This window comes from Orcinus orca, chromosome 15 (assembly GCF_937001465.1).
Source record: "Orcinus orca chromosome 15, mOrcOrc1.1, whole genome shotgun sequence".
Lineage (NCBI taxonomy): Eukaryota > Metazoa > Chordata > Mammalia > Artiodactyla > Delphinidae > Orcinus > Orcinus orca.
Window position 1 is genome coordinate 59,419,095 of NC_064573.1, and position 72,089 is coordinate 59,491,183.

Here is a 72,089-nt window from a genome sequence, read left to right on the forward strand (position 1 = left end):
AGCTCCTCCCCTCCACCCCTGGATTCCATGGATTTTCTTTGTAACCTATAAAATGATGACATGGTTCTTACACATACAAACACTCCGTAGGTGTTCTGTCTCATCAGCATCTCTGTCCCCACATCTCCTAGCAGAGGGTTTACTACATTGTATTGAATCAATCAAATAAAAGCAACAAAAGAGCAAGATAGTTTTGCAAGCTGAAGAATTCATTTAACAGTAAAGAGAATCACCGTTTGTAACTCTGTAAGTGTCCAGCTCTGTGAAGCACAGCCCCATGTGTAGACCATCAACTTGTTTTCCTCCCTCTCTTAACTTTTTGTTCACTCCCTCTCTTAATTTTTACATAAATTTGGAGAAGAGAAGCAGAATTTGCCACCCCAAAATATGCCTCTTTGGTATAAGAATTATTTTGAGCTGGCTATTTTTAACAAACTGCAGACACAGGAGAAACTCTGAAAACTGACTAGAAGTTACCCTTTTGTAAGAGACATTTACATTTATAAGAGAAATCTTGGGAATTCCCTGGCGGTCCAGTGGTTAGGTCTCCTCTCTTCCTCTGCAGGGGGCATGGGTTTGATCCCTGGTAGGGGAACTAAGATCCCACATGCCACGTGGCGTGGACAAAAAAAAAAAAAAAAAAGAAGGAAAGAAAAGAAAAGAAAAAAAAATATAAGAGAAATCTCCATTTGTAAATCTCCTCTGTCTGTACCAGAGAGAGGATGACCAATCTCTAGAAACTCTATCAAGTGGATAAGGCAGGACTTAAATCTCACCCTCCTTTGCTGTGCTTTGCCTGAAAACCTCCCATAACTGGTGCCCTGGCCCCAACATCTTTTGTCTTTAGCTGAAGATGATATTTAAGGGGGTGACTTGGGCCATTTCAGGGAGTTACTCAGTTTTCCTGGATGTCTCCCACGTATACAGGAGGTACGCATATTATTAAACTTCTCTTTGTTTTTCTCATGTTAATTTGTTTCTTTTAAATTTTTTTTATTATAGGAACATCTCAGCCAAGAACCTAGAAGTGTAGAGAGAAAATTACTTTTTCTCCCCTACAAAGGCAAGTGTCCACTTTGGGTCCATCTCATCTAGGAAGTAGTAGAAGTTGTCTGTAATTCATGCAATACATGCTTTTGTCTTTAGAATGCCAAATAATTGGTTTCACTTGTTTTTTTAATTATTGAATTGACTTGAGCAAACAATAGTTTGGGGATCTCAAAACAGCCTGAATTGACCAAAAAGAAAATGTCATTGAAATCCCACTACTGGGCATATACCCTGAGAAAACCATAATTCAAAAAGAGACATGTACCACAATGTTCACTGCAGCACTATTTACAATAGCCAGGACATGGAAGCAACCCAGTGTCCATCGACAGATGAATGGATAAAGAAGATGTGGCACATATATACAATGGAATATTACTCAGCCATAAAAAGAAATGAAATTGAGTTATTTGTAGTGAGGTGGATGGACCTAGAGTCTGTCATACAGAGTGAAGTAAGTCAGAAAGAGAAAAACAAATACCGTATGCTAACACATATATATGGAATCTAAATAAAAAAGTGGTTCTGATGAACCTAGGGGCAGGACAGGAATAAAGACGCAGACGTAGAGAGTGAACTTGAGGACACGGGGAGGGGGAAGGGTAAGCTGGGATGAAGTGAGAGAGTAGCAATGACATATATATACTACCAAATGTAAAACAGATAGCTAGTGGGAAGCAGCTGCATAGCACAGGGAGATCAGCTCAGTGCTTTGCAACCACCTAGAGAGGTGGAATAAGGAGGGTGGGAGGGAGACACAAGAGGGAAGGGATATGGGGATATACATATACGTATAGCTGACTCACTTTGTTGTACAGCAGAAACTAACACACCATTGTAAAGCAATTATGATCCAATAAAGATGTAAAATAAATAAATAAAGGCTTGATTTGAAAAAAAAAGAGAAAGGAAAACAAGGAAATTTCATATAGCATATGAAGTTTTATCTTTGAGCAGGAAGGTGTCCAAAAGCGCTGAAGTGTAGGTACAGAAAAGTGTAGGGACAACAAATTCTCATCCTTGTTTTAAGCCTGAAGTCCTTGGACCTTCATGAAAAGAGTCCTTTGTTGAGTCTCTTCTCTGAACAGGCAGTTGCCAGCAGGTCACCTTCTTGTGACTCCTTTGTCCTCAAAAAGATGACTTAGTAGCCTAATAATGATGATCAAGTCCTCCCAAAGAACAGGCTGTGACAGCGCTAGGTGGTTTGTTTCTTCCTGCACCTGTTTTTGTTACCTTCCAAGTCCCTGGAGAACCAAGGGCAGCCTTTCCACTGCTCTGAGAAATTATTCTGTCTAGAATATTTGATCACACACCAGAACAGGTGCCCAAGGGAAAATAATCCACCAGATGTCCACCCAGGAAGCAGGAAGTTGGCCAGAATGTGGCATCTCCTAATTTAAAGGCCCAGAACCTCACATTAATCCTGAGCTGGTCTTCTCAGCAATCCCACTGTTCACAGATCCTTGAATCCCAGAGTGCTGAGCAAACTTAGGAACCCTGCACTTTAGGACACTCACTTTTCAGGCTGAGGTTTAAACTATCTGAGACCCAGACAGGTTAAAGAATATCCCCAACAATTCATCACTAACTAGTAGCAGATACAATTCTAGAAGGAACCCAGGTGTTCTACCTGCAAACTTAACAAGAAAAAGTGATCCTTATTCATTATTATATTCTATTATTTCAGAACTAGGATGAAGACATTTCATTTCAGTCCCAGCCAATTTCAATAGATAACAGGGAGAAGATTTGAACCAGCTGAATCTATTATAGAAAAGTATGTGGTGTTTGTCAAACTCAGGCAAGATGAGGGTTTGAATACTCATTAAGTCAGACTCTGAATTTTTCACCCCAAGAAGTTAGCTGAGAATAAAGAGTCACGTGTTTGTCAGTCAAATGTTACAGAACTGTCTATTAAAATAACATTTTAAGACAACTTGGCTATCTTTAAGGAGGTTAATTATATGAGCAGGCTGCATGATCAGTTGGATTTTTCTCCCAAATGCTTTTGTAAGCAAGCAAACCTGCAGCTCAGTGTGCCTTTTGCCACAGGAAAATCAACCACAAAAGGTAGATTCCTGAGCTGGCCCATCAAGGACTACAAGGTCAGAGAACTCTGGTCCTTCCAGGCCTGAGTCATCTCTGGACACCAGGAGGCCACTACTGCAGGAATGAGAGAGAGTGTTGCTGAACCAAACTCACGTCCACTTGCCCGACATGCAGCAAAGCCAATCTATAGACATCAGGTGTTGTGGTGAAGGCAAGTACAGCATTTATTCACAGGCCACCAAGCAAGGAGAACAGGCAGCTCTTGCTCATAAGACCTGAACTCCCTAATGGCTTTTAGGGAAGGGTTTTTAAAGTCAACATTAGGAGTGAGGATTATGGGTTGTGTGATCAGCTCGTGGACATTTTTCTGATTGGTTGGTGGTGAGATAAAAAGGTGATGTTTCAGGAATCTTAATCATCAACCTCCTGGTTCCAACCAATCTGGGGCCTGCATGCTTGTGGTCAACATGTAGTCACCATCCTCCACCTGGTGGGGTATTATTTTCTGCAGAACAATTCAAAGATATGCCTCAGATTGTTATGTATATCCCTTCAGGAGGAACTAGGAGTCCTGTGACCCTATTGTTCAAACTATTATTACTTTTTTTGCTTGACTGCTTTCCCATGTTTCTGCATTTCCATTCCTTTAAGCATTAACTGTTTAAGTCTGCTCTTTGGAACTTGGGGAAGGCCTAGGAGACAAAAACTTTTTCTACAAACAAGAAGTGGGGACCCAGAGGGGCTTGTACCTGGGAGGGCCTTGCAGAGTCCTGCTCCATGTCAAGAGGTCAGTGAGCAGAAGGAAGGTGGCATCTGGGAAACAGCATGGAGCCTTCATTTTCTACTCTAACCCTTGCCAGCCCTTTGAACAAATTCCTTATCATCTCTGAACCTCAGTTGCCCTCCTGTAAAATGGAGCTGTTGTGAGGATAGGATGAGCTGAATGTATGTGAAGATGCTGGCATTGCACCTGGCACTGAACAGGTGCTCAAAGAACTATTCTCCCTGACCTCCCCACCATCCAAGGAGCAGTCAGCCCCAGACGAGAGTCTCAACAGCCAGCTCTCTCCCTGGATCAGTGTGTTTCTTCCCCCAGGCCCCCAGTTTACTAGTGGTGCCCAGAGACCTTTACCCTAATATTCCTGCTATCCCTGGCCCTCCACAAAACCCCTCTCCCCAAGCTCAGTTAGGTGTTAGAAAAGAATAATATCTGATTGAATGGGTCCACACTCGATGACTATCAGCTTCAGAATCCTCTGAGCAGTATGTATGTTTTTGAAAGAAGCTGCCCAATAATCAAGGTGAGTCTCAAATCCATTGCATTTCAAGCGTGATGACAAAATCAAAAGAAATTCTTGAGACAATGTTATGAGAAGCCATCACGATGGCAGATCCAGCCCTGCCTCAGAGCCAATTCTAAATCGCCAACCAGGGTATTCTTGCTTTCACTTCTAACTTTCGTTGAACACAGCCTCTTCCCACCCAATTTTGGTTGCCAGGCCCAGGAGTGGAGCTCTGGCAGATACACGGAGATGGTGGTTGCTAAGTCCTTGATGGGAGGGGTCACTTGTAATTCCTGCATTTGCATGTAAGCACTGTCTGATCTGCCCTTCCTCCGGGCAATCATTCTCCATCTTTTAGGAAAGAGCTATTCAAAATGATGTAATTGTTTGAGTCTGGGCTGTCAAGGGTCTCAGACCTTACCTTTCCCAGCCTGAGATAATGTCTCGTGATTTTGAGGATGGGTGTATTCTATATATGCCTATATCCTTCATGGGGCCTAGAATTGTATTTAGTGCAGCGCCTTTAGATGAATGATTGAGTGAATGAACGAATGAAGTTCTAAAATCTTATAGATGTTACCAGCGCTCACCTCCAAGCCTCCTCTCTTTCAGGAGCATGGAAGGCCCTGTGTCAACCTCCCTGCCATTCAAGGGGGCGGTGTGACTGGTCCTGCCCAATGCACGCAAGCAGAAATGACGTGTGTCACTTCTGGTCTGAACCACGGATGTGAGCTCTCCAAGCAGGCTCTCTTCTCACTTAGGCCACAGGCCACATTACAGCTGGCAAAGCCTCTGTGAGCCTGAGTGACCACGTGCAAAAGATTAGTCCTGCACACCTGCTGACCTGTGTTGGAGCTATACCATGAGCAAGAAATACATGCTCATTGAAGGATTTTTGTTCTGCCATCTAACTTAGCTTATTCTGACGAATACAGCCAATGGCCACTTAAAGGTGAAGACAAAGGCTTGCATACATTGTAAAATGCACAAATGCTCCACATTGTGGCTGTCCTGTGGCCTCATTGCATTAGTCAGGCAAGATCTAAAGGTCAAAAGCCACTTGAGGGAGGCTGCCCACCCTGCAGTCTCACTTGTGTGACAGCTGGAACAGTGAGTCAGTGCCCTGCAGCACCACAAGTTAGAACACAGATCGCTGGGGGAATACTCAAGACACACTCTGAAAACAGCGTCATCCTCACATTCTTGAAGCCATGTCCTCGACTGATCTGTGCATAAATGTTTAAAATGCACTCTGTTTCATTTTTAGGTTTTGAAACGACAAGTTGACATTTGCAAGAGCGAGCACCATATGTGGCTTGTCGAGTCTGCGGTGTGCTGCAGGGTGTCACCCACTGAGCGCCTCCCAGGATACCTTGTTTCTCATCTATGGATGGCATTTGGCCGGACACAACAGGCAGTAGGGCAAGGACAGGAAGAGTCCACGTTTTGGCAGTGTCTCTAAATTTACCTCCTCCAAAATTCCACTTGTTTCCGGTTCCTGTGTTGGCAGTGAATTTTACTAGGATGGGTACCACATGCTCTAGTGTTTCCGAAACCATCCCAGTTTCTAATATTTTACTTGTCTTTGTAACCCATTAAAATGCCCCAGAAATTCCAACAATTTAGCATACAAATTACATCTATCAGACAACTTCTCACACTAGGAAGCAATACAAAAATTCATTTTGAGAGCCTGTGCCTCAATTTTTGGTCAAAACTAACTCACTTGGCCTTCACATACCAGCAAACTATATGAGAAGGAGGTTTATTTCTGCCCCAGGAAATTCCAGCCAAAAGGGCAGCACATCGAGTCACCGAAGGTTGGAGCGTTGCAGGGTGTGACCTCACTGAGTCACTAGTGGCTCCATCCATCCTTGAGCAGAAAGGTTTCTGCTCTGCTTGCCATTGAGTAGCACATCCTAGGGGCTTGTGAGATGCACATTTCAAGCATGGAAATGTCACTCTGCCTCTGAGCAGCTTGGTTAGAAACGTGTGCTGCCTCTCGGGTTCCAGAGACTGATGGGTCACGTTCAGTTTTTCAGGCTGTTCGTCCCCTCTGCTCCAACACTGTTCCCAGCGCGTGAAGAGTGGGCATCTGAAGCGTATGGTGGAGCCCAGCTGTTCCATCGCTGCTGTCCAGGGTCGGTCCCTGCGTCTGAAGCATCGTCATCGTCAGGGATCCATCCTTAGGGTGAGAGCCTGAGCGCTGTTAGAAGTCAGATGCCCCAGAGAGCCCCCCACATTCAATTATACACCACTCACCCCTTGGTGAGATGTGTTAGGGGCGCCTTTCCAGAGGTACCTGCAGAGAGGGAGGCCTGGAAACACAAGGATGGGGCAGGGAGTGCGTGTTCTCTAGAAAAATGCAGCAGAGTGAGGAGAAAGGGTTCCCGGGTAGAAAGGGTGTGGCACACGATGCAGAGAACTATGGGGTGAGCTTCCGCTGAGCCTTTATTCTGTGCCAGGCGCTGCACAAAATGCTTTCTGTGCATTTTCATCTGTCTTACTTCCCTCTCTGGTCCTGGGAAGTAAAGCATTGTGCTCACTTCACAGGTGAGGAAAACACTGGCCAAGTTGGTTAGTGATTTCTCCAGAATCGTGCAGCTGGGATGTGATGAACCCAAGCCTCCTGCTAAAGCACTTGCTGTCCCACTCTCGTTCTTGGCCTGGGCCTCAAATTCTGCCCCCCCTTTTTTTAATTGACATTTATTTCTTTCAGTTCCGGAGTCTGAGAAGTCAAATATTGGAGTGCCAGCAGACCTGGTGTCTGGTGAGGACCTCTTCCTAGTTTGCAGACGAAAGCCAATTCTAATGGTAACCTAACACTCCCTATAACCAAACCCTGTTGGTCCAGACTCTGACACGGTAGACGTGAAACAATTAGGAGTTAGGAAAACAGTTTGGCAGTGTCTCCTAAAATTAAACAGTGTTACCATATGGTCCAGCAAGTCCACTTCTAGGTGTATACCTAAAAGGACTGAAAGCAGGGCTCAAACAGAAGTGTGAGTCCACCAAAATTCATAGCAGGATTATTCACAATAACCAAAAAGCAGAAACAACCCAAGTGTCCACCAATGGAGGAACAGATAAACAAATGTGGCCCATCCATACAAGGGAATATTATTCAACCTTTAAAAAGGAAGGGCTTTCTGACACCTGCTATGACATGGAAGAACTTTGAGGACATAATGCTAAGGGAAATAATCCAGTCACAAAAGAACAAATACTGTGTGATTCCACTTATATGAAGCACGTAGAGTATCAAATTCATAGAGACAGAAGGGATTGTAGGATGGTGGTTGCCAGGGGCTGGGGGAGCAAGGGATGGGGAGCCATTTACGGGTCGGTAGTTTTGGTTTGGGAGGGTGAAAAAGTGGTGAAGATGGGGCTTCCCTGGTGGCGCAGTGGTTGAGAGTCCGCCTGCCGATGTAGGGGATAAGGGTTCGTGCCCCGGTCCGGGAAGATCCCACGTGCCGCGGAGTGGCTGGGCCCGTGAGCCATGGCCGCTGAGCCTGTGCTCCGCAACGGGAGAGGCCACAACAGTGAGAGGCCCGCGTACCGAAAAAAAAAAAAAAAAGTGGTGAAGATGGATGATGAGTGTTGCACAACATTCTTAGTGACACTGAGCTGAACACGTCAAAATTATTAAAATAGTAACTTGTCAGGTATATATATGTCACCAGAACAAAAAAAGAAAACCTCACAAGGGCAGGAAATTAGGCTTTACCCTTAAATATCCTCTTTTATTGATGAGCACAAAGCATTTCCGCACTGTGCTGTTCTGCTATGTGGTCCTGAGATGGGCAAGGTCGGCAGGTAAGAGAAAGCAGCCTGAAGAAATAAATATAAACTTTCCGATGGCGGAACCAGGCAGTTTCAGCCAGTTGAGAAATTGACTGGTTTTACCAACTAATTTGGCAGAAGGGGAAACAGAGCCTTAAATAACCCGACTGAGGCCACACAACAAGGGAAGTCAGCCTTCGGTGGCCAAAGTACCTAAAGCCTTGGCCACCCTCCTTGATGTACCCCCAGAACACACTTAAGAATAAAACACAAGAACTGGGGAGAATGGGGTGGATGGAGCTGCTGCCCATGTGTACGTTTACCTGCCCGAAGGTAAAAGCATGGGGATGATTTATACATGAGATTTGTCAAATTATTTGCCAAAAGATTCCAGAACCAAATGCATGCTTCTTCCCACAAATGCTGCACATCGACCTGTCCCACCCCGTGTCTGCACAAGAAATGAGCCTACTTCCTAGCTCTTACCTGTCGAGACAAATTCCTGCTGAACAAGGGAAAGATTCAATGGAAATAAAATGCCCTATATTTCACGCATCCAGTGTTTCTTGGGGACCTATTGCATGCAGAGACTGTGTTAGCCTAGGGAACACAGCTGAGAACTAGCCACACTTGTCCCTGTCCTCAGACGAGGACACGAATGTCACACTAAGGGAACTTGAGTAGCCAGGAGAACACATGGGGACTTACAGGACATCACAGCCTAGGGTTTTGAAGACTCTAACGGGGCAGTTGGAGAGCTGAGAGAGCAGTTAGGGTGCTTCTTCGGGGCTCAGAAAGGCAGAACCACGAGGAAATAGAGAGAAATGGGGCTGCCATAGGCTGAACATCTGTGTCCTCCCAAGACGCAACTGTTGAAACCTAACCCCAACCAGCTGGTATTAGGAAGCGGGGCCTTTGGGAGGTGGTTAGGTCATGAGTTGGAGCCCTCGTGAATGGGATTTGTATCCTTATTAAAGAGACCCCAGGAGCTCCCTCACCCCTTCCACTGTGTGAAGACACAGCAAGAATATGGCCAACAGCTGGGGAGAGGACACTCACCAGACACCCAATCTGCCTGAGCCTCGGTCTTGGACTTCCAGCTTCCAGAGCTGCGAGAAAGACATTTCTGTTGCTTACAGGCCACCCAGTCTATGTTATCTTGTTAGAGCAACCTGAGCTAAGATAGGTAGGGAGGCAGATGCATAGATAAATCCATGGATGGAGAGAGAGGTAGATGGATGGATAGATATAGATGGTAGATAGATAAATAGATAGATAATAGATAGAGATGATAGATAGATAGATAGATAGATAGGTGATAGATGATAGATACAGATGATAGATAGATAGATGATAAATAGATAGATATTTAGATAGAGAGGTAGATGATAGGTTTGCTGGTGGGACTGGCCTCCTGCACTCGTGGGAGCTGGTTAAGCAGCTTCTGGAAGGCTCTTGTCCTCATGTCTGAGGCTGGAGCTGAGGTCCACAGGGCAGGCAGTCGGGGAAGGAAAGGTGATGGAAAGTGGGGGAGAGAGGAAGCCCTCCTGTGGCCTCTGTCCTTGGTGTGGGCGTGGGGCACCAGCCAGGCCCTTTGTTATGGACCCAATCCCACACCTGGGAGGAGTTGGAGGAGGGTCCTGGGAGGCACAGTGGTGGGGTACAGTCCCAGCCTCCTGCCCATGAGCAGAGCGGCAGGTGACAGGCCATGTGCCAGCTCCATCTCCTCGCTCCTACGAGAACCCCTTCTGTGGCTCATCACAACTGGAAACACACAGGAAGGGAGCTCTGAGAGATGTGGTTGTCATGCCAAGCTGACGGATTTCACGCAGCTCAGGGTGACATCGGAGCTGAGGCCCGGAGGGTGGGCAGAAGTCAGGCGGATGGAGGGGAGATGGTGCTCCCACGGGCGTCGGAATCACGTTAAAAAATAGATGCTGCAAAAGTTTGTATTTGTTAAAGGAAATGGGAATAAAAGAGGGAGAGATCTGTTTCCAAAGAATGAACTTGCTCAAAACCAAGAATAGAACCATTTATTTAGCACCTAAAATAGTGAATTGAAATCAGTAAGCTGGTTGAGAAGCAGCCACAGACTGGCTTTCAATGCATATTTTGTCAGTGTTTAACAGTGCCATTGTCTTGAAGGAAAACCTCACTTTTATCAGAGAACTGCAGAAGTAAATACCACCATTTAGCAGTGATTTCTTCTCCTGCTACAGAGGCGCATATGCTGCTCCTTGTCTGCCGAGATAAATCTAGAGGAAGCAACAGTTCAGTTGTTGACAATCATAGGAGGACTCTGGTGCAAAAATCTCCATAAAAATCTTGAGGGAAGATCTACGTCTTGAGGCAGAATTTAGAGCAAAGGCAGAAGACTTGGCGAGAAGCAGCAGGAGGCTTTTACACGAAGGAGGCAGAAAGCTACAGGGAGCAGATCTGAACCCTCTGGAAGGAACGAGTGAGGAAAGAGGACCCCGACTGTAGGGGAAAAGGCAGGCCTCCGGTGTCACCTGCCGCTGTACTGGAAGGACAGGGCAGGCCTCTTAAGGACCTGTGCCTGGAAAATACGCACAACCAGGAGCGTATTGGAAGGCGGCCAGGAGGTGGAGATTGCCATAGACAGAAGAAGCTGCTTTTGCCCCAAGTATCCAGGAAAAATAACGATTGTTCAAAATAGTGTCAATTTTCTTTCTTTCCTTTTTGGCTGTGCCATGTGGCTCGCAGGATCTTAGTTCCCAGACCAGGGATGGAACGCAGGCCCCAGGCAGTGAAAGCACAGAGTCCTAACCACCGGACCGCCAGGAAATTCCCCAAATAGCATCAATTTTCAATAAGCCACTTCGGGGGATTATCTGCGATGCTTACCATTATTATTATTATTATTATCGTGATCCCAGAAAACAGTGGATGAGTCCTCAGAATATGTAAATGTTCCGTACAAACAAAAGTGGAGAGTTGGGATGAAGTGCTAAGTCTACTGCTTCTTACCCCTTCTCTGCACACCCCCTCCCCTCCATTCATGGAAATGTTCACAGAGAGACCCCACACCCCAGTCCTAGACTTCACAGACCAAAGAAGACCAAGAACTTGGGTGTGTAACTGAACCTGGCCTGTTTTTCCTGCCTCCACGACCTGGAACCTGGCCCTCTGGAAGGCGTGCTATCATCCCATTCCACAGATGATAAAACTGAGACACAGAGAGGGCACGTACCTGGCTTAGATTCACATCGCTGGATAAGATAGATAAGAAACCAGGATATATTTTATAGCACAGGGAATTATAGCTATTATCTTGTAATAACCTGTCATGGAGTATAATCTGTAAAAATGCTAAACCACTATGCTGTTCACCTGAAACTAATGTAATATCGTAAATCAACTATACTTAAATTTTTAAAAATTGACATAGCTGGTGAGTGGCAGAGCAGGGGTTTGAACTCATATTTGTCACATGTGCTACTATGTCCCTCTAGAGCTGACTATAAAAAGGGAGAAACAAAGAGCGTGGCTGTTTCTACTGTAGGAAAACAACTCAGATAGAATTCAAGGACCCAGACTTACTGCACATTCTCAGGGGAAAACCAATCTAGGTTTTGCCCTTGAAAAAACTCAGTCTGTAGAGCCAGAGGGCTGCTTTAAATCCCCGCTCCGCCAATTGCAGTCTGCCCTCCGTATCCACGGGCGATTTCTGAATCTGCAGATTCAACCACCCTCGGATGGAAAATATTTGGAAAAAAGGAATTCCAGAAAGGGCGAAAAAGCAAAATTCGAATTTGCCATGGACTGGCAACTATTTACAGAGCATTTACGTTGTATTTGCAATTATTTATTGATACACAGGATTTACACTATATTAGGTATAAGTAATCTAGAGATGATTTAAAGTATCTGAGAGGAGGTGCGTAGGTTATATGCAAATATCACACCATTTTATACAAGGGACTTGAGCATCCTTGGATGTTGGTATCTGAGAAGGTTCTAGAACCAATCCCCCATGGATACTGAGGGATGACAGTAGCTAGCTGAGTGATGTTGGGGAAAAAAAAGCACTAAACTCTCTGATCCGCAGTATTTTCATCAAATGTGTGGAGATTCTAATGACGCCTACCTCCCAAGTTTGGTCAAGGAATAAAAATCACTTATTTGAAAGTGAAAAACACATCACCAGGGTAAGGCTTCTCTTTCTTCTTTTCCACTCAGTCTGAGCTTGGTCTTTCACCCTCAGAATTTGTCTTCTTTCCACCTGATCTACTCATTCCTCGCATCTCACATGATGCCCTCCAAGCTCTCTGACCGCTTTAGATTATATTTTTGTTCCCTTAGCTCAATTATTTTTACACTGTTCACAGGGACTATTACTTCAGAAGCTGCAGAAAACACCAGCCTTTAAAAGCATTCATTAATCACCTAATTATACGTGGCACTACACTTGAAACACGGCCGACAGGATTCCAGGCCCGGTGGCACCGTGGGAAAGGCTGGGAACACGGCCCCAGAAGACCTGGATCTAGTCCCAGTCCTGCCTCTTCCCAGCTTGTAACCTTAGCCTCCCTGAGCCCCAGACTACTCATTTGTAAAACGTCACCCGTAACTATGCCTGTCTTGCCAACCTCACAGGCTGCTGGGAGGTTGCATGAGAGGATGTTTGTGGAGTCTTTTGAAACCAACAAACCTCTGTGTGAATAGAGGGAGTAATTATGTAAGACAGCATTGAAGTAGGCATAGAACCCCACGAACAGAGACCTAGGAAGACTGAAACAATCCACATACGGAACATAAAGACAAATGGCACAAGACATGCACGCACACAACCACAGGTTCAAATCCCAGGTAGGTTCACGTGTGGAAGGCAGTTGGCAGGGAGGCTGGGGAAGAGGGGGCGGGGATGTGTCCTTTACAGATGCGACCACCTGGGAGCTGAAACGCATACGAAGCTGGTGGCCCTGCGGAATATCCAATGACAGAGAGAGCAGTGCCCAAAAGTGTGACTTGAAGATGTGACCCCTAGACAGCACTCATGCCCTGACAGTGCCCGAGGAGGCCACCTGGTCATGAACGCGCGTTCTGTGGCTGCTGGCAACTGAGCCTCCCTCCTCATCACGTGGGTGGAAAGAAACCCAAAACCACCTGGGAGAGGGAGCAGGTGAAAGCCACGTGGCCGGCTTCATGGCATGAAATCCCCAAACCCTGTTTCCTCACAGGACACAAATGAGATGAACTGAGCGTCTTTATTCAAAAAAAAAAAAAAAAGAGAGACGGCTTTGGGTGATTCCTAAGTTGGTGCCGAAGTTGGAGAAAAACGCCTCATTTGAAATCTCGCCTTGGGCTGCTCTCGTTCATTCATTCATCGAATGTCTACCCAGCACCCACCTGGGGCGGGCCCTCTTCCCCACCTTTGGGGCTCCCCAGTCAACGGGACTGACAAAACCCCGGCCCTGGTGGGACAGGAGGGTCCTCACTGGGGGTGGGGAGAGGCAGGGAGATTGACCCCGTGCAGTAAAGCTGGTAAACACAGGAGGCCGCGGAAGAAATGGGGACGTGATCAACGCTGCAGAGAGAAGGACAATTTTAGGGGGTCAGAGCGCAGGTGGGGCAACTGCAGACTCCAGGCCTGGGCTCATCCAGAGCAGTTCCCAAGCCTCGGTGGGCCTCACTTCCTATTCCATCAAGCAGATCTCATGCCAGCCTCCTGGGGTCACAGCCACGCTGGACTGAGGCAAAGCTCTTCACCTGCTCCGTACAACACCCAACAGTCATTGCCCTCACTGTCAGTCAGTCCCTTGAGTTCTGTTCCCTGGACACACAGAGAGAGGGAGTTAGGAACCGGGTCATGGATGAACCTGTGTTCCCTCTCCTGCCACTACCGCTGAGCCTAGAACTACTCCGAGGGGGAGCGGAGGGTATTTTGATCCTTGGTAACGGAAAAGGGTTTAAAGCAAACGCCCTCGAGCTAGAAAACGCAGAGGCTGAACTCTCAGTTCTTTTCCTCATGGCAGGTGTGCTGGTGGAGGAGGAGAGGGCAGGGGAGGCCCAGCGCAGGGGACGAGGGGATACCAACCAGGTGGGGAGAAGGGGGAAAAGGCCAGGCAGGTTGCTGGCTTCCTGACTTGGTGCCCAACTGCCCTGCCCAGGAGATGCTCAGGCCAAGAGGACCCGAACAGCTTAGACTTCGAGGTACAGGGCAGAGCTGAGGGAACCTCAGTGAAGGCCAGTGGCCTGCTTGGCCTCTGGACTGGACGGGGGCGAGAGAAACAGCTTGCATTGGAGGAAGGACTTATAGCCTGGGAGCAGACGTAATAAGGAACAAATCCTTCATATTTGGTTTAAAACAGAAACAACTTATCAGTGACCTCAACTCTCTCCCATCCACTGTACAACTTAGGATATCTGTCTGCTGCAGGCTGGCCTTGGTTTAGTTCCAAGAGCTATATGGGCTCCACTCTAACATGAGTGTTGTTTCTTTCTTCCTTTTTTTTAAAAAATAAATTTATATTTTACTTATGCATATTTGGCTGCATTGGGTCTTCATTGCTGCACGTGGGCTTTCTCTAGTTGCAGCGAGCGGGGGCAACTCTTCGTTGCGGTGCGCGGGCTTCTCATTTTGGTGGCTTCTCTTGTTGTGGAGCACAGGCTCTAGGCACACAGGCTTCAGTAGTTGTGGCACACAGGCTCAGCAGTTGTGGCTCGCGGGCTCAGTAGTTGTGCCTCACGGGCTTAGTTGCTCCGCGGCATGTGGGAATCTTCCCAGACCAGGGCTCGAACCTGTGTCCTCTGCGTTGGCAGGCGGATTCTTAACCACCGCGCTACCAGGGAAGCCCGGTGTGTTGTTGCTTCCTGGGTGTTTACTTCTCTCGAGTCTCATAGGGAGCTAATCAATTGAGCATTTGCATAGAAATATATTTCTATTTGTATAACAAATGTTATAAATCCATTTTAATTGCTTAGGTAGCTTCTAGGCCTTGGAGGGAGCTGAGTTTTACAAGGGAATGCTGACACTTGGTGAGCTAGGATTTTTCCCTTAAAAAAAGAGAAAATTTCAGAAGAGAACTAAACACGTGGACCTGTGGAAATGGCCTTGGCGTCAAGATACCTGGATTCTGTGCCTCATTCTACCACTAATTCACTCTGTGGCATTGAACAAAGCTGCTTCAGATTCAGTTTGCTTTTTTCATTTGTAACCTGAAGATGTTGGACCAGATTATATCTAAGGTTCATTTCTCCTCAGCGTGTGATTCAATCATGGTTTCTGGTTCTGCAAGAAAAGCTACTTTTGTGAATAAGTCAAAAGTGGTTTTAAGGGGGAAAAAAGATCTGTGTCCTGTTGCGAAATACACCTAATTTTCACCAGGATAAAAGTCATCATCACTGCAAACTCACCATCACTGTTACCACCACCGACTCTGTCCCTTACTGTTTACTGTGTCGCAGACCCCAAACTGGAGCGAGTTACACATCCTTCCAGCAGTTCTTAGCATTTCATAAGATCTGTTCAAAACAGAGATCGATGTGCACTGGGAAAAAAAGAATGAGACAATTACAGTTTATGTGATTGGAGCTACCACTGATCAGTACGCTCCTACCTGCCAGGTGCTTTACGTACCTTTTTTCCAATCCTCACGACAGCCCTGACAAGGAGGTGGACAAGTCCTGAGTTCATTTTCTGCTGCCGCTGAACAAACAATTACAAACTTAGCAGCTGAAGTCGACATGTTTCTGTGGGTCAGGAGTCCAGCCTGGCTCTGCTCAGGGTCTCACACGTTGCAGTCAGGGCGTCAGCTGGGCCGTGATCTCCTCTCATCAGCATCTTCTTCCAAGCCCACTTGCGGAGCCTACCCCTACAGCCCCCTACAAAGGCCGCCCCGGAAACGACGGCCAGAGTTCTGGTGGTCATAGCAGTGAGGTCCCCGCTGTCCTGCCGGCTGTATGGGCAGTTTGCTTCCTCAGGGCTATCAGAAAACTCTTCCTGGCTTCCGTCTCTGACCTCGGGGCCCTCTGGCCTGATTAGGCCAGGCCCACCTGTGAACTGATTTGGTACCTTGATGACTTCTGCAGACCCTCACCTTTGCCGTCCACTGTGAGATACTCGCAGTCCTCGTATCGGCTCCCACCGTACCCAGAGGCCCACCCCACACAGGGGCGGGGACTACCCAGAGCATGTGCACCAGAGGCGGGAAGCTTTGGGGCCATCCTAGAAGTCTGTAACGAGCCCTGTCTTGAGGTGCTGGCTCAAGTCCATGGGCAGTAAGGAGCGAAGCTGGACTCGCACTCAAGTGCCGGAGTCCTGAGCCCAAGCCCTTCTCATACTCCTGTTCTAACAGCAAACTTCATGTCCCCCAAATATGCCCTTTCCTAAGGTCAGCTGGGGCACCCACCGTGCATAAAATACTACATGTAAACTGCACTGTGATTGAATCAAGCTCAGCATCTCCCTGGACTGTCAATCAGCTCCAGGCTGAGCCATCAAACCCAATTACCCAGAACCCAGCTGATACGGACTCTTAATAAAGCCGCATGAAGCAGGGAGCCGGGGACTTTACTCTCTGCCTTTTTTCTCTCCCCCTCCCTACACTGTCCTGGCCGAGGTGTCACACCAGTGCTCCTGACGCCCTGCTCTTGGCCAGCTGTCGCAGCTCATCTCTTGCCTGGCCCTGGGCCTCGCACAGACTGAGCACTCAAGAAATGTCCTTTGGATTGAGGACACATCACCTGGTAACAAGCATGTTTCAGACCACCTTGATTTTCTCCCTTATGTCTCAGGTGTTTGGGGGTGTTCCAGGTAAGCAACGGTCCCTGTGCGTAGCACCGTGTGTCTGTACAGCCAAGCCCAGGTATGAGTTCAGGGGAACTTCCTGGGTCCTCATGGGACTGCACCTTCACAGATGTGTATTTCTCAAACATGACAACCTAACAGAATAACGCTATGTGTAACATTTGGTTTTTCTATAGAATTTTCCATACATCTGTGCTCCTTTTGCCTGTGCAGACCTGAAACACATCATTCGTCTTTCAGGAAATATCTGAAGAGAGAAGGGCAGGAAGGGAGGAGAGGGTGGCCACGTGGGGTGTTTGGGGGTGAGGGAGGAAGCTGGTGAGCAGAACAGCCCCTGGACCAGCCTGTCAGGGGCACAGACAACACTGGACTCGGACATTCTCGCAACTTCTGCGTGCTTCTATCTCCCCCTAGTGGTCGCGTGGAGAAACGCTGCTCTCCGGGCGAACCAATGCCATCTCCCACCTACAGGTGTTTATCTTCAGACCCAGGAGTCCACAGTCCTCCCCATAATGTACGCCTGCGTGCTTTGTCTTTTTTCATTAGGAACCTTCCTTGGTAGTTGTTTTCAAGTCCTGTGCATTTAAAGGGAAATAGATCTAAAATTTTTTTTAAAAATAAAGGGAAATAGAAAAACTTTCTATCACAGAAGATTGGCATCACTTAAGTTGTCAGTTCTTTAGAAGCTCTTTGCTGGTAAGAACTCTGCCTTGTTTATCTCTGAGTCCCCAACACCTGCAACGGACACTCCATGTGCCTGTGTCCGTATCCACGTGACCAGAGGCCATCTCCTCCGTGAAACTCGACAAGAGCTTCTGTTAATTTCTCATTTACCACATGCCAGGGGCTTGAGGAGCTCGCGTAATCCTCATGACAATCCTGTGAGGCAGGTACGATTATTTCCGTCTTATAGTCAAGGGAATGGAGGCAAGGTGAGGTCACAAAGCCAGGACTCCAACCCTACTGGGCCCCTCCCCAGGCCCAGGACCCTCCCCTCACCACCCCCCAGCCAAAGCCATAGCTCCCTTCTCCGAAGGCATTTGTTTCTGTCTCCCTCATACCATTTTTTACCCCCTTCCCTGCCTTTAGATTATATCCGTCTTTCTCTGAACCAGAAACTCAAGCTCCTTGGGGACATGGCCCTCTGCTGTGCCATCTTTATACACACGGAATCCCATGCCCTGTGGGTCCTCAGCGCAGGTGTTTTCACTCATCCACTTAATTGTGAAACTGCAGCAGCTTCCGGTACCAAGAGGTTGTTACATCCAAAGGGGGAGCTGCAGACAGTGTGGAACAATGAGTCTTGGTTTACATTTTTTTGGTGGACTGATACAGGGGCACGAGCAAATTGGTCAGTCTGGGCACTTTAGCCTTGAGCAGGCTGAGTAGAAGCATCAATGAAAAAAAGTCTCAGAACCTTGGGAGTCTGTGCGACGTCTGCAGGGCCCTCCCCCAGGAAGGCTGCCCCCCTCACCCCACCCCCACCCCTGATCAGAATCTCTGCTGGCAGGTGAGCTGGGGCTGCAGGATGAGGTGGAGGAAGGAGGCACCTGTCCTTCCGGATGAGGAGAGGCGCAAGCCCAGGACTCCGACGGAAAGGATCCAGGATCCTGGCCTGCAGGTCATTCAAGGGAGCGTGGGATAAGGGGGTGGCCAAAAGCAGGATTTGGGGTGAGTAGGCAGGAAATTGAGTCAGTGGAAGAAAAGAAAACGATAACAGGTGTGAGCAGAGGTGAGGTTCACAACATTGAACAGCCACATGGGGCGGATGCAGGCCCAGGAGGTCCTGGAGCAGCGCCCGGCAGTATGTGGGCCCTCGGGGCAGGCACTGGGTGTTTCACCAACCACCACTCTCATGGGGGTGCGTGCTGGTTGAATATCTGCACTGGGAATAGGAGAGAGGGAAGAGAAACGTGAATTTGGGGGATCATCAAAGGACAAAGGGGCGTTGGCCACCCTGCGGGTCAGATGGGGCTGCCCACGCCCCATCCTGGTGATTGTAGCTGCCGACCCGCCCCCCCCCCCCCCCCCCCGCCGCCCTGTCTGGGGAGGCAGCCCTGGCAGCAGCCCCTGGCCAGCTGGCTGAGCGGCAGCCAAATTTCCAAGGTAGGGTAACCAACTGGTCAGCTGGGCCAAAGCCCAGAGTGACGCACCTCCAGGCTGGTCCTGGCAGCCTCCCCGCCCTCCCCTGGATGCCACCGCCCACACAGGTGGCTCTCCTCCACACCGGAGTCAAAAACAAAATCCCTGCCAGCTGAGAAGGAGTGGCCACACCCCTCCCTCTGGGCTTCATGAAATGTGCAATTCGGATTACACTCCCACCCTAGAATCTCTATTTCAAGATGCAGAATTTCTGACTTTCCAAGAAGAAACCCAGCACCCAGGGCTTTGTGAAAAAAAAAATAACAGATATAAATGTTTTCAGAGTCAGCTCCTCCATGTCTACACGTTCCAAAAAATCACCTACTCAGAGTCCCCTGCCAGGTCAAGACCACGTGGTCCCACAGCACCTTGAGGACATTGGGGCTGTTTCTAATTACTCCCTGCATTGGGGGAATTCACAGTTTTGCTTCGGGCAATTGGAAACTATTTCCATCTTCCCATATGTATTTGGTTATCACGAATTGGGGAAAGTTATTTTTAGTATTTCCTCTTTTTTTCCGTCTTTGCAGATCTGCCCTATTTAGGGAAAAAATCTAGAGAAGAGTAGTTGGGTTTTTTGTTTGTTTGTTTTTAGAGGAATGCCAGAGATGCTTTTAAAGTTCTACAAGCAACCTTTTCATGACCAGTGGAATGGTCAATAAAGAACATGGATCACAAATCCTGGATTTTATCTCCCACACCTGTGCTGGCAAAGAAGGGGAAACAAAGGTCCTTTCACCCTTCAAGACCGGGGTCAGTGTCATCAGCTGTAATAGGTCTCCTGTATCCCCCATCCCACTCCTGCTCCAGGCAGACCTACAGTCCCCACATTCAACAACCACACTAGCCCTACAACTTGCTATGTTTTTCTTATATTGCAGATTCTACCTGCATCCCCAAAGAATTCTGCCAAGTTTAGGCATCTTTTGAAAAAATAAATATGAAGAATTCAAATCAGATTTAAGGTTAGTTTTATTTAATCTGTACCAAGAGCAACTGCTATCTATTAATTAGTAATTTGATAGGCAGCTGTAGTATTATTTTAGTTTTTTTTTTTTTTTTTTTTTTTTGTGGTACGCGGGCCTCTCACTGTTGTGGCCTCCCCCGTGTGGAGCACAGGCTCCGGACACGCAGGCTCAGCGGCCATGGCTCACGGGCCCAGCCGCTCCGCGGCACGTGGGATCCTCCCGGACCGGGGCACGAACCCGTGTCCCCTGCATCGGCAGGCAGACTCTCAACCACTGCGCCACCAGGGAAGCCCTTATTTCAGTATTTGAGTTTAAAATAATCCCAGCACACAAATATGTTTATTGATGTCAAAATTAAGAAATAGTTTTTTCTTATCACTTAGTTTAATATTTTGTTTTTAACTATCATTTACCAAAAATAATAAAAAAAACAGTTGTTGAACCACATAGAAATATGAAACTTCTACTATTTTGATCAGAGTGGACCTGATTGTAGTATTCAAAAATTGGTTACTATTGAAGCAGCTTAATTTTTTCAGTTCCTATTACTCAAAGACTTAAAATTAGAAACTCTTTCAAACATGTGAGAATTTGAGAAAAGTTTAATTAAAAAAGAATTAACCCACTACACACATATTAGAATGCGCAAACTCCAAAACACTGACAACACCAAGTGTTGGTGAGGATGTGGAGCAACAGGAACTCTCATTCAGTGCTGGTGGGAATGCAAAATGCAGCCACTTTGAAACACAGTTTGACCATTTCTTACAAAACTAAATGTGCTCTTACCATATGACCCAACAGTTGTGCTCCTTGGCATTTACCCAAATGAGTTGAAAACTTATGTCCACACAAAAAAACTGCACACGGATGTTTATAGCAGCTTTATTCAGAATCACCAAATCTTGGAAGCCACCAAGATGCCCTTCAGTAGATGAATGGATAAATGAACTGTGGTCCATCCAGACGCTAGAATATTATTCAGCACTAAAAAGAAATGCACTACCAAGCCACGAAGAGATGTGGAGGAGGGCTTCCCTGGTGGCGCAGTGGTTGAGAGTCCGCCTGCCGATGCAGGGGACACGGGTTCGTGCCGCGGTCCGGGAAGATCCCACATGCCGCGGAGCGGCCGGAGCCTGTGCTCCGCAACGGGAGAAGCCACAACAGTGAGAGGCCCGCGTACTGCAAAAAAAAAAAAAAAAAAAAAAAAAAAGAGATGTGGAGGAAACTCAAATGCCTATCACCAAGTGAAAGAAGCCAGTCTGAAAAGGCTGTATGATTCCAGCTATATGACACTCAGGAAAAAGCAAAACTATAGAGATAGTAAAAAGATCAGTACTTGCCAGAGGCTGAGGAGGAGGGAGGAATACATAAGCAGAGCACAGAGGATTTTTAGGACAGTGAAACTTTCCTATATGATACCGCAATGGTGGATACATGTCATTATATATTTATCTAAACTCCTAGAATGTACAATACCAAGTGAGAACCCTAATGTAAACTGGGAACTTTGGAGGATAAAGATGTCAACGCAGGCTCGTTGATTGTAACAAACGTCTCATCTGGTGTGGGATGTGGATAGTGGGGGCAGGAAGTATACAGGAAATCTCTGTACATTCTGCTCAATTTTGCTATGAACCTAAAACTGATCTAAAAGTACTATAAAAAACATTTTTAAAAGAATTACCCAGCTCTTGTTAAAAGACTTGGTAGAAAGTTAAGCTTAAAGAATAACTATAATTGCATTTTTTTTTTTTTTTTTTGGCCTCACCGTGTGGCTTGCAGGATCTTAGTTCCCCGACCAGGGATCAAATCCGGGCCCCAGCAGTGAAAGCGCCAAGTCCTCACCACTGGACCACCAGGGAATTCCCTATAATTGCTTTTTTTTTTTTTTTTTTTTGCGGTATGCGGGCCTCTCACTGTCGTGGCCTCTCCCGTTGCGGAGCACAGGCTCTGGACGCGCAGGCTCAGCGGCCGTGGCTCACGGGCCCAGCCGCTCCGCGGCATGTGGGATCTTCCCGGACCGGGGCACAAACCCGTGTCCCCTGCATCAGCAGGCGGACTCTCAACCACTGCGCCACCAGGGAATCCCCTATAATTGCCTTTTGATCATTGCTATCTTCCCAGTCTCATTCATTATCCTGCACATACAAGAAATTAACTTGGGGAAGGAGAGGGAAAGTTTTTGTTTTCAGATGCTGGGGAGGTATTCTAGTATTTCCATGTCCAACTTGCCTCAGTAGCAGAGGGCTGACTTGGCCAAGTGCATGCTCTTCCTGGGGGACCCACATCCATAGACCCGTTGTGGCCAAAGACAAAGGCCCAGCTATTTCAGCCCAACCTGAGACCACTCTGATGGGCCATTTCTGCTCCAAAGCTCTCCATAGGGCTGTTGTTGGTCTGCATTGTAGTTTGACCATTTTCCCTCAAAGAAATCCCTCCCCCTTCTCCTCCTTTCCACAGATGTTGGTCTCTAATAAATACCCTATACATCAAACTCCATCTCAGCATCTGTTTCTGGAGCACCCCACCTGTGATATCTTAGAACTTAATTGTTTAATTACTGATTGAAATAATATATACCTTTATATATAAATACATTATTCTTGAAAATACTGTGTTTTATTTTTATCATAGGGGAAACTGGTTCTTTTATAGAATGACTACTGGAGTGAAAAATTCAAAAGTTGAGTATCAAAAAAAAAAGCTGTCTCAAAAAACAGTATTTTGAACAGCTATTATGCAAATCCACTATTTATGTTATGTTCCTCCAATATAAGCAACCCCTTTGCTTGGGGATATAGTCCCTGTTATTCACTACCCCATATATCTCACTTTATACTTCTCCACATTTTATGTGAATATCTTTTATATCTATATCTGCCTCCCCAGCACCTAGAACAGAGCATGATACACAGTAGGTGTTCAATAAATATTGGCTGAATAGATAAATGAATAGATGAATAAATAAATAAGCAGCTTAGGGCCAAAGACAGATAAAGTATATTCAGACCAATAACACATATGGCCTCCCTCTTCAGGAAAATGAAGCATGGTATTAACTTGCCTCATGCAAAATGTTCATTGTACGTACACAGATGTATCCAGACCTCTCTGGAAAACATTTTTCTCTGCTTCCTCTTTTCTCCCAGCTCCATGCCTTTGCAGGCTGCAGGATTGCATAGCTTCAGGGAAGCTCACAGAAAGGTTTGTGTTTAGGGGATCAGGAATGGTAACAGATGACTGGATGCCCTCATTTTGCAGATCCCTCTCTATCTGTGCTGCTTAAAAGCATTTTAACTAGTATAAGGTGAGACGTGTATTATCTTTCGGTTACAGCGCAAGTTTCTAGAATCCCAGATTAGTGCCCAGCCCCCTAAACCCCATAGCCCCTAATCCTCTGGGATGGCTCTTATGCACCCGTTGATGTTGGCTGCTTCCAGAACTCAGTGAATTCTGCTTCATTATATCTTGTTTGGGGTTGGATTTTCTCAAACATTAGATCCCTGGCTTGGAATGTGGTTGGCTCATATTTTTTTGGTCAGACTATTTAAAGACAGGAGAATAAATTTGGGGAGGGGAAGTAAAGGTGATACAGGAGACCTGAGATAGAGCTGGGACTTTTGTCATCGATCCTAGTCATCGAAAGCAGTCATTAACCTTGTTGTTCTGCGACAGGGTGGCAGAAAAGCACCATCGACTTAAAGATTCCATGCAATGGGGAACAGCCACGCTCCAATTCTTCCATGGGAGGAGCTGACCTAAGAATATAACTTAAGTGCACAGAAAGTCCAACAAGCACAGTCCATGCTCTTATTCTTAAGTTCAGCTGCAGCATCTTTGTCACATCTCGCTACATTGAGAGGATCTTTAAGGCTGTAATTGTCCAATAGCTTTTCATCTGAAAGAAAAGGATGAATATTAGTCATGCAAAGTCTTTAAACAGTAGAATCTTTCTAAGTTTCTAAATGAACCTTTTCCAGTTTAAGTAATGTGCAGGGGGAGGGGGCGTTGATTATCATCTTTTCCATTTTTCCTCAGAAGTAATTGATCTTTTTTTCTTCAGAAGGAAGTGATTAGACAGAACAAATGCAGAAGACCCCAAATGTTGAAATCAGCAGACTTTTAAATTGCATAGAGTCAAATTTCTTAAGACACAATTCTACCTGTGTTGCTGAAAATAGAGATGAGAAATCATTAGCTCTTGGCTTTTTTCCCTTTTTTGTATTGTTGTCACTTCCTGTATTGTGAAGTATCTAGTATGTGAATCCCCTTGGGAATGGCTTTTCCATCAGGACAGCTCCTCACTGCTGTCAGTACAGAACTCCCTGGAGACCACACTGAGACCCTGAAAATAAAGGAACAGTGAGCCGGAGGGGTTGTATTGCTGCGTGATGAGTGCCGTCCCCACTGCAGCTGTGCTTCACTGAAACAGTTCAGGACTCTTGACCTATAAAGTCATTTCAGAGGAGATATCCAGGCTCTGGTATACTTTTCATCCCTTTTTACAGAAACGTGACCAACCACGTTTTAATGGCCACTGAGGGAATAAAATCCTTTTCCCTGGTGGCCATTATTTTTGTTGAGTTTGTAACTTGAAGCGGAGTGTAAGGGGAAAAAAGGCCCATTTCCCCAAGAAAGGCAAGTGGAGGAAAGAACCTGATAATTTTCTCCAGGAGGAGTAGCTAGAATGTAAAATTACAGCATAAAGAACTTGACTGTTCATCGTAACAATCTCTACAAGCTGAGATGCTAGCTGTAAACCATCAGTGGGTCATTCTGGGGCACCCCAATGAATGTTGGCTCTGACCCAGATCTTGTCTTGCACCAGCTAATACAGCATACAGCAAAGGTAACATTAGATTAAAACCAGATGAAATATTTCCCCTTGTGTGCCAACCATGATCTATTCATAGTTGCTGCCTAGAGTGCTGTGTTGAGAAGGAGTCCAGGGGTTATATCCCAGCTTAGTGGAAAAGAACATTGTGATCAGTGATCAGTTAGTGATGTCTGCTATGGTCACAGAGTGGACAGGTCAGCATATGGCCTGTATTATAGACTAACTGACCCTGGGTTAAATGTTTACATTTAATCAGTCAACAAACATTTATTCCTCACGTACTGTGTGCATGGCCTTTTGTTAAATACAAGGTTGATGCAAAGATGTAAAAAAGCGCAATTCCTACACTAAGGAAGATCCCCATCTAGTTAGGAAGATAGATAGGTAAATAGCTCATTTTAACACAAATGATAATTACATCAACAGAGATATACACAGGGTATCATAAGAACATAAGGGAACGAAAAGTCTCAATTAATATGCACCTATATTAATTGAGATAGGGTCATAAATGATAGAAATCACAGAGTTCCTATAAGGAAAACAGAAGAATTAGGGCAGAAAATACCTACTTTATAAACTTACCTGCACAAAGTTCAGAAGACATGGAAAATAAATACTGAGTTGTCACCATCTTCATCACCCAAGCCTATCTAGATTTTGGAGGCATTTGTAGCTTAAGTCTAGGGCAAACTGGCCAATTATTAAGCTACAGTTCTCACATGAGTACATTTTTTGTAAATTGGGCCATGCATTCCAAAGGCCTTCGCGGATTCTGGGACAGGTGGCACTACCATCATGCTGCTGTGTACCCTACAGGACAGGCTGTTTGTTAGTTGAAGGCAGTGAAGGAGACAGAAACAGGGAGCAGAGGAAAAGCCTTAATAAGAGTTCTGTAATTTTCAGCTCCCTTAAAAGAGAAATATAGAGGGGCTTCCCTGGTGGCACAGTGGTTAAGAATCCCCCTGCCAATGCAGGGGACACGGGTTCGAGCCCTGGTCCAGGAAGATCCCACATGCCATGGAGCGACTAAGCCCGTGCGTCACAACTACTGAGCCTGCGCTCTAGAGCCCGTGAGACCGTGCTTCGCAACAAGAGAAGCCACTGCAATGAGAAGCCTGTGCACCCAACGAAGAGTAGCCCCCGCTCACCGCAACCAAAGAAAGCCCACGTGCAGCAACGAAGACCCAACGCAACCAAAATAAATAAATAAATTTATTTTAAATAAAAGAGAGAAATATAGAGATGGAAAGAAACCACTTAATCTACTTACTCCTTAAGCTAGTGCCTTGAAAGCAGCACTGCTTTTTTTTTAAAAAAGGACATGAGGTCAGAACTGGACACAGTTAATTCCACCAAATGGATGGAGAAAAATGCATGTTCTCTTTAGGAAGAACAAACGTGAGTCTCTTCCTTTTTTTCCACTCTGGACACGAAGAGCAGCCAGGAGTTCTGACCCCTCACCCTCCCTGACTCATCCAGGCTGGACAGCGGGCCTCATGAACCATCTGTTTCAAGCTTAACCTTGAGCTGAAGGCGGAGGTGTGCAGAAACTGAAGCCCGGGGGGCGGGGCAGGGGGGGTGGTCAAACAACTTGCTCCCAATCCTTCATTCATTCACTTCACAGATGTCTGTCTAGCCTTGCCCTGTGCTGCGTTCCCTACGACATCTGCAGGACCACATGACAGAGACAACCTCAAGACTGGAGTCTATCATCTTAAACCCCAACTCAGGACTTTTTCCATTGCCCCACTCTGCCTTGGAAGCCCCGTCTGTGGATATTCAAGGCACAGGAGGCTTTGGTTCCAGGAGATGTGGGCTTCCAGAACTGCAGGTCAGAGAGAAGCAGTGAGCCTCAGGCTCCAGTGTGGGAGAGGTTCTGACACTGCTTGGGCAGTGAGAGAACAGAAGTGACCACAGCTTAGAAGAAGATTCTCCTATCAACCTATCAATGAAACAGAAACAGAATCACAGACATAGAGAACAGACTGGAGGTTGCCAAGGGGGAGGGGGTTGGGGGAGGATGGAGTGGGAGGTTGGGGTTAGCAGATGTGAGCTTTTATAGAGAGAATGAATAAACAACAAGGTCCTACTGTATAGCACAGGGAACTATATTCAATATCCTAGGGTAAACTGTAATGGAAAATAATATAAAAAAGAATGTATATATGTGTATAACTGAGTCACTTTGCTGTACAGCAGAAATTAGCACAACATTGTAAATCAGCTATACTTCAATAAAAAAATAGTCAACTGAAGGCAGATTTCAGAGCTGGCTGCATAGAGAATGTATAGTTTACTGCATGTAAGTAAACTCATAGATTCTGATTCTACAGAATGGATCCAAGCATTTCAGAAAAAATTATGCTGTTATCTCCATAAAGCCCAGAGTTTGCAAAAATCTGGGTATCCATAGCAAACTCAGCAGGCTCTACTTTTTCAATAGTTAACTTTATTTTGAATAGATAACACATTCATATATTCAGCTATCAAATCCATATAAAATGATATACATTAAGAATTCTTGTTTCCTTCCTGTCCACCTTACCCACTGCCCCCCATAGGTAACCATTTTTATTACTTTCTTATATATCCATCCAGTGTTTCTTTATGCAAATACAAAAATAAATATGTGGTAGTCAGAACAATGGGTCCCTCAAAGCTGTCCATGTCCTGATCCCTGGAATCCATGAATATGCTACCCTACATGGCAAAAAGGCCTTTGCCAATGTGATTAGGTGAGGTTCTTGAAATGGAGGGGTTAGCCTGGATTGTCCAGGTGGGGCCTGTGTCATCACAAAGGTCCTTACAGGAGGGCAGCAGGAGGGTCAGGGACAGAGATAAAACCGAGAGAGACTGGAAGATACTACACGGCTGGCTCTGAAGATGGAAGAGGGACCATGAACCCAGGCATGCAGGCGGCCTCTGGAAGCCAGAAAATGAAGGAAACGGATTTGTTCCTAGAGCCTCGGGAAAGAACACAGCCCTACCCGCCCATTTTAGACCTCTGACCTCCAGAAGTTCTCCAGAAATAGCAGGAAATAAACTTGCATGGTTTCACACCACTAAGTTTGTGGTGACTTGTTACAGAAAGACCAGGAAACCAACACAACTTATTTCCATCCTTTTCTTAAACAATAAAGTGAGCACACTCTGTACAGGGTGTCCCAAAGTCTTGATGCAGTTTTGGGCTTTAATAGCTTCAGAAGCATAAATGCTACCAAAGTACAAACAACATCATTTGAAAGTTTTATTATTTGAATCCCTTTTACATTTATTTAGTTATGTGAATTTTGAATAATACATTTTAATTTTGTTTCAGTACCTCTGATTGAAGATAACGAAAACTGACTGAAACAAAAGCCTTAAAGTTAAAATTTATCACTCCAAACTCCCAAGACTAAGTGGATGAGAAATGTACACAATTGTTTTCAAATCATGTTTTTTTTCATTTATAGCATTTATACTTCTGACATTATTAAGGTTTAAAACTGCACTAAGACTTTGGGGACACTGTACGTTCTTCAGCAGTTTGATTTTTGTCAGTCAACAGTATATCCTAGAGATCTTCCCACATCAAAACGTAAGAGGTTCCCAGTTCCTCCTACAGTTGCTCAGTGTCCTGACATGCTGATGTACCAGCCTCCTCTTAGTTGGTGCTGGGGGTGTTTCTAATCACAAGCGCTGCTGTGAATCATCTCGTATGGATGTCACTTTGTATGTGTGCAGGTAGACCTGCATGGTACACTGTCAGAAGCTGGGATGTGGGGTCAAACAGTTACCCACCCTTCTGAGTCCTTCCGCAACAAGGGTCCTCCTGCCCTGCGTCGCTCACGCCAATAGAGCACTTGCTCTCGGGTCAGACGGCGGGCTGCGCGGCTCTGCAGGGAATCGGTGGCCAGGAAGAGGCTGGGTTCTGGAGTGGGCGGGCGCAGGCGCAGATGCTGCTCATGCCCCGCCCCCCCATCGCAGCGCCAGGCGCAGCGTCTCTGCAGGCGGCCCGCCCGCCATCTTGATCTGAGTGTGCCCGGGGGCGGGGGGGGGGGGGGCGGACCTTCTATGTAGCGCCGTTTTGCACCGGTAGCCCTGGTATGAAGGGCTGGGCGCGAGGCCACCTTCCCGCGGTTCCCTGGAAGCCAGCTAACTAGACTCAGCCTGCAGGAAGCAAGGTTAGACTTTATTTTCTCACCCAGGTTCTGTTCTTCCCAGGGAACTGTGAATGGGTCCTCTGCCTTGTGTCCGGCTCCTCATAGTGTGGGGGGGGCGGGGGTGCTGAGCGCCTGGGTCCACCTTCCATTACTGCTTCCTGCTGAGCACGGGTGGTGTCGGAACGCCGTGTGGAGGAGGGGAACTTCTCTTTCGGTCTGCTTGGTGGCCCCCAGGCCTGGGCCCTGACTGTTTACATCCCTGGGTGACCCTCATTTGTGTAACCTTTTGGAGACAAAGGACTCCAGACAGTTTAAGATCCATGGCCCAGATATTAGCGAGAGAATCGTGCTCACACGTCACATCTTTCCCGAGAACGCAGGTCTCTAGGTCTTTGGCCCTGACGCTGAGGCTGCTGGGCCTGCGTCTCCCTGGTCACACATGGGTGGTTTTTCGGACGAGAAGCTTCAGGTCAGAGAGAGGGTCACATGAGTGGGCCAGGGGGTCCTTTGTCCCAGGTTGTCTTTCTGGAGGTTGGGGCTGGGGGGGGGCTCTTTCCTCAAATGCAGTGTCTCCCCTGGAGTGACCCCTGGGACTTAAGGGCAGATGGGTGGTTAGGGTCACCGAGTGAGGTCCGTCCACTTAGGAGTGAGCTGGGCTTGTAGCCGCTGTTTTTCCAGATTGTTAGGTGCACCCAGGCTCCTGGCGGGGTGGGGCGCGGGGGCAGGTGGGTGGGTGGGTGCCACCAGCACCTGGTCACCTTATTCCAAGAGCGCTTTCACCGTTTCTTCCACCTGGAGGGCACACTTGAGTTGTTCCATTTCAACTGGAAACAGGGTGGGGTGTCCCTTCTGTCAGGCTTGGGGAATAGGCATCCAGGAGTTAAAATGCTCTTAACCTTAACTTATCCCTTGGGGCTACCGCATGTGGAGCAGGGAGCTCCGAAGCAACTTGCTTAATACAGTTATCTTGAGTTTCCTGTCATAGCTTGGCTAAGGCCCATTTCAAGGAGTGACTAGATCTCTCAATGTTCCCTGATGATTGGGGTCTCCAGGCTGAGAGCAAGGCCCCTTTCATGCCCAGGGCTCTTGTTATCCTCTTTGTCACTCGAGACACAAATGCTGGGCCATTATCACTTTGTAAGGATCTTGGGAGCTCAAACCTGGGGATTGTCCCTTCTAACGGATGCCTTAGTTACTTCAGCTGCCGTTTCAGTTCTAGTGGGAAATGCTTCTATCCACCCAGAAAATGTGTCCACTAGCACCAAGAGATGCCTGAAATTGCTGGATACTCTAAGCATGACAGTGAAATCAGTCTGGCAGCTTTCCCCAGGATATGTCCCTCTGGTCTGAATGGACCTTATCAGGGGGCTTCTGGGGGGTCTGATGTTGTCGTTGTTCGTTGTGCAGATGGGGCATGTCTCAACTATCTTACTGATTATACTTTCATGCCAGGAGTTGCTGTGATCTTAACTCACCAGTTACATAGGACTTCCCTCCTGTAGTGAGTTTCCTGATGAGCTTCCCTGATGGTTTTACAAGCTGCTGTTTAGGGAAAGAAGTTTCACCCATGTTCATTGACTCATCACCCATGGCCTCCTAGATTTCTACTGAAGCCCCATTTTTAGGCTTTGTCTAATTCTTCCTTTGTGTAGATTGAGGGGTAATTGGATGGATCTGGCCTTCAGGGTATAAGGGCTGGTTGCCAATTTACTGGTTCTAGGGCCACCCTTTTGGCAGTTGGCGTCTGCCTTGTTTCCTTTATTTCCTCTGCATCCCCCTTTTGGTGACCCCTACAATGAATCACTGCCACATTTTTAGAAACTGTACTGCTTCTAGGAGTTTCAGTATGCTTAACCGTATTTCACCAGTTTATTATCCACAGTAAACATACCTTTTTCCTTCCAAATAGCCCCGTGTGCACGTAGGATGGCATGTGCAAAACAGGAATCTGTGTAAACATTCAGGATCTTCCTGGTCCCGAGCTCTAAGGCTCAGGTGAGGGCTGTCAGCTTGGCCTTTTGGACAGAAGTCCTTGGCGTAGAATTCCTGCCTCTGTGACTTGCATCTTAGAGGTCACTGCGTGTCCCACCAGACTTCTCCTCTCTCAAATAAAACTGCTCCCCTCTGTGAACCATTCCTCTTAAGAACTTGGGAGAGGCTCACTTCGTAGGTCGCGGTGGCTGGAATAGATCGTGTCTGTGGTTTCCATGCAATCATGCTCCAGGGGTCCCATTTTCGTAGGTAGCAACGTGGCAGGATTTACCGTGTGACAGTTTTATGGTAGCCACTGAGTTGTCTAAAAGCATAGTCTGAACTTGAATTGACCTTCAGGGGGATAGCCATTCTGTTCCCTTAGGATTTACTAAGGCCTGAACATGGCGTGGAGTCCGTATAGTGATGGGCTGAGCAAACGTTCACTTTGCAGCCTTTTTTAGCAGGGTGGTAGTAGTTGCTACTGCCTGTAGGCAAGGAGGCCACCCCTTAGTGGTTTGATCTGATTGTTTAGAGAAATAAGCAACTACCCTAGTAAGCAGTCCTAGTTTCTGAGCTAATACCCCAAGGGCGATTCCCCTTCTCTCATGAATGTAAAGGTCAGAGGGTTTAGCTAAATCTGGGAGGGCCAGGGCAGGGGGGCCTGAAGTAGTTGCTTTTTCAGTTCTTGAAAGGCCCTTTGCATTCTGAATTCTATTCAAAAGTATCATCATCCTTTCCTTTCAACTTTTCATATAGTGGCCCAGCTCTTAGACAATAGTTAGGGATCCGTATGTGTAAAACCTGACTATCCCCAGGAATCCCCTAAGCTGTATTCTAGTTCTAGGAGAGGCGAGGCTGCAAATGACTTCTTTCCTTTCCTAGGGTGGGCTTCTCCGACCTTCTGTGAAAATGAAGCCCAGGTAGGTCACCCTGGTTTGTGACATTTGAGCCTTTTTCTTGAACACCTTATATCCTTTATTAGCCAGGTGGCTCAGGGTGGTTACAGTATTTTTGTCAGAGGTCTCCTTAGTCAGGCTGGTGATCAGAATGTCATCCACATCCTGGAGGAGGGTTCCATCCTCCAGGATGTAGATCTTTTAGGTCTTTAGCTAAAGTTTCCCCAAAGACGGTGGGGGAATTTTTTTTTGACTTTTTATTTTATTTATTTCACACACACACACTGTATTTTATTTTTACAAGAGATAAATAAACTGACACCAAGCATTGTAAATGGATGACCACAACAAAGTCTGTTTTATCTGATATGAGAATTGCTACTCCAGCTTTCTTTTGATTTCCATTTGCATGGACTATTTTTTTCCATCCCCTCACTTTCAGTCTGTATGTGTCCCTAGGTCTGAAGTGAGTCACTTGTAGACAGCATATATATGGGTCTTGTTTTTGTATCCATTCAGCGAGTCTGTGTCTTTTGGTTGGAGCATTTAATCCATTCACGTTTAAGGTAATTATCGATATGTATGTTCCTATGACCATTTTCTTAATTGTTTTGGGTTTGTTTTTGTAGGTCGTTTTCTTCTCTTGTGTTTCCCACTTAGAGAAGTTCCTTTAGCATTTGTTGTAGAGCTGGTTTGGTGGTGCTGAATTCTCTTAGCTTTTGCTTGTCTGTAAAGCTTCTGATTTCTCCATCGAATCTGAATGAGATCCTTACTGGGTAGAGTCTTGGTTGTAGGTTCTTCCCTTTCATCACTTTAAGTATATCATGCCACTCTCTTCTGGGTTGTAGAGTTTCTGCTGAGAAATCAGCTGTTAACCTTATGGGAGTTCCCTTGTATGTTATTTGTCGTTTTTCCCTTGCTGCTTTCAATAATTTTTCTTTGTCTTTAATTTTTGCCAATTTGATTACTGTGGGTTTCTCCTTGGGTTTATCCTGTATGGGACTCTCTGTGCTTCCTGGACTAGGGTGGCTATTTCCTTTCCCATGTTAGGGAAGTTTTCAACTATAATCTCTTCAAATATTTTCTCGGGTCCTTTCTCTCTTCTCCTTCTGGGACCCCTATAATGCGAATGTTGTTGCGTTTAATGTTGTCCCAGAGGTCTCTTAGGCTGTCTTCATTTCTTTGCATTCTTATTTCTTTATTCTATTCCACAGCAGTGAACTCCACCATTCTGTCTTCCAGGTCACTTACCCATTCTTCTGCCTCAGTTATTCTGCTATTGATTTCTTCTAGTGTATTTTTCATTTCAGTTATTGTATTGTTCCTCTCTGTTTGTTTGTTCTTCAATTCTTCTAGGTGTTTGTTCTTTAATTTTTCTAGGTCTTTGTTAAACATTTCTTGCATCTTCTCGATCTTTGCCTTTATTCTTTTTCTGAGGTCCTGGATCATTTTCAGTATCATTATTGTGAATTCTTTCTCTGGAAGGTCTCCTATCTCCACTTCATTTAGTTGTTTTTCTGGTGTTGTATTTTGTTCCTTCATCTGGTACATAGCCCTCTGCCTTTTCATCTTGTCTATCTTTCTGTGAATGTGGTCTTTGTTCCACAGGCTTCAGGATTGTAGTTCCTGCTTCTGCTGTCTGCCCTCTGGTGGATGAGGCTATCTAAGAAGCTTGTGCAAGTTCCTGATGGGAGGGACTGGTGGTGGGTAGAGCTGGCTGTTGCTCTGGTGGGCAGAGCTCAGTAAAACTTTAATCTGCTTGTCTGCTGATGGGTGGGGCTGGGTTCCCTCCCTGTTGGCTGTTTGGCCTGAGGCGACCCAACACTGGAGCCTACCTGGCTCTTTGGTGGGGCTAATGGTGGACTCTGGGAGGGCTCATGCCAAGGATTATTTCCCAGAACTTCTGCTGCCAGTGTCCTTGTTCTCACAGTGAGCCACAGCCACCCCCCGCCTCTGCAGGAGACCCTCCAACACTAGCAGGTAGGTCTGGTTCAGTCTCCTATGGGGTCACTGCTCCTTCGCCTGGGTCCCGATGCGCACACTACTTTGTGTGTGCCCTCCAAGAGTGGAATCTCTGTTTCCCCCAGTCCTGTCGAAGTCCTGCAGTCAAATCCTGCTAGCCTTCAAAGTCTGATTCTCTAGGAATTCCTCCTCCCGTTGCCGGACCCCAGGTTGGGAAGCCTGATGTGGGGCTCAGAACCTTCACTCCAGTGGGTGGACTTTTGTGGTATAAGTGTTCTCCAGTCTGTGAGTCACCCAGCCAGCAGTGATGGAAATTGATTTTATTGTGATTGTGCCCCTCCTACCATCTCATTGTGGCTTCTCCTTTGTCTTTGGATGTGGAGCATCTTTTTTGGTGAGTTCCAGTGTCTTCCTGTCAATGATTGTTCAGCAGTTAGTTGTGATTCTGGTGCTCTCGTAAGAGGGAGTGATTGCACGTCCTTCTACTCGGTCATCTTGAACCAATGTTCCAATTTACATTTTAACAGCTGTATGAATGCCCATTCTTAGGCCTTCCCTGTTGACCCCATAATTCTACAATTCTTGTGACCAAGTTTGCCTGATCTGGTGTTCAGAGCCAAATAAGTGGCACTGGTGTCCACTAAGAATTCGACAGCCTTCCCCCCTATATCTAGTGTCAGCAGGTGGACTCTTAACCACTGTGCCACCAGGGAAGCCCCAAGATTTATTGGTTTTTTTTATTGGACTATAATTGCTTTACAATATTGTGTTAGGTTTTGCTGTACAGAAAAGTGAATCAGCTGTATGTATACATATATCCCCTCCCTCTTGGACCTCCCTCAACCCCACCCCCCATCTACCTGTCTAGGTCATTGCAGAGCACCGTGCTGAGCTCCCTGTGCTATACCACAGGTTCCCATTAGCTATTTTACCCAAGGTAGTATATTTACGTCAAACCTAATCTCCCAATTCATCCCCCCACCCCACTGTGTCCACACGTCTGTTCTCTATGTCTACATCTCTATTCCTGCCCTGTAACTAGGTTCATCTGTACCATTTTTCTAGATTCCACATACATGCGTTAATATACGACATTTGTTTTTCTCAGACTGTAGGTACATCCACATCTCTACAGATGACCCAGTTTTTTTCCTTTTTATGGCTGAGTAATATTCCATTGTATATGTGTAACACCTCTTTATCCATTTATCTGTTGATGTACACTTAGGTTGTTTCTATGTCCTGGCTATTGTAAATAGTGCTTCAGTGAACATTAGGATACATGTGTCTTTTTGAATTATGGTTTTCTCAGGGTATATGCTCAGTTGTGGGATTGCTGGGTCATATGGTAGTTCTATTCTTAGTTTTTTAAGGAAACTCCAACTGTTCTCCATAGTGGTTGTATCAGTTTACATTTCCACCAACAGTGCAAGAGGGTTCCCTTTTCTCCACACCCTCTCCAGCATTTATTGTTTGTAGATTTTTTTGATGAAGGCCATTCTGACTGGTGTGAAGTGGTATCTCATTGTAGTTTTGATTTGCATTTCTCTAATAATTAGTGACATCAAGCATCTTTTCATGTGCCTCTTGGCCATCTGTATGTCTTCTTTGGAGAAACGTCTGTTTAGGTGTTCTGCCCATGTTTTGATTGGGTTGTTTGTTTTTTTGATATTGAGCTGCATGAGGTGTTTATGTATTTTGGAGATTAATCCTTTGTTACTTTGTTTGCAAATATTTTTTCCCATTCTGAGGGTTGTCTTTTTGTCTTCTTTATGGTTTCCTTTGCTGTGCAAAAGCTTTTAAGTTTAATTAAACTCTATTTGTTTATTTTTGTTTTTATTTTCATTATTCTAGGAGGTGGGTCAAAAAAGATCTTGCTGTGATTTATGTTCTATAGTGTTCTTCCTATGTTTTCCTTTAAGAGTTTTTTAGTGTCCAGTCTTACATTTAGGTCTCTAATCCATTTTGAGTTTATTTTTGTGTATGGTGTTAGGGAGTGTTCTAATTTCATTCTTTTACATGTAGCTGTCCAATTTTCCCAGCTCCACTTATTGAAGAGGCTGTCTTTTCTCCATTGTATGTTCTTGCCTCCTTTGTCATAGATTAGTTGACCATAGGTGCATGGGTTTATCTCTGGGCTTTCTATCCTGTTCCATTGATCTATATTTTTGTTTTTGTGCCGGTACCATATTGTCTTGATTAGTGTAGCTTTGTAGTATAGTCTGAAGTCAGGGAGTCTGATTCCTCCAGCTCCATTTTTCTCCCTCAAGATTGCTTTGGCTATTCGGGGTCTTTTGTGTCTCCATACAAATTTTAAGATTTTTTTGTTCTAGTTCCGTAAAAGATGCCATTGGTAATTTGATAGGGATTGCATTGAATCTGTAGGTTGCTTTGGGTAGTATAGTCATTTTCACAATATTGAGTCTTCCAACCCAAGAATATGGTATATTTCTCCATCTGTTTGTGTCATCTCTGATTTCCTTTATCAGTATCTTATAGTTTTCTGAGTACAGGTCTTTTACCTCCTTAGGTAGGTTTATTCCTAGGTATTTTATTCTTTTTGTTGCAGTGGTGAATGGGATTGTTTCCTTAATTTCTCGTTCTGATATTTTGTTGTTAGTGTATAGGAATGCAAGAGATTTCTGTGCATTAATTTTGTATTTTGCAGCCTTACCAAATTCATCGATTAGTTCTAGTAGTTTTCTGGTGGCATCTTTAGGATTCTCTATACAGTATCATGTCATCTGCAAACAGTGACAGTTTTACTTATTTTCCAATTTGCATTCCTTTTATTTGTTTTTCTTCTCTGATTGCCATGGTTAGGACTTCCAAAAGTATGTTGAATAAGAGTGGCAAGAGTGGACATCCTGTCTTGTTCCTTTCCTTAGAGGAAATGCTTTCAGTTTTTCACCATTGAGGAGGATGTTTTCTGTGGGTTTGTCATATATGCCCTTTATTATGTTGAGGTAGGTTTCCGCTATGCCCATTTTCTGGAGAGTTTTTATCATAAATTGGGTTGAATTTTGTCAAAAGCTTTTTCTGCATTTATTGAGATGAGCATATGGTTTTTATTCTTTGTTAATATGGTGTATCATATTGATTGATGTGCATATATTGAAGAATCCTTGCACCCCTGGGATAAACCCCACTTGATCGTGGTGTATGACCCTTTTAATGTGTTTCTGTATTCAGTCTGCTAGTATTTTGTTAAGCATTTTTGTGTCTGTGTTCATCAGTTATATTGATCTGTAATTTTCTTTTTCTGTGATATCTTTGTCTGGTTTTGGTATCAGGGTGATGGTGGCCTCATAGAACAAGTTTGGGAGTGTTTCTCCCTCTGCAGTTTTTTGGAAGAGTTTGAGAAGGATAGGTTTTAGCTCTTCTCTAAATGTTTGATAGAATTTGCCTGTGAAGCCATCTGGTCCTGGGCTTTTGTTTGTTGGAAGATTTTTAATTACAGTTTCAATTTTGTTATTTGTGATTGATCTGTTTATATTTTCTAATTCTTCCTGGTTCAGTAGTCTTGGAAAGTTGTACCTTTCCAAGAATTTGTCCACTTTTTCATGGTTTTCGATTTTATTGGCACATAGTTGCTTGTAGTAGTCTGTTATGATCCTTTGTATTTCTGTGGTGTCAGTTGTGATTTCTCCTTTTTCATTTCTGATTTTATTGATTTGAGTCCTCTCCCTTTTTTTCTTGGTGATTCTGGCTAAAGGGTTTTCAATTTTATCTCCTCAAAGAACCAGCTTTTGCTTTTATTGATGTTTGCTATTGTTTTATTTGTTTCTGTTTCATTTATTTCTGCTCTGATCTTTATGATTTCTTTCCTTCTACTAACTTTGGGGTTTTTTTTGTTGTTGTTCTTTTTTCTCTAGCTGCTTTAGGTGTAAAGTTAGATTGTTTTTTTGAGATTTTTCTTGTTTCTTGAGGTGAGATTGAATTGCTATAAACTTCCCTCTTAGAACTGCTTTTGCTGTGTCCCATAGGTTTTGGGTCGTTGTGTTTTCATCATTTGTTTCTATGTATTTTTTGATTTCCTCTTTGATTTCTTCATTTATCTCTTGGTTATTCAGCAGCACACTGTTCAGCCTCCATGTGTTGTTTGTGTTTTTTACAGTTTTTTCCTGTGATTGATTTCTAATCTCATAGTGTTGTGGTCAGAAAAGATGCTTGACACAATTTCAATTTTCTTAAATTTTCTGTGGCTAGATTTGTGACACAAGGTGTTATCTGTCCTGGAGAATGTTCCATGTGCACTTGAGAAGGTGTATTCTGCCACTTTCTTGTGGCATGTCTTATAAATATCAGTTGAATCTGTCTGTTCTGTTGTGTCATTTAAAGCTTGTGTTTCCTTATTTTCTGTTTGGATGATCTGTCCATTGGTGTAAGTGGTGTGTTAAAGTCCTCCACTATTATTGTGTTACTGTTGATTTCTGCTTTTATGGTTGTTAGCGTTTGCCTTATGTATTGAGGTGCTCCTATGTTGGGTGCATAAATATTTATAATTGTTATATCTTCTTCTTGGATTGATCCCTGATCTAGTGTCCTTCATTATCTCTTGTAACAGTCTTTATTTTAAACCTAATTTTATCTGAAATGAGTATTGCTACTCCAGCTTTCTTTTGATTTCCATTTGCATGGAATATCTTTTTCCATCCCCTCACTTTCAGTCGGTATATATCCCTAGATCTGAAGTGGGTGTCTTGTAGACAGCATATATACCCGTCTTGTTTTTGTACCCATTCAGCCAGCCTGTTTCTTTTGGTTGGAGCATTTAATCCATTTGCATTCAAGGTAATTATCGATATGTATGTTCCTATTACCATTTTCTTAATTATTTCGGGTTTGTTTTTGTGGGTCTTTTTCTTCTCTTGTGCTTCCTGCCTGGAGAAGTTCCTTTAGCATTTGTTGTAAAGCTGGTTTGGTGGTGCTGAATTCTCTTAGCTTTTCCTTGTCTGTAAGGCTTTTGATTTCTCCATCAAATCTGAATGAGATCCTTGCTGGGTAGAGTAATCTTAGTTGTAGGTTTTTGCCTTTCATCACTTTAAATGTGGCCTGCCACTCCTTTCTAGCCTGCAGAGTTTCTGCTGAAAAATCAGCTGATAACCTTATGGGGATTCCCTTGTGTGTTATTTGTTGATTTTCCCTTGCTGATTTTAGTATTTTTTCTTTGTGTTTAATTTTTGTTAATTTGATTACTATGTGTCTTGGTGTGTTTCTCCTTGGGTTTATCCTGTATGGGACTCTCTGTGCTTCCTGGACTTGGGTGGCTATTTCCTTTCCCATGCTATAATCTCTTCAGATATTTTCTTAGAGCCATTCTCTTTCTCTTCTTCTGGGACTCCTGTAATTCAAATATTTCTGTGTTTAATGTTGTCCCAGAGGTCTCTGAGACTGTCCACAATTCTTTTCATTCTTTTTTTCTTTATTCTGCTCCTTGGCAGTTATTTCCACCATCCTGTCTTCCAGATCACTTATTCATTTTTCTGTTCCAGTTATTCTGCTGTTGATTCCTTTTAGTATACTTTTCATTGCAGTTATTGTGTTCATCACTGTTTGTTTGTTCTTTGGTTCTTCTAGGTCCTTGTTAAACATTTCTTGTATTTTCTCAGTCCATGCTTCCATTCTGTTTCTGAGACTTTGGATTACCTTTACTATCATTACTCTTAATTCTTTTCCATGTAGGTTGCCTGTTTTCTCTGCATTTATTTGATCTTTTAGATTTATACCTTGCTTCTTCATCTGTAACACATTTTTTTGTCATCTCATTTTTTTTGATGGGATGGGCTGCGTTCCTGTCTTACTGGTTGTTTGACCTGAGGTGTCCAGCACTGGAGTTTGTAGGCAGTTGGGTAGAACTGGGCCTTGGTGCTGAGATGAGAACCTCCGGGAGACCTCACTCTGATTAATATTCCCTGGGGTCTGAGGTTCTCTGTTAGTCCAGTGGTTTGAACTCGGCACTCCCACCACAGGAGCTTAGGCCTGACCCCCAGCCTGGGAACCAAGATTCTGCAAGGTGTGCAGTGCAGCTAAAAAAAAAAAAGAAAAAAGCAGAACAAAAATTAAAAAAATTAGAAAAATTAAAATATATTAGAAAAAATAAAAATATAAATGAAACAACAACAAGGCAAAACAGAACCCCAACAGCAAAAAACAAAGGCCAGAAAAGGCCTTGGGTGGCAGTAGGGGGTGTGTGGCATCAGGGCTTAGGTGGGGGCAAGGCCTAGGTGCAGGACCTGTGTGGCCAGGAAAGGTCCTGGGGAAGTTGCAGGGGTGGGACTTGGGCTCAGCATGACCAGAGGGGGCCTCGGTGGTTGGAGGTTTAGGCCCAGGACCCCAGTAGGCTCCCTGGGTCCCAAGTGGGCAGGGGGAAATGATGGCCCTGTTCCCTTCCGATCCTCCGATCCCCTGAACGTGTTTCTCTGTCCCTGCTGATTCCCTCACCATGAGTGGGCACCTCCAAGCGTGGGAACCCCTCTCCTCCCCCAGTCGCCCCTTAGGGGCACCGGCCCCATCCCACCTCCACTTCTCCTCCACCTCCACCCTCCCACGTCCTACCTGGTCATGCAGGGGTTTCTCCCATCCCCTTAGATGTCCGAGGTCTTCCACCAGTGCCTGGTAGGTGCCCTAGTTGTGAGGAGATGCAGACTCCACGTCCTCCTATTCTGCCATCTTCTCTGCAGTTCAAGACTTACTTTGAAAGGATGTACAGTATGTTCACATTGCAAGCCCATAATCAACCTTTTGCACAGCCTGTGGACTCAGAAGTTTCCTGAACAAGTGCTGTTGGGCTAGTCTTGGATTTATCAGTAGGCATTTAGTATTGTAGCTGTTCAGATAGACCGTAACCCTGAGCATACCACAAGCCTGGCTGGCCACCAAACGGTCCCACTTCCAGGAAGTGACAACAGGACGCTTATTATGTGTCTGAATGGTGGCCACATGAGGGGATTCTCTCTACGAGGCATCACATGTCACTGTTTGGTGATTTCCATTGTTAAAGGGGAAAACTCTGCTCTTACATCATCCTGTCTAGCATATGCTAAGGTTCTTCCTAGTTCAAGGAAGGAAGATGAAGAGTCCGAGACTGCCCTGGTTAACTTCATATGGCTCAAAGGAAAAGGTACATTTGCTCTCAATGAACGAGAATACCAGGTTTTTCAAGGTTAAGAAAATCAACTGTGTTGCAACTAGCATTTTAAAAAAACGGTATTTGTACACCCATGTTCACAGCAGTGTTATTCACAGTAGCCTAGAGATGGAAGCAACCCAGGTGTTCATCAACAGATGAATGGATAAACAAAATGTGGTTTATACATTCAATGGAATATTATTCAGCTTTGAAAAGGGAGGAGATTCTGACATGTGCTACAACATGGATGAACCTTGAGGACATTCTGCTAAGTGAAACAAGCCGTTCACAAAAGAGCAAAATCTACTTATATGAGGGACCTAGAGTAGTCAAATTTGTAGAGACAGCACAATGGTGGTTGCCAGGAGCTGGGGTTGGGGGGGAAGGGGAATTGTTGTTTAGTGGGGACAGAGTTTCAGTTTGAGATGATGAAAATGTTCCAGATGGATGGTGGTGATGGTTGCACAACAATGTGAATGTATTGATACTTAATGCCACAGAATTGTACGGTTAAAAACGGTTAAAAAAAAAAAAAAAGTATATGCTATCTATGTCTCACCAGAATAAAAAAAAATTGTAATAAAATGTAGGTTACAAAGACAGGTTCACTGTGTGAAAATTCTTCAGTTCAACAATCAAGTGTGTGTGTGTGTGTTTGCAAGTGTGTACTGAATCATGATGTAAAATGCATTTCTGATTGTGGTTTTTAAAAAATTGAGAAACATAATGCTAGAGGCAAGTCTCCATTTCCCATTGTTGTGGCTCTTTCCTTTTTGAATTTGATATGCTTTGAGCAGTGGAAGTGATTTAATTTTGACATTCACTTTTTCAAGCAGAAAAATCCTTTCCCTTGGGCCTTCTCTTCATCATAATCAATTTTCTCTATCTAACTCCACTTGGTAACTAGATTTCACATGCTAGATTAGCCAGGAAATTTGTGTACAGACATTCTATCATCTTGCTTCATAGACTGTTCATGAAAGCATTGGCATACATTGTGCTGAGCAATTATGACATGGTCTTCATGCTTCAGTGCAGAAAAACTAGAATTTCCTTAAGTCATAGAGTTTTAATAGAAAAATTCCTTGGTGGTCATGGCTTTTAAACCTCTTTTACTTGTAGGCATCCTTTCAATAATATCCGAAACAGCAGGTTGTTCATCTTGTGCCTGAACACTCCAATGACAGTGAGGGACCCCAGTTCACTGTTAAGTAGCTTCCATTGTAGAAAGAGTGTGAGAGCAGTTTCATGGCAGAATTGGGTGGCAAATCACTCTGGAGCCTGTGGTGACATCTCTGATCATCTGAAAAAACAGGTGTATGGACATATTCATTACCCACATTTCAATGGCTTCCTTCCTGAGGACTGTGGCTTATAAGAGTCCACTGTATTCTTTTACAAGTGGCTGCCCAGTTTTTCCAACACCGTTTATTGAAGAGACTGACATTTCTCCATTGTATATTCCTGGCTCTTTTGTGTAAATTAATTGACCATAATATGCATGGGATTATTTTTGGATTCTCTATTCTGTTCCATTAATCTATGTGTCCGCCTTTATGCCAGTACCATACTATTTCGATTATTATAGCTTTGTGATATAGTTTGAAATCAGGGAGTGTGATGCCTCCAGCTTTGTTCTTCTTCCTCAAGATTGCTATGGCTATTTAGGGTCTTTTGTGGTTCCATACACATTTTAGGATTGTTTGTCCTATTTCTGTGAAAGATATCTTTGAATTTTGATGGGGATTGCATGGAAGCTGTAGATTGCTTTGGGACATTTTAACAATACTAATTATTTCAATTTATGAGCACAAAATATCCTTCCATTTATTTGTACCTTCTTCAGTTTCTTTCATCAATGTCTTATAGTTTTCAGTGTGCAGGTCTATCATGATGAATGCTTAATGCATTTCCAGCTTTGGATGTCTGGGTTAAAACTGAGGCTCTAAAGAGAGAAACAGTAACCTCTTAACCAGCACCAAATTGCTGTTTTTATGAAGTCAGCCCACTAGGGAATTTCTGTGAACTTTTTCCCCCCGATTCTTCAGGAATCCAGAACAGTTCTTTGAGTACCTAGAACTCTGTCAAAGGATAACTGTACTAGATTATGGCCATTTCCCATCCTATAAAAATTAGTACTCTGTTTTTTGGTAACATACTAATTTTCAGTGAAGTGATTGAATTTTTTAATGAAATTATTCCTCAGGTGTGCAATATTGGTGACAGCTATATTAGATATGATTGAAGGATAAATTTGTCTTGCATAAATGAAAATCCCTAAAATACCTGCTATAGACACTAGATTTTAAAGCACTTCTCTATTAATCATTCAACCGTGTAAGTCCTCAGTGCTCTAAGTACATTGAAATACTTTGGAAAAGTGGAGACTTTGGAGCAATGGACCTATTATCCTTGTCTCCCACCTTCAGGATAGCGAAAGAGAATTGTCAACTGTGAAGCAGGACAAAAAGTAAGAGTAGGTATGAACTCCTCAGATTAGTGGGAAAAAATAGTAGTGAAAATTTACCTGCTGGTCTTCATGATGAATCACAGGAAACTCGAACTGAAAGAGGCATATCAGGCAAGTAGTAGGGATAGGGAATGATAGGGACCACTTGGCACCTTGGCAGTTGATTCTCATGTACAGATGAGTCTGATGGTGACTGAACCTGAGAAGTGGATGGAGACAGAAGAAGATGGAAGTGTCCAGCTGTATTCCTCATGATAGCCCATCACCAGAGAGTTTGGGCAGAGTTTGGATTACCTGGTGTGAGTCCACAGGTGGCCTGGACAGTATTCTTGTGTTCCTCACCTTTATTTCTTTAATAAGCAATAGTCACTGAATTGGAAACCACTTTGAGTTTCCACTCTCACTGAAAGTGAGTTTCCATAGTGAAATTGGAGACCTGACAACTTGACAGAAACATGGTACTCTTTGACTCTTCCCTGTAGTTTTGTCATGAATTCTGAGGGAGATAAGCCTTGTCAAAAAGAAGGCATCATAGAGAGGCATCGGGAGTATTTATTTAATCATAATACAGAAAAAGAATGAAGAAACTAGGAGACAGAATATTGACCTCAAATGTATGAAAACAAGTTGATTTTTTAGTGATGTTTTCTACAGTATACTTTAACAAGATTTATTGGAAGACAATGCACAGTACTATAGACACTGCCATTGGCCAGTACGACACTGGCATTTTAAGTATCCCAAAATTCCAAGAAGTTAAAACAGTTTAATATAGATGTACTTTGAGAAAGAAGTTCAAGAAGACTGTTATGTGGCTATCATCAAAAAGTCGACAAATAACAAATGTCAGTGAGAATGTGGAGAAAAGGGAACCCTCATTGGTAGGAATGTAAATTGGTGCAGCCACTATGGAAAACAGTATGGAGATTCCTCAAAAAACTAAAAATAGAACTATCATATGACCCAGGATTCCACTCCTGGATATATATCTGAAGAAAATGAAAAGACTAATTCAAAAAGATACATGCACCCCAGTGATTGCAGCAGCATTACTTACAATTGCCAAGTTATGGAAGCAGTCTAAGTGCCCATCAACAGATGAATGAATAAAGAAGATATGGTGGGGCTTCCCTGGTGGCGCAGTGGTTGAGAGTCTGCCTGCCGATGCAGGGGACACGGGTTCGTGCCTCCGTCCGGGAGGATCCCACATGCCGTGGAGCAGCTGGGCCTGTGAGCCATGGCCGCTGAGCCTGCGTGTCCAGAGCCTGTGCTCCGCAATGGGAGAAGCCACAACAGTGAGAGGCCCGCGTACCGCAAAAAAAGAAAAAAGATATGGTGTATATGTACAATGGAATATTACTCAGCCATAAAAGAGAGTGAAATTCTGCCATTTGCAACAATATCTATGGACCTAGAGGGTATTATATTAAATGAAATAAATCAGAAACAAATACAGTATACTATCACTTAAATGTGTAACCTAAAAAAAGACGAATGAATATAACAAAACAGAAACAGACTCACAGATATAGAGAACAAATTAGTGGTTGCCAGTGGGGAGAGGGAAGAGGGGAGGCAATATAGAGGTAGGTGATTAAGAGGTACAAATTACTATGTGTAAAATAAATAGGCTATAAGGATATATTGCATAGAACAAGGAATATAGCCAAAATTTTATACAATAAAACATTTTATCCAATAAAAACTATAAATGGAGTATAATCTCTCATAATTGTAAACCACTATGTTATACACTTGAAACTTTTATCAACTATACCTCAATAAAAAGTTTTTTTAAGAAAACCAGAATGTTGATTTACACCAAATGTTGCAATATGATTTACAATGTGCACATTTGGAAATATACACTAAATCATATGCTAAATATACTTGAATATATGGTTACTACTAGAATATTTAAATGTGAATGTGACCAAAAATAAGCAAACTCAAGTTTTTTGGAATTAAGTGTGGGTTATTAAATTACAGATAAATTTAATTTTTGGAAAAATAAAACTTAACTGGGACCACAAAAAAATGAGTTTCCTAATCTAGCTCCTAACTCTTTTAACAATCTACTACATCTACATTTTGCTGGGGAAGGGTCTGGGAAATACAGTCCCACCATCATTAAGCAGAGGACTAAGTATTTCAGAAAGGTCTGTTTTTCCCATCTTTGTAACCTAACAGAGACATAAACTCTGGAATTCTGCCTTTGTTTCTCTGGCTTGCTTGGTCTGTTTTCTATTCAGTCTCAAGAAAAGACCCCTAGGTCGGGATACAGGTTTTATTTTACTAAACAAATTTATAGAAATTTATTTTATTAGGAAAATTGTCTTTGGAACACAAAGGCAGCTATGATTCTGTTTTGAGGTATAAGCTGTTATGCCTCGAAAATGTGAGGAATACAGTAAAAACTGAAAGCTTTCTCTCAAAGATTAGGAACAAGGTAAGGATACCTGCTTTTGCTACTTCTATTCAATAGTGTATTGGAAATTTTAGCCAGCATAATTATGCAAAGAAAAAGAAATAAAAGGTATCCAGGGAGAGACCTTCAAGATGGCGGAAGAGTAAGACGTGGAGATCACCTTCCTCCCCACAAATACATCAGAAATATATCTATATGTGGAACAACTCCTGCAGAACACCTGCTGACCATTGGCAGAAGACCTCAGACTTCCCAAAAGGCAAGAAACTCCTCACGTACCTGGGTAGGGCAAAAACAAAAAGAAAAAGCAGAGACAAAAGAATAGGTACAGAACCTGCACCTCTGGGAGGGAGCTGTGAAGGAGGAAAGGTTTCCACACACTAGGAAGCCCCTTCACTGGCAGAGGCGGGTGGTGGCAGGGGGGAAGCTTCAGAGCCACGGAGGAGACCGCAGCAATAGGGGTGCAGAGGGCAAAGCAGAGATATTCCCACACAGAGGATCAGTGCTGACCAGCACTCACCAGCCTGAGAGGCTTGTCTGCTCACCCACTGAGGCAGGGGGGGGCTTGGAGCTGAGGCTCCGGCTTCGGAGGACAGATCCCAGGGAGAGGACTGGGGTTGGCTGTGTGAACACAGCCTGAAGAGGGCTAGTGCACCACAGCTAGCCGGGAGGGAGTCTGGGGAAAAGTCTGGAACTGCCTAAGAGGCAAGAGACCATTGTTTCGGGGTGCACAAGGAGAGGGGATTCAGAGCACCGCCTAAACGAGCTCCAGAGATGGGCACGAGCCGCAGCTATCAGTGCAGACACCAGAGACGGGCATGAAATGCTAAGGCTGCTGCAGCAGCCACCAAGAAGCCTGTGTGCAAGCACAGGTCACTATCCACACCTCCTCTCCTGAGAGCCTGAGTAGCCAGCCACTGCCAGGGTCCCATGACCCAGGGACAACTTCCCTGGGAGAACACAAGGTGCACCTCAGCCTGTTGCAGTGTCATGTTGGCCTCTGCTGCTGCAGGCTCGCCCCGCATTCCGAACCCCTCCCTCCCCCGGCCTAAGTGAGCCAGAGCACCCTAATCAGCTGCTACTTTAACCCCATCCTATCTGAGCGAAGTACAGATGCCCTCAGGTGACCTACACGCAGAGGCAGGGCCAAATCCAAAGCTGAACCCCAGGAGCTGTGTGAACAAAGAAGAGAAAGGGAAATCTCTCGAGCAGCAGATTAAATCTCCACAACCCATTTGATGTACCCTGCATCTCTGGAATACCTGAATAGACAACGAATCATCCCAAAATTGAGGTGGTGGACTTTGGGAGCAGCTGTAGCTATGGGGTTTGTTTTCTGCATCTAATTTGTTTCTGGTTTTATGTTTATCTTAGTTTAGTAGTTAGAGTTTATTGTAATTGGTAGACTTGTTTATTGATTTCGTTGCTCTCTTCCTTTTGTTATATATATAGATTTTTTTTTCATTTTTCTCTTTTTGTGAGTGTGTATGTGTATGCTTCTTTGTGTGATTTTTGTATAGCTTTGTTTTCACCATTTGTCCTAGGATTGTGTCTGTCTATTTCTTTTTTTTTTTTTTCAGTATAGTTTTTAGCGCTTGTTATCATTGGTGGATTTGTTTTTTGGTTTGGTTGCTCTCTTTTTTTTTTCCTTTTCTTTTTATTTTAAAATTTTTTAATTTTTAATAATTTTTTAAATTTTTTATTTTAATAATTTTCTTTTTCTTTTTTTTTTTCATTCTTCTGTCTCCCTTTTCTTCTGAGCTGTGTAGCTGACAGGGTCTTGGTGCTCCAGCTGGGTGTCAGGCCTGTGCCTCCGAGGTGGGAGAGCCAAGTTCAGAACATTGGTCCACTAGAGACCTGGCTATGCATAATATCAAATGGCGAAAGCTGTCCCAGAGATCTCCATCTCAATGCTAAGACCCAGCTCCACTCAACGACCAGCAAGCTACAGTGGTGGACACCCCATGCCAAACAACTAGCAAGACAGGAACACAACCCCCACCCATTAGCAGAGAGGCTGCCTAAAATCATAATAAGGTCACAGACACCCCAAAACACACCACGAGATGCGGTCCTGCCCACCAGAAAGACAAGATCCAGCCTCAACCACCACAACACAAGCACCAGTCCCCTCCACCAGTAAGCCTACACAACCCACTGAACCAACCTTAGCTACTGGGGACAGACACCAAAAACAACGGGAACTACGAACCTTCAGCCTGCGAAAAGGAGACCCCAAACACAGTAAGTTAATTAAAATGAGAAGACAGAGAAACACACAGCAGATGAAGGAATGAGGTAAAAACGCACCAGACCAAACAAATGAAGAGGAAATAGGCAGTCTACCTGAAAAAGAATTCAGAGTAGTGATAGTAAAGATGATCCAAAATGTTGGAAATAGAATGGAGAAAATACAAGAAACGTTTAACAAGGACCTAGAAGAACTAAAGAGCAAACAAACAATGATGAACAGCACAATAAATGAAATTAAAAATTTTCTAGAAGGAATCAATAGCAGCATAACTGAGGCAGAAGAACGGATAAGTGACGCAGAAGATAAACTAGCAGAAATAACTACCGCAGAGCAGAATAAAGAAAAAAGTATGAAAAGAATTGAGAACAGTCTCAGAGACCTCTGGGCCAACATTAAATGCAACAATATTCGAATTATAGGGGTCCCAGAAGAAGAAGAGAAAAAGAAATGGACTGAGAAAATATTTGAAGAGATTATAGTTGAAAACTTCCCTAATATGGGAAAAGAAATAGTCAAGTCTAGGAAGCATAGAGAGTCCCATATAGGTTAAATCCAAGGAGAAACACGCTAAGACACACTGTTAATCAAACTATCAAAAATTAAATACAAAGAAAAATTATTAAAAGCAGCAAGGGAAAAACAACAAGTACCATACAAGGGAATCCCCATAAGGTTAACAGCTGATCTTTCAGCAGAAACTGCAAGCCAGAAGGGAGTGGCAGGACATATTTTAAATGATGAAAGGGGAAAATCTACAACCAGAATTACTCTACCCAGCAAGTATCTCATTCAGATTTGATGGAGAAATTAAAAGCTTTACATACAAGCAAAAGCTAAGAGAATTGAGCACCACCAAAGCAGTTTTACAACAAATGCTAAAGGAACTTCTCTAGGCAGGAAACACAAGGGAAGGAAAACACCTACAGTAACAAACCCAAAACAATTAAGAAAATGGTAATAAGAACATACATATAGATAACTACCTTAAATGTAAATGGATTAAATGCTCCAACCAAAAGACACAAGCTCACTGAATGGATACAAAAACAAGACCCATATATATGCTGTCTACAAGAGACCCACTTCAGAACTAAGGACACATACAGACTGAAAATGAGGGCATGGAAAAAGATATTCCATGCAAATGGAAATCAAAAAAAAGCTAGAGTAGCAATTCTCACATCAGACAAAATAGACTTTAAAATAAAGACTATTACAAGTGAGAAAGAAGGACACTACGTAATGACCAAGGGATCGATCCAAGAAGAAGGTATAACAATTGTAAATATTTAAATATAAACAATTGTAAAATGGTTATTTAAAAATAACAATTGTAAATACATAAGGCAAATGCTAACAACCATAAAAGGGGAAGTCGACAGTAACACAATCATAGTAGGAGACTTTAACACCCCACTTTCACCAATGGACAGATCATCCAAAATGGAAATAAAGCATAAGCGTTAAATGATACATTAAACAAGATGGACTTAATTGATATTTATAGGACATTCCATCCCAAAACAACAGAATACACTTTCTTCTCAAGTGCTCATGGGACATTCTCCAGGATAGATCAGGTCACACATCAAGCCTTGGTTAATTTAAGAAAATTGAAATCGTATCAAGTATCTTTTCCGACCACAACACTATGAGACTAGATATCAATTACAGGAAAAAAATTTGTAAAAAATACAAACACATCGAGGCTAAACAGTACACTGCTAAATAACCAAGAGATCATTGAATAAATCAAAGGGGAAATAAAAAAATACCTAGAAACAAATGACAATGAAAAAATGACTATCCAGAGCCTATGGGATGCAGCAAAAGCAGTTCTAAGAGGGAAGTTTATAGCAATACAATCCTACCTCAAGAAACAAGAATCATCTCAAATAAACAGCCTAACCTTACACCTAAACCAATTAGAGAAAGAAGAACAAAAAACCCCAAAGTTAGCAGAAGGAAAGAAATCATAAAGATCAGATCATAAATAAATGAAAAAGAAATGAAGGAAACAATACCAAAGATCAATAAAACTAAAAGCTGGTTCTTTGAGAAGATAAACAAAACGGATAAACCATTAGCCAGACTCATCAAGAAAAAAAGGGAGAAGACTCAAATCAATAGAATTGGAAATGAGAAAAGAGAAGTAACAACTGACACTGCAGAAATACAAAGGATCATAAGAGATTACTACAAGCAGCTATATGCCAATAAAATGGACAACCTGGAAGAACTGGACACATTCTTAGGAAAGCACAACCTTCTGAGACAACCAGGAAGAAATAGGAAATATTAACAGACCAGTCACTAGCACTGAAATTGAAACTGGTTAAACATCTTCCAACAAACAAAAGCCCAGGACCAGATGGCTTCACAGGTGAATTCTATCAAACGTTTAGAGAAGAGCTAACACCTATCCTTCTCAAACTCTTCCAAAATATAGTAGAGGGAGGAACGCTCCCAAACTCATTCTACGAGGCCACCATCTCCCTGATACCAAAACCAAAGGTGCCACAAAAAAAGAAAACTACAGGCCAATATCGCTGATGAACATAGATGCAAAAGTCCTGAATGAAATACCAGCAAACAGAATCCAACAGCACATTAAAAGGATCATACACCATGATCAAGAGGGGTTTATCCCAGGAATGCAAGGATTCTTCGATATATGCAAATCAATCAGTGTGATAAACCATATTAACAAATTGAAAGAGAAAAACCATATGATCATCTCAATAAATGTGGAAAAAGCTTTTGACAAAATTCAACACCCATTTATGATAGAAACCCTCCAGAAAGTAGGCATAGAGGAAACTTACCTCAACATAATAAAGGCCATATATGACAAACCCACAGCCAACATTGTTCTCAATGGTGAAAAACTGAAACCATTTCCTCTAAGATCAGGAACAAGACAAGGTTGTCCACTCTCACCACTGCTATTCAACATAGTTTCGGAAGTTTTAGCCACAGCAATCAGAGAAGAAAAATAAAAGGAATCCAAATCGGAAAAGAAGAAGTAAAGCTGTCGCTGTTTGCAGAATGACATGATACTATACATAGAGAATCCTAAAGATGCTACCAGAAAATGCCTAGAGCTAATCAATGAATTTGGTAGAATAGCAAGATACAAAATTAATGCACAGAAATCTCTGGCATTCCTATACACTAATGATGAAAAATCTGAAAGAGAAATTAAGGAAACACTCCCATTTACCATTGCAACAAAAAGAATAAAATACTTAGGAATAAACCTACCTAAGGAGACAAAAGACCTGTATGCAGAAAACTATAAGACACTGATGAAAGAAATTAAAGATGATGCAAACAGATGAAGAGATATACCATGTTTCTGGATTGGAAGAATCAACATTGTGAAAATGACTACACTACCCAAAGCAATTCAGTGCAATCCCTATCAAACTACCAATGGCATTTTTCACAGAACTAGGAACAAAAAATTTCACAATTTGTATGGAAACACAAAAGACCCCGAATACCCAAAGCGATCTTGAGAAAGAAAAATGGAGCTGGAGGAATCAGGCTCCTGGACTTCAGACTATATCACAAAGCTAATCAGGACAGTTTGGTACTGGCACAAAAACAGAAATATAGATCAATGGAACAAGATAGAAAGCCCAGAGATAAATCCACACACATATGATCACCTTATTTTTGATAAAGGAGGCAAGAATATACAATGGAAAAAAGACAGTTTCTTCTAATAAGTGGTGCTGGGAAAACTGGACAGCTACATGTAAAAGAATGAAATTAGAACACTCCTTAACACCATACACAAAACTAAACTCAAAATGAACTAAAGACCTAAAAGTAAGGCCAGACACTATAAAACTCTTAGAGGAAAACATAGGCAGAACACTCTAGGACATAAATCACAGCAAGATCCTTCCTGGAGAAATGGAAATAAAAACAAAAGTAAACAAATGGGACCTAATGAAACTTAAAAGGTTTTGTACAGCAAAGGAAAACATCAACAAGATGAAAAGACAACCCTCAGAATGGGAGAAAATATTTGCGAACGAAGCAACCGACAAAGGATTAATCTCCAAGATATACAAGCAGCTCATGCAGCTGAATATCAAAAAAAAAAAACAAATCCAAAAATGGGCTGAAGACCTAAATAGACATTTCTCCAAAGAAGATATACAGATTGCCAACAAACACATGAAAGGATGTTTAACATCACTAATCATTAGAGAAATGCAAATCAAAACTACAATGAGGCATCACCTCACACCAGTCAGAATGGCCATCATCAAAAAATCTACAAACAAATGCTGGAGCGGGTGTAGAGAAAAGGGAACCCTCTTACACTGTTGGTGGGAATGTAAATTGATACAGGCACTATGGAGAACAGTATGGTGGTTCCTTAAAAAACTAAAAACAGAACTACCATACGACCCAGCAATCTCACTAGTGGGCATATACCCTGAGAAAACCATAATTCAAAAAGTTCTGTACCACAATGTTCATTGCAGCTCTGTTTACAATAGCCAGTTGGAAGCAACCTAAGTGTCCATCGACAGATGAATGGATAAAGAAGATATGGCACATATATATACAATGGAATATTACTTAGCCATAAAAAGAAACGAAATTGAGTTATTTATAGTGAGGTGGATAGACCTAGAGTCTGTCATACAGAGTGAAGTAAGTCAGAAAGAGAAAAACAAATACCGTATGCTAACACATATATATGGAATCTAAAAAAAAAAAAAAAAGTTCTGATGAACCTAGGGGCAGGACAGGAATAAAGACACAGACATAGAGAATGGACTTGAGGATATGAGGAGGGGGAAGGGTAAGCTGGGACAAAGTGAGAGTGACATAGACATATATACACTACCAAATGTAAAATCAATAGCTAGTGGGAAGCAGCCACATAGTACAGGGAGATCAGCTTGGTGCTTTGTGACCACCTAGAGGGGTGGGATAGGGAGGGTGGAAGGGAGACCTAAGAGGGAGGAGATATGGGCATATATGTGTATGTATAGCTGTTTCACTTTGTTATAAAGTAGAAACTAACACACCATTGTAAAGCAATTATACCCCAATAAAGATGTTAAAAAAAATCCAGATTAGTAAGAAAGTAAAATTATTTCTATTTGGAGATGACATGATCTTATATAGAGAAAATCCTGTAGCGTTTAAAAAAAAAATCACTGTTAGACCTAATAAACAAATTCAGCAAAGTTTAGGATACAATATAAAATTACTAAAATCAGTTGTATTTCTTACAACTAATAACAAACATTTGCAAAGGAAATTAACAATTCTATTTACAGTAGTATTAAGTAGTCAGGTATAAATTCAACCAAGAGATATAATACTTGTATTCTGAAAACAACAGATATCATTATATTCAACATAAGTATATTGCTTGAAGAAATTAAAGAAGACCTAAGCTAATGTAAAGACATCCTGTGTTTATGAATAAGAAGACTTAATATTATTAAGATAGTAATACTCCATAAGGCAATCTACATATTCAGTGCAATTCCTATCAAAATTCCTCTTGCCTTTCTTTGCAGAAATGGAAAAGCTGGTTCTAAATTCATATGTAATTACAGGGCATCCAGAACGGGCAAAACAGTCTTGAAAAACAAGGTGAAGTACTCACAGTTTTCAATTTCAAAACTTACTACAAAGCTACAGCAATCAACTCCGTTGGTACTGACCCAAGGATAGACATACAGACCAATTAACTGTAATCAAGAGTGCAGAAATAAACCTACATACTTATGACCAATCTATTTTCAACAAGGGTATCAAGATCACTGAATGTGGAAATAATAGTCATTTGAACACAAGGTCCTAGAACTGGATAACCACATGCAAAAGAATGAAGTTGGACACTTACCTCACACCATCTAGAAAAATTAACTCAGCATGGGTCAAAGGCATAAATACAGGAGCTAAGACTATAAAACTCTTAGAAGAAAACAGGAGCAAATTTTCATGACCTTGAATTTGGCAATGGATTCTTAGATGTGACACCAAAATCACGAACAACAAAAGAAAAACTAGATACATTGAATTTCATCGAAATTTAAAACTTTTGTGTATCAAAAGGCACTATCAAGAAAGTGAAAGTATGGCTCACAGAATGGGAGAAAAATTTGCTATTCATATACATGATAAGGATCTAGTATCTGGAATATGTAAAGAACTCCTATAACTTGAGAACAGAAAGACAAGCAATCGAACTATAAGACAAGCAAGGGATGAATAGATGTTTCTGCAAAGAAGATATACAAATGATGAATAAGCACATGAAAAGACGTCATCAGGGAAATGCAAATCAAAACCACAATGAGTTGCCATTTCATACCCACTAGGAAGGCTAGAATCAAAAAAACCCAGAAAACATCAAGTGTTGGTGAGCATATGGACAAATTGAAACCCTTAGTCATTGCTGGTGGGAATGTAAGATGGTGCAGTCACTATGGAAAACAGTTTGTCAGTTCCTCAAGAAATTAAATGTAGAATTACCATATGATCCAGCAATTCCATTTCTAGGTGTATTCCCAAAAGAATTGAAACATAAGTTCGCATAAAATTTTGTACACAAAATGTTCATAGCAGCACTATTCATTATAGTCAAAAAGTGGAAACAGCCCAAATGTCCTTCAGCTGATGAATGGATAAGCAATTTGGTACATTAGCACAATGAAATGAAGCCATGAAAGCAAATGAAGTGCTGTACATGGTACAACAATGAACCTTGAAAACAGTATATTAAATGAAAGAAACCAGACGCAAAAGGTCACATATTGTATGATTCTGTTCATATGAAATATACAGAAGAGGGCAATCCGTAGAGACAGAAAGCAGCTTAGTGGTTGCCAGAGGCTGGGGGAAAGGGGAGTGGAGAATGACTGCTTAATGGATATGGGGTTTCTTTTGGTGGTGGTGTGAGGAAAATGTTCTGGTGCCAGTTAGTGGTGATGGTTTCACAACACTGTGAATGTACTAAAACGCACTAAATTGTACACTTAAATGGTTAAATGGTAAATTTTATGCTATGTGAATCTTACCTTAATTTTTTAAAATGTGAAGAAGCCTGAAAAACTAATTGGGGCGTATACCAAGTTTTAGACCTAATAGTCATAAATAATTCTTGATTTTTGGTTTGAGTGGTTTTCTTTCAAAATTGTTCAGTGTTTTTGTTTCTTTTAAAACGGCATGGGCTTCCCTGGTGGCGCAGTGGTTGAGAATCTGCCTGCTAATACAGGGGACATGGGTTTGAGCTCTGGTCTGGGAGGATCCCACATGCCGCGGAGCAACTAGGCCCGTGAGCCACAACTACTGAGCCTGCACGTCTGGAGCCTGTGCTCCGCAACAAGAGAGGCCGCAATAGTGAGAGGCCCACGCACCGTGATGAAGAGTGGCCCCCGCTCGCTGCAACTAGAGAAAGCCCTCGCACAGAAACAAAGACCCAACACAGCAAAAATAAATAAAATTAATAAACTTCTACCCCCAACATCATCTTTAAAAAAAAAAAAGGCACAACACTGCTACAAGTTATTAATCACATTTTATACCAAATGGTAAACCCTGAAGTTGTCTCTTTATATTTGTGTGATTAAAAAATTAAAAACAGGAACAGTGAAAAGAATTTCTTCTGTTTAAGACAGTGTGAGGCAAACTACAGTTTGCTGCCTGTTTTTGTACAACCGACCAAAAAGAAATGTTTTTTACATTTTTTAATACTGGTAAAAACAGCAGAAGAATAAATAATATTTCTTGACATATAAAAACTACATGAAACTCAGATTTCAGTGTCCATAAGTACAGTTTTATTAGAATATAGTCCGTTCGTTTGGTTATGAGTTGTCAGTGACCGTTTTCCTGCTACGTCAGCACAGTTGAAGAGTTGCAACAAAGACTATGAAACAGCAAGTAAAACATTGACTAACTTAAACTGGTTTTGCCTCCTTAAGTAGGTTATTGATTAATCAAATTGAAACAGCACCAGCTTAAACTGGTTTTGCCTCCTTAAATAGGTTATTGATTAATCAAATTGAAACAACACTAGCTTAAACTGGTTTTGCCTCATTAAATAGGTTGTTGATTAATCAAACCCTGAATCATTTTACAGAGACAGCACTACACATATGCAAGAGGGAACCCGTGTCTCCAGGGTAACCCCAGAACCAACAATCTTCAGTCCACGGAACTTGGAGAATAAAATTGTTACCCCGGAGCCCTTTACAAAACAAGGATTCCTTCAATGAAGAAAATCTGGCTTCCAGCAGCAGGAGTAGTTTCTATGGACTAATTCAAGACTAGCCAGTCAGCTTCCGGGTTTGAAATTCCCCTATCCCCTTAATTTTTGCCTCAAACCCTGGATCTATGAAACAGGTTTGAGAACCTTGCCTCCTGTCTCCTTGCCGGTCAACCTGGCAATAAAGGTCTTTCTCTTCTCAAAAGCAGGTGCCTGAGTTTTGGCTTCTACAAGCATCGGGTAGTGAACTCGGTAACTACCATGCAGGATGTTCTTATCACTTTACACTGCTGCTCAGCACGCTACAAATTGCAGTGACATTTATAGCAACAGCATTTTGAGTGCCATGCGTATTGCAAGACTGTTTTATTACCAGTCTATCCCCATTATGTCAAAACAAGAAAAGAAGAAAAGAACGGACTTTGTTGTCCTTTCAAAGCACAGTGGAATGTGGATTATTTTATTTTGAATTAGATGCAAAGCACTGTTTATTATACAGTGACCCTACAGGCATACCTTGTTTTATTGTGCTTTGAAGATGCTGTGTTTTTTACAGACTGAAGGTTTGTGGCAACCTTGCCCACATAAGACGGCAAACCTAGTCAATAAGTGTTGTGTGTTCTGACTGCCCCACCAACAGGCCGTTCATCTCTCTCCCTCTCCTCGGGCCTTCCTATTCCCTGAGACATCAGTGTTGAAATTAGGCCAATTACTAACCGACAGTGGCCTCTAAATGTTCAAGTGAAAGGAAGAGACTAAATTCTTCGTTGTCGTGTTTTAAGGAATTGCCATGGCCACCCTACCCTTCAGCAGCCACCACCCTGACCAGCCAACAAGTATCAACATCCAGGCAAGACCCTCCACCAGCAAAAAGATTGCTCTTTTTTGAAGGCTCAGATGATGGTTAACATTTTTCAGCAATAAAATATATATATATATATATATATATAGTTTTTTTTTTTTGCGGTACGTGGGCCTCTCACTGCCTTGGCCTCTCCCGTCGCGGAGCACAGGCTCCTGACACGCAGGCTCAGCGGCCATGGCTCACGGGCCCAGCCGTTTCACAGCATGCGGGATCCTCCCGGACCAGGGCACGAACCTGTGTCCCCTGCATCGGCAGGCGGACCCTCAACCACTGCGCCACCAGGGAAGCCCTAAAATATTTTCAAATTAAGGTATATACATTGTTTTTTTAGACATAATGCTATTGCACACTTAATAGACTACAGTACAATATAAACATAACTTTTGTATGCACTGAGAAACAAAAAATTCATGTGACTTGCTTTATTGTGATACTCACTTTATTGCTGTGGTCTGGAACTGAATCCCTGATGTCTCTGAGGTAGGTCTGTGTAGCCTTTGCTAAAAAAAAAATACATCAACATTACCAAACAAAGACTCATCATAATAGTCCCACCTCACAGGAGAGCAACAGTCAGAAAAATTACAACACTTAAAGTGGAATATCTCATCACAGATGAATTTTTTCACAAAAAGAAACATAAAAATGAGTCTGTGACCAAAGTAAGTTTCTGAATGGTTCATTTGTTAGGCAAGGAAAGCCATTTACTGATGGTGAGTTAGTTGAATCATCTTTGATTGTAGCAGCCAACAAAATGAGTACAGAGAAAATAAACTTAAGATTGTAATCCTTTTGATGAGAACATTTGCTTGGAGAGTAGAGGATGTTGGGAGCAACATCAGTGGTCAGTTTTTCTTTTAAAAAGAAAATGATCGGGCTTCCCTGGTGGCGCAGTGGTTGAGAATCTGCCTGCCAATGCAGGGGACACAGGTTCGACCCCTGGTCTGGGAAGATCCCACATGCCGCGGAGCAACTAGGCCCGTTAGCCACAACTACTGAGCCTGCACGTCTGGAGCCTGTGCTCCGCAACAAGAGAGGCCGCAACAGTGAGAGGCCCGCGCACCACGATGAAGAGTGGCCCCCGCTTGCTGCAACTAGAGAAAGCCCTCACACAGAAACGAAGACCCAACACAGCCAAAAATAAATTTTTAAAAAATGATCAAGAGGCTTTCCTAAACTCTTGATGAATTGACAGATGTGACAAATGCTCAGGTTTTTGTTATTTGAAGAGTCAATGCCACGTATGAAGTAACTGAAGAATTAGCCTCTGAATAGCCTGCATGAAACAACTACCAGCAAAAATATTTTCAAAGTTGAGAAGACCCTAATTAGTACAACATGAAACAGCAGATGCTAAAATGTGTTGCAACTAAGGCAGTAAAAATATGTCTGCAGCAGAGAGGCTTAGTTGTACAACTTTTAAAAGCTTGTGAAAATGTAAGGTGTTTAAATCCCATGGTTATTCTATTCATCAGCAGGTATTTTGCAAAAAATATTTTAACCTACCATGTATTATTGAACTAGTAACATCAATAGTGAACTTCATTTGCTCTTATTAATTTAACTATCATCAGTTCGAAAAAAAATTTTTCCAGAAATAGAGTAATATCCTGAATTGCACTACTTTACAGCAGTTTGATGACTTAGTGGTAAAAATGTAACTGATTTTTTTGAGCTCAGGACACAGATTGAAATTTTTCTAAATACAAAGAACCACTATTGACCACTGAATGGCTTTAGAAAGCAGCTTTGGCTGCAGATTATTTCACATTGTGGAAATGTGTTTTCTGTTTTGTCATGTAAGTACTACATAATCTCAATTTTTCCTCTTGGCCTGCAAAGCCTAAAATATTTACTATCTAGCCCTTTACAGAAAGTCTCCTGATCCCTAGTTTAAGACATTAGAATCAGAGAATTCCATGCATTTTTACTGAGCAGTAATTTTTCACTTAATTACAAATGTTTCAATGATTTTTTTTTTTATGTGACATTCAGGAAAAGGCAAAACTATGGAGACAGTAAAACGATGAGGTTGGTAAGGGCTGCAGTGATGGGGGTTAGGGAAGGAGATGGGTAGGAGGAGCACAGAGGATTTTTAGAGCAGGGAAAATGCCCTATAGTGATGGGTACATGTCATGTATTTGTTCAAACCTATAGAGTGTACAATACCAAGAGTAAATCCTAATGTAAACAAAGAACTTCGGATAATTGTGGTGTGTCAGTGTAGGTTCATCAAGTGTAACAAACGTACCACTCTGGTGGGAGATGCTGGAGAGGGGGGAGGTGTGAATTGGGGTGGGGGTACTATGGGAAATCTGCGTACCTAACTCTTAATTTTGCTGTGAACCTAAAACTACTCTTTAAAAAAAGTCTTTCAAAAAATGAATAAAATTTAAGATGTAATAATTTTTTTAAAAAAGAAAACTATGCTCTTGTATAGCAGATCGAGAATTATGCTGTTTATGTCTTCTTTTAGAGGTTGTGTTAGTCTGCTTAGGCTGCCATAACAATACCACAGACTGGCTGGCTTAAACCGTGGAAATTCCTTTTCTCACAGATTTGGAGGCATGAAGTTCAAGATCAAGGTGTTGTCAGGGTTGGTTTCTGGTGAGGGTCTCTCGGCTTTCAGAAGGCACCTTTTGTGTGTCCTCACGTGGCCCTCCCTTTGAGTGCACGCACAGAGAAAGAGAGCACCAGCAAAGGCACTACATCTGCCAAATTTGCATCTGCAGCATGTGGACTTAACACCTGTCTCGTAAAGTTAACTGGAGAATTATGTATGAAAGTGCTTGGCAAAGTACCTGGGACAGAATAAGTCATCAATAAATGGACATTATAACTATTATCAATGTTATCCCCTACAAGGAAACTCTTAAAAACATCTTTGTATGAATCTGCCTACCCGAACAAGAACTAGATATCAATAGTATTGATTTATAATCATTTCAGTTTCTTCCACTTTCTGATTTGAAATTACTCATTTAAGCAAAATAGTTAACAAAAAAAGTCATATATATAAAATTTGCTATGATGGAGAATAAGATGTAACACTTTAGTAAACAAATTAGTTTCTTTTGATTGAAGTGGAAAAAGAAATCCAATTCTATGTTATCTAGGCAGCTAAGGAGCTCTTCAATATTTGTGACACAGTCTTGCTCACCTAATTGTTTGGGCACAGCTACATAAAACCTTTTAAAAATTCTATGCAAATGACAAGTTTAAAAGTATTGTTTTTATCTATGCAGAAAGGATAAAAGAGGAAAAGGACTTTGCTTTACTACATACCAAAACATGCTACCAAACCTGAATATTTTACTTCAAAAGCTTATTTCAAAATACTAAAGAAAAAAAAAGAATGAAAGTCGGAGGAGTGTTTTTTACTTGGAGTCTGCAGTAAAGGGCTACTACTGCTGTCATAGCAACCGGCTTGCTAGGTGGCTTTGCAAAGGAAGCGTCTCTCCAGACCAGCTGCCAACCTCATTTGCATCTTTCTCAGTAAAGTTGCTTCGAAAATGTTTCTAGAACGTTGATCTCAATTTCATGAAATCTCAGTTATGACCTGCTCTCTGTTCCTCTCTATCCCACAACCAACTCCCTTACTCCACAAAATTCAAACTTAGCTCGCCCCTTCCCCTCCTGCCCTGGTAGAAGATAGTGATTTATCATGTGATGATCAAAGACTGCCAATGAACTAGGAGTCACCCCTCTCGCATCTTAAAATAGAATCCTCGGCAGAGACCCATTCAGGATTTTAGTTTTGAGACACTGCTCCCAATTACTGAAACTAAGGCTGGTCCTTAGAGAATGGAAGTAGGAAAGAATAGTGGTTGGGGGCTTAGGCTCTGCAGTTAGATACACCTGATGCCAAAGGTCAGGTTCTCCCTGCCCCACCTCTCACACCCACCCTCCCTCTCCCTACTCCCCATGGAAAAAGCTCTGAGGCAGAGATTTTTATGCAGGAGTTTACTGGAGAGAGAGCACCACCTGTAAAGGAAAGGGAAGCAGGACAGGGCAGAGGGAGAATTTCAACTGCAATTCATTTGCAATAGAGGCTTGGCTGACCCTGCAGGGTGCTCTGGAGGTGCTACAGCCCTTCAGGGTTGGCCTCCCTTTGCCAGAAATTTGAATTGGCAAAATCAGTCGTCACAGAGACTTGCAGCTCAAGGTCATTAGGACTAGGAGCTCAGAGGTCCCACAGGTCTGCTAGCACCTGTAGAACAAACCTTCACCTGGTGGTGCAGACAGTTCTGGGCTATGTGAGTGTGCAGGGAGGAGGAGAACCGTGCATCTCAGACGAGGCCAGGTGTGCAGTATAACGAGGACACCTGTTCTTGCATGTAGCTCCAGAAATAACTCCAGACTTTTGTTGAGCACTTCAGAGTTTGATGCTGAAGTTGTAAAGAATTACTCAAAGGTGGTGTTCTAGAGAGGGAACCCCTAGGGCCTGGGTCTCTCTCTGCCTACTTCCTGATCAGGAATTCCAATTAATAATTGATAAAGATGTGATTTTTGTGTGCCATTCACATTGGTCTTTTTAACAGTGCTTTGAGCTTACTGTTGAGCTTATCATATTGGGATTTTTGTTTTGCAAAATGAGTGTAATTGTCCCTAAATTCATGTATGTGAAAATAAGGGAAGTTGCTTGTGGGCTGACTCAAATTATTCTACATAAAACTACTGTTAAAGATACGGCAAAGTTATTCTAGTACCTTAGTTTTATTTTTGGCTTTTGTGGGGTTTTTTTTGTTTGGTTTTTTGCGGTACGCGGGCCTCTCACTGCTTTGGCCTCTCCCGTTGCGGAGCACAGGCTCTGGATGCGCAGGCCCAGCGGCCATGGCTCACGGGCCCAGCCGCTCCGCGGCATGTGGGATCTTCCCAGACCGGGGCACGAGCCCGTGTCCCCTGCATCAGCAGGCAGACTCTAAACCACTGCGCCACCAGGGAAGCCCTTGTGTTTGAAACTAGACCAAGTCCTTTATGAAGAGCATAATAGTGAAAAATGGTATGCTTTTTAAAAAAGAATCAATGTATATAAAATGTTTGAAAATTTTATTTCACATGTGCAGACACAAAGGTTGGAGAAATACAGCAACGTGAACTAAATTTTGTAAATACTCCACTTCTTTACACTGTTGAGCTGTCAGTGCATATTGTACAAAAGAAAATGGTTTCATAAATTAATTGATTCAAAAGCAGGTGCCAGTGTTTTACATTTTTTATTTTAAAAATTAATTTTATATAATGAATTTTTTTTTAAAGGTTGCTGGGCAGCTTCTGATGCATCAAGTTAGATCAAGCCTCACTTGAAGGCTGCTAATTATTGGGTTAATTTTCCACTGCTGCCGAACAAATTCCCACAAACTCAGGGCTTAAAACAGCATCCATGTATTAGTTCACTGTTCTGCAGATCAGAAGGTTGGACAAGCTTGGCTGGGTCCTCTGCTTGAGTTCACCTCTGAACTCTTACCTGGTTTGCTCAGTTGTAGGCCTGAGGTTCCTGCTTCCTTGCTGGCTGTTGGCCAGGGGTCACTCAGTCCCAGAGGCCAGTCTCCAATCTCTGTACATTGTCCTCTCCATCTTCAAGGCCAGCAAATGGTGTCGAATCTTCTCCTGCCTCTTCTCTTTCTGATGTCCTCTTCTGCTACCAGCTGATGAAAACCTGTTACTGTAAAGGGCTCTTGTTAGGTTAGGTCCACCCAGATAATCTCCCTATGTTAAGTTCAGTTGATTGTCAACCTTAATTACATCTGCAGGATCTCCTTTGCCATGTAACATAAGGTAATCGGAGTAAAACCAGGGGTGGAAGGTCATGGGACCATCTTAGGACTCTGCCCTTCACAGTTCCTGTAAAGGACCCAGCAGAATGCCGAAGTGAAATACACTGTCTCCAACCCACTGGCTTCCTTTTTGGTGCCTGGGGACCAAATAGCAACTTTTCCTTGATCCCTGGAGGGACTGATCATCGTGAATCTACCCACAGAGTCCTAAGAAAGATTTCTTGGTGAGCAGAGCCCTGCATTTTGTGGGGGTTATCAGATACTCCTGCAGACAGAGGTGTGGTGATATGGCAGTCAGGGCCTTTGAGACTGAGACTCCCCACCTGTCAACCCACAGGACATCATCTGTTGAGTGAACACTTTGGACATCAGTGGGTAGGGGCACTTGTACCAAATGCTGACCCGCTCATTGGTGCCAAATGGCAGGGAAATTTGCCTCACCAGCACTTCTTCCCCAATGCTCTTCCTGAGCAGGAGGGTCCCCTATGGCACTTATGGGATGGGGAAGTACAAGCATACAGCACATCAATTCCTCCTAGACATTCAAATATAGATGCAACTGTAGTACATTGACTTGGCTCAAATGCCCTGTGGACAAGTTTATGTTAGCTTCTTTTTCCCTGCGAGATCCCTGCCCAAACCCCATCAAGTGAGCTTCTCCCTAGAGGGCCAGGTATGATGGTCACGAGGGCTTGTATTCAAAAGAGCCATAAAAGTTTTGAGGTGCTGCCACCAAAGTTCCCCAGCATACTTAGATGGGTGTGTTTGAGGACAGGGAGACCTTTGTCCCACCTCTAATCATTTTTTTTCCTTAAAGCATCTGAGGGCCAGGAGGAGGGAGATGGAGGGATCAGAGGAGAGAGCTGCTCTGGGCCAGTAAGCAAGCACATTAACTTTCAGTTTCAAGTGGCTGCCTGTTCAGACTCAACCAAGCTGTTTTTGATTTTGGGTCACCCAAAACTGTGTGTCCTCACTGTTGGCACCATTTATTTTAGCTCTGGGGACCCTTTGACTCAGCAGCCAAGCCACATTGCCTTCTGGCTGGGTTTACAGGGCATGATAACCTCCCTTCCTCCTCCTGCCTGGAGGAACCTCCTTTCCTCCTCCTGCCTGGAGGAGAGTGGGCAATAGCCAGTGCACCATTTGGAAGGCTTCTTCAATTCTTGCCACTCAGCCTCTAAATATTCATTAAGAGCTAAGGCAGTGAGAGACCCTTACTCCCCACCCATCACTGCTTGGCAAGAGTATTCACTTTCCAATCCCAGGAAGTCTTCCTGTCCCAGCCCTTGGAACTTTTTGTTCCTCTTCCAGAAAGCCATGACTCTATCAGAATCCTATCCTCTTACCAAAACTGTCAAGAACTGGGGAGTGTCTGAGGTTTTACCCTGATTACAAGCCAACAAGTTAGCCTGTCACTGCTTTGAGAGATCTGTACAACATTGTACTTATAGCTGACAATACTGTATTGTACACTTAAAAATTAAGAGCGTAGATCTCATGTTAAGTGCTCTTGCCACAATAAAATAAAATAAAAATTGTAAAGAACCAAAAGAAAAAGAGGAGGAGAAGAGGAAAAAAAAACCCTTCCCAAGGTCTTTATACTCTTCTTTTTTATCAGGGAAATAGAGGCATGATGGTTATGAAGCTAGGCTCTAAAGGCACACCACCTAGATTTGAATCCTAGGTTTTCCATCTTGTTAGCTGTGTGGCCTTGGACAAATTACATAACAGCTCTTTGACTCCATTTCCCCAGCTGTAAAATGGGGATAATAGTATCTATTATAAGGGTGCTATGAGGATTAAAGATGTCAATCCATGTAAAGACACTTAGGCGCTGGCACTCAATAAATGTTACTACTGCATGAGATGCTAAATAAATATTTTAAACAATGACTCGTACGGAACATATAAACCAATTAAATCTTTGTTCCTAAAGGAACAGAACATTCATATAAGTATAGTTCTGTCATTTATTTTCATCTACTGGCCAAGCAACAATAATGGTGGGTGTACATGTATGGTTTCTTAACAGGAAGGAATAGGGCTCAGGTTGATTGAGTGCCTACTGTTTGCTCAGCACAGTGTAGATAGTTTTACCTAGATTGATTGTTTTACTTTATTCTCACAACAAGCCTGCAAATTGGGCATTTTACCCCCATTTTTCCTTAGGATGAAATTTGCCCAAGGTTAGTAATTTGTTCCAAATCACAGCACCTAGCAGGTCTGGATGTGAATTCACGTCTGACTACAGCGTACAGGTGTCCACAGGTGTCCACAGATGCTCTGGATGCTGCCACCTAATTTCCTGGGTCCGCCAGAAAGAGGACAAATGGAAATCATTATAGTTGAAGGAGTTCAGTGCCAGTAAGAGACAAGTTATTCATCGGCTATACCAGACTTCATGGTTTTCTGTTTTCATATTTAAACAGGGTGTTGGTCTAGGTATAATACTCCGGGTGACCAAATCTTTGCTTTGATTGTTAATTTACTATCCTACGAGAAAGTAAATTAGAAAAAAATGTGTTGGGACTTGAAGGATAAATTAATATAGATGCCTCAGAAAGGATGGGATGGGGCGAGTGGGGTGGTCATGCCAGGACATGTAATGACCAAAAATGCACTGTCACTAGGGCCGAATTTTTTTTTTTTTTTTTTTTTTTTTGCGGTACGCGGGCCTCTCACTGCTGTGGCCTCTCCAGTTGCGGAGCACAGGCTCCGGACGCGCAGTTCTCAGCGGCCATGGTTCACGGGCTCATCCGCTCCGCGGCACGTGGGATCTTCCCGGACCGGGGCACAAACCCGTGTCCCCTGCATCGGCAGGCGGACTCTCAGCCACTGTGCCACCAGGGAAGCCCGACGAGGGCCGAATTTTATCTTTATTCAAATGTTGGATAAGCTACCATTTAGTGAAACCTACCTATTCTCTATCTTTTGGGAAGTATCATGGAGTTTTTTTTGGAGGCACTGTTTTAAATGTTCAGAAACAGAAGCAACCATCCAGGGTTAGAAAAGTAAATCAAAGAAACGTCTTCTTTTGCCGTAGAAGCATCTGTATCAAGTTACTAATGTTGAACTAAAGGGACTCGGAATATATTTCATTTATTTGCTTATGTAACTTTTACTCACTATTTTCATTTTGTGGTGAGTAAAGGAAAAACGGAATAAGAACAAGATGACCTTTCCATTTTGTCCTAAAATAGAAAACAGGAAGAATGAGCACCGCCTTCTTTGGGTTACACAATATAATAATCTTAACACTGAACAGCTGGCAGAATTTGTTAGTCATCACCAAATGAGCAGAGACACTTACTTACCTGGCCTGAGTCAAGTTTTAGACTGTGTCCTCATAATATCTTTCTTCTGCAAAGTAATCACAAGGGTTCCAAAATCTTTGTCTTTTAATTGTAGACAGAGAAAGTGTAGGTGGGTTGTTTAGATTCTCTTGCAGATGGCTGACAGTTCTAATCGTATTTAATCATTCTAAAGCATTCAGAGTGGACAAAAACAGAGGAGACACGGAGAACTTTTTGTTTAATCATTACACCCAATTTCACAATTGCCCCAGGGGCCAAGAACTTGAGGGAGAGGCTAGATTCCCTTAGACAAGAAACGCTGTGCAGGGGCTGCCGGGTCCACACTGCAGGGTTTCGTCTACACCAAGTGAGGGAGGAAGAATAGGAGGTCTGGGCTCGGAATCAGCACATTCCAGGAATGTCCTATGCTCTAAGGAAACACTGTGCTGCGTTAGAAGGAAGCCTTGAGAAGTTTTCCTGCGGGGTCCTGCCTGGGGCTGGCCTCTCCTCTGCATTAGCTGCAGGGAAACCATAGTCACTGTTGGGACGTGACACGTGTGTCATTAACAGTGGACCTGAAGAAAAGACTCAAGTGTGTAGGTGGAGGGTATATATCTTATTTTTAAATTGAAGTATAGTATAGTTGATTTACAATGTTGTGTTAGTTTCAGGTGTACAGCAAAGTGATTCAGTTATATATATATGTGTGTGTGTGTGTGTGTGTGTGTGTGTGTGTGTGTGTATATATTTAGATTCTTTTCCACTATGGTTTATTACAAGATACTGAATAGAGTTCCCTGTGCTATACAGTAGGATCTTGTTGTTTATCTATTTTATATATAGTAGTGTGTATATGTGAGTCCCAAACTCCTAATTTATCCCTCTCCCCTCTTCCTACTTTGGTAACCATAAGTTTGTTTTCTATGTCTGTGAGTCTCTTTCTGTTTTGTAAATAAGTTCATTTGTATCATTTTTTTAGATTCCACATACAAGTGATTTCATATGATATTTTTCTTTGTCTGACTTACTTCACTTAGTATGATAAGGTCTAGGTCCATCCATGTAGCTGCAAATGGCATTATTTCATTCTTTTTTATGGCTGAGTAATATTCCATTTTGTGTGTTTGTGTGTGTGTGTGTGTGTGTATGTATATATATATAGATATATAGATATATAGAGAGATATACACCACATCTTCTTTATCCATTCATCTGTTGATGGGCATTTAGGTTGTTTCCATGTCTTGGCTATTGTAAATAGTGCTGCTATGAACGAACATTGGGGTGCATGTATCTTTTCAATTTAGAGTTTTCATCTTTTCCAGATATATGTCCAGGAGTGGGATGGCAGGATCATATAGTAACTCTGTTTTTAGTTTTTTAAGGAACCTCCATACTGTTCTCCATAGTGGCTGCATGAATTTCCATTCCCACCAACAGTGTAGGAGTGTTCCCTTTGCTCCACACCCTCTCCAGAATTTGCTATTTGTAGGCTTTTTAATGACGGCCATTCTGACCAGTGTGAGATGATAAGTAGAGGGTATATATCTTTAAGAGGAAACTTGTGAATATGAAGAAGAGAGACATTTAGAAAGGAAATATAATCCCTTCAGATCGTGTGTGGATCCAGAGAGGGAGAAATCAAAATAAACCTTTTAAAAAGTTCATCCGGGTGGCAGAAGATAGACCATAAAACCCAAATTAGGACTTTAGGGATGTTTGGGATAAAAAGGGACATGGAAACTTCTGTTGATTCACCAACTCTGCTGCAGGAGATCTGAATCAAAGACTGCTTGCAATTAATATATTTTTTGTTGTATGACATGATAGCAAGAGGATGGAAAGAATTAGAACCTAATTTGGCTGTCAGTGATCTGGATTTCAGGTTGGGACATCATGCCTGTCCTTCAATATAAACACCTGGAACAGTGAATAAAAGGGATAAATAAAAATGTTTGCAAGTTGAAATGCGGTAGGCTGTTGTATATGGGAGAAAATAAGACATTTTTTTCATTCAGCCAACACGCAATGTAAAACAAAAGTACCCCATTGTGTAGAAGTCAGAGCTTCCTACTTCTTGTCAGTGTGGCTGCTGGCATCTCCAAATTTCATCATGTTTCCATTTTCTCATCTATTTGGGATGGCAGCATGGTTCAGAGGTATAAAGATAAGCACTGGATTTAAGTATTTCCTACTTTCTTAGGGGGAAGTAACTCGAGCCCAGAGTACCTAGATCACCATTGACTTATTTATGTTTCATTTGTCACATGCGCCATTCTGGCCCTCTGCTACATCCCTCTAAGAACAGATTTTGACCAGCAGGAAGGGCTGTGGAAATTAGCAGGGGACCCTGGCTAAACCACTGAGGAAATCCCTGTGGGGCAATGACGTTTCACCTCACTCACTCACACCTGTTGCCGTGGTATCGATTCATCCGTGTGCTCTTTGTGTTGACAGTTCCAGAAGCACCATCATGCTTCCCTTCCCTTTTTACCATTGAGATCAACTTAAAAAGATGAGCTCCGATAGGAGGATGAGGGATTGCACTGCACATAGCGTAAAGCTTAGAGTTGCAGTTCTGCAGGAATTTAGTGCAGTTTTAAATTGGTACTGTGCATTTTTGGAAGGTTGACACCTACTGAAAGGGTGCCCCTTCCTGTGTTCCCTTAGACAGTCAGTACCTCTGCCAGGGCCCTGTGCTCCCCCAGCACCTGTTGCGGGTGTCTGCTGGCTGGTCCCTCCGAGCAACAGATCCACAGAGGAGGGAGGAGGACTTCTGAGTCAATGGGGGAAGGTTCAGCACTCCAGCAGCCTAGCTGGTCTTAAATTTCTTAAAAATAAGTGCAAATGGATTTTCTTCGTAAAAATAAAGGTCTAGCATTTTTTGTGGCCTGGCATCCTGTCCATCCCGAGATAAAAGTGAACTAGGATTGCCTTGGTTTTCAGCAGCCTTTTTCTGCTACCTTTATGCTGAAGATGATCTTTCCACCTGTCCCATCCTTTACTCAATCCCAAGGGACTGTAGTGAGGACTCATATTTACACTACAAGGTGAGGAAAGGAGTATAAACAAATTGAGCATGAGCCCAAGCCTGTCAGCTCCATGTGATCAGTTTTCTTCATTTTGCCCCGTCAAGTCCTTCATTCAGAAGAAAGGTCCCCACGAGGAATTACAGTCCTTCCCGGCTGGGCTTGAGCATCTGCCCTGATGCCTCTCGTGTTTGACCCCACGCTACCCATCCACCCAGAGCGGGGCTTCTGACAACCCCTCTGAGAGAGATGAGGTCTGTGCACAAGTGTGAAGGGTCTGAAACTTTACCCAACTTAGACTCTGACACGTCCTGTTCCTCTTTCGGGAATGCTGGCAGAAGACACAAGACTCTGAGGTCAGAGACCAAGGACTTTACTACTCATAGCCCAGGAGACAATATCTGCTCTTTGTATTAGTTCCCTTTGCCCCCGCGTAGCACTGAGATCATGTGATGGTCCCAAATGACACCAGCACGTGCAGGAGAGGGACCAGGGTCAAGTGCCCAGCACATGATCACGCAGCAAACAAGCCCTGACCTACTTAAATGTCAGGGGAAGGGTCAGCCTAACCATCAGGCGCTGTCGGCACGAGCTTGCCAGGATGTTCAGGGCCCATGGAGGGCTGCCTCTCCCAGCAGGGCCCACATACAGTTTATCATTCTAGCTTCCCTTCAGAGTGACCTTAGTCCAAAAGCCCACAGCACCGAGTGCTGATAGCCCTGGGCTGGCTGCTGAAGACCCACCGAATGTTGATTTATTGCTGGAGGAAAATGGGGTGGTGGGATGTCCATGTGTCTCCCTATGTTTAAACAAAAACACCCCACACACGGCCCCCCCAACCCTTTCCTGGTTTCAGTTCCTGCTGGACTGTTACATACACTCTCAGTTCCTGTTTGATGGTAGTACTGAAAAAGAAACAGCACCTACTCTCCAACTTGGATAGAGAATTCAACATGAAAAAGGAAGATACGTGTAATAAACTCAAACTCAGTATGTCCAAAACCAGACTTCTGGTTGCGTCCACAGCCACAGAGAAGGCAGCACATCCTCCCTCAGCCTCCTTCTGCGCCTGAGCGCCCGGCGGGCCGTCCACAGCCTGACCCACCGGTTCCTCCTGCTGTAGTCCCATCACCTCTTGGCAGGATGATTCCATCACCTGCTAGATGCTTGGTGGCTTCAGTGTTTACCGTCTCACGCTGGTTCTCAGTCCAGCAGCCGGAGGGGTCCTTTCATCATGAAAAGCCAGATCCTATCACTTTTCTGCTCAGAACCTCCCACTGACTCCCAGTGCATTCCGAAAGAAAGGACCTGCCTGGTCCCACACAATCTGCAACCCAGCCTGCCTCTCTGATCTGACCTCTGACCCCCCTCCTCACTGCTTCCATTCCCATCACTCCACCTGCTCTGGGACTCACTGGACTCACCAAGCCTACCTGGCTCAGGGCCCTTGCACTGCTGCTGCCTCTGCCTGGTCCTCCCCTGACCCACAGATGCCAAAGGGCCTACCTCTGCTCCCCTTCAGGCCACCCCGACCCCTACACCCCTGCATTATGTTTATCCATGGCACTTACCACCATTTGACACACGGCAGACATTTATTTCCTTGTTATCTGTTTCCTCTCTGAGTCCAGGGTTCTGCTCACAGGTACCCTCCCTGCTGTATTCCCAGTGCCGAGAACACTGCCGGCCACACACCGGCTCCCAATGAATGCTTGCTGGAGTTATTAATTCAACAGGTATTTATCATCTACCTTTTCAGTTTGCAGTCCAAGGGGAAGAGACAAAAGTCAAAAAGAACTTGTAATACAGTGGGTTTAGTGCCGCATTGGAGAAGTGTAGCGTATCACAGGGCCACACAGGAGGTCTACACTGCGGGGAGCTAGATGGGAGTTTATTTTTAAATGCAGACCCTCGGAGAAGTCCCTGTGACATCCAATTTGGCATTCCCAGCATCCTACCCCACCCAAGGAGTTCTCGAGTTTTTGTTCTAATTGTGATTATAAATGCATCAGTCATTGCCTTCTTAGGTAATAGCAAAATGAGGGAACATTTACCTATCAAAAGTGATAGCCCATGGGCTTCCCTGGTGGCGCAGTGGTTGAGAGTCCGCCTGCCGATGCAGGGGACACGGGTTCGTGCCCCGGTCCAGGAAAGATCCCACATGCCGTGGAGCAGCTGGGCCCGTGAGCCATGGCCGCTGAGCCTGCGCGTCCGGAGCCTGTGCTCCGCAACGGGAGAGGCCACAACAGTGAGAGGCCCGCGTACAGAAAAAAAAAAAAAAGTGATAGCCCAGGGCTTCCCTGGTGACACAGTGGTTGAGAATCCGCCTGCCATTGCAGGGGACACGGGTTTGAGCCCTGGTCTGGGAAGATCTCACATGCCGCGGAGCAGCTAAGCCCGTGTGCCACAACTACTGAGCCTGTTCTCTGGAGCCCATGAGCTACAACTGCTGAGCCCACGTGCTGCAACTGCTGAGGCCCATGTGCCTGGAGCCCATGCTCCGCAACAAGAGAAGCCACCACAGTGAGAAGCCTGCACACCACAACGAAGAGTAGCCCCTGCTCGCCGCAACTAGAGAAAGCCCGCTCACAGCAATGAAGATGCAACGCAGCCGAAAATAAATGGATAAAATAAATAAATTTTTTAAAAAATGATAGCCCAGGAATGAACTAAAACAATGCTAAATCAGCTAAAACTATTTTAAAATAACTTTGAGTTATTT

At 43.4% G+C, this 72,089-nt stretch overlaps 1 long non-coding RNA gene across 1 annotated transcript; it reads left to right on the forward strand.

Moving 5' to 3' along the window:
* Positions 1 to 47,357: 47,357 nt before the first annotated feature.
* On the forward strand, positions 47,358 to 56,608 carry LOC125961268 (uncharacterized). The gene is made up of 2 exons (XR_007471720.1): positions 47,358 to 48,139; positions 56,278 to 56,608. It is a non-coding gene; the product is annotated as an uncharacterized LOC125961268 (long non-coding RNA).
* Positions 56,609 to 72,089: the final 15,481 nt, after the last annotated feature.